Source organism: Arachis hypogaea, chromosome 7 (genome assembly GCF_003086295.3).
Source record: "Arachis hypogaea cultivar Tifrunner chromosome 7, arahy.Tifrunner.gnm2.J5K5, whole genome shotgun sequence".
NCBI lineage: Eukaryota > Viridiplantae > Streptophyta > Magnoliopsida > Fabales > Fabaceae > Arachis > Arachis hypogaea.
In genome coordinates, this window is record NC_092042.1 from 9060921 (window position 1) to 9133009 (window position 72089).

At 36.2% G+C, this 72089-nt stretch overlaps 2 protein-coding genes across 5 annotated transcripts; one reads left to right on the top strand and one right to left on the bottom strand.

Annotated features, from left to right (window-relative positions):
• The first annotated feature begins 30943 nt into the window (after positions 1 to 30943).
• Positions 30944 to 50840, top strand: LOC112702364 (anaphase-promoting complex subunit 1). Of its 3 annotated transcripts, XM_025753361.3 has the most exons (38): positions 30944 to 31386; positions 31573 to 31636; positions 32693 to 32757; positions 32870 to 32954; positions 33418 to 33653; positions 33828 to 33933; positions 34028 to 34188; positions 34946 to 35133; positions 35212 to 35281; positions 35944 to 36111; positions 36250 to 36740; positions 38398 to 38857; positions 39222 to 39560; positions 40188 to 40271; positions 41155 to 41247; positions 41316 to 41375; positions 41466 to 41564; positions 41953 to 42093; positions 42634 to 42714; positions 43060 to 43131; positions 43249 to 43320; positions 44459 to 44552; positions 44628 to 44707; positions 44896 to 44949; positions 45071 to 45148; positions 45404 to 45525; positions 45609 to 45775; positions 46065 to 46141; positions 46356 to 46472; positions 46561 to 46662; positions 47382 to 47522; positions 47624 to 47797; positions 47962 to 48025; positions 48130 to 48269; positions 48351 to 48508; positions 49470 to 49548; positions 49784 to 49882; positions 50367 to 50840. In XM_025753361.3, the coding sequence occupies exons 3-38, from the start codon at positions 32719 to 32721 to the stop codon at positions 50745 to 50747; spliced, it is 5172 nt and encodes a 1723-aa protein (XP_025609146.1). In that variant the 5' UTR covers positions 30944 to 31386; positions 31573 to 31636; positions 32693 to 32718; the 3' UTR covers positions 50748 to 50840. The 3 variants fall into 3 exon arrangements, with proteins under 3 accessions (XP_025609146.1, XP_025609145.1, XP_072055147.1); XM_025753360.3 differs by lacking the exon at positions 32693 to 32757; XM_072199046.1 differs by lacking the exons at positions 30944 to 31386; positions 32693 to 32757; positions 32870 to 32954.
• Positions 50841 to 51011: 171 nt separating this feature from the next.
• Positions 51012 to 54225, bottom strand: LOC112702366 (xylan O-acetyltransferase 1). Of its 2 annotated transcripts, XM_025753363.3 has the most exons (6): positions 53968 to 54200; positions 53097 to 53851; positions 52834 to 53005; positions 52055 to 52263; positions 51798 to 51956; positions 51012 to 51720 (listed from the first exon to the last, which is right to left on the bottom strand). In XM_025753363.3, the coding sequence occupies exons 2-6, from the start codon at positions 53807 to 53809 to the stop codon at positions 51372 to 51374; spliced, it is 1602 nt and encodes a 533-aa protein (XP_025609148.1). In that variant the 5' UTR covers positions 53810 to 53851; positions 53968 to 54200; the 3' UTR covers positions 51012 to 51371. The 2 variants fall into 2 exon arrangements, with proteins under 2 accessions (XP_025609148.1, XP_025609147.1); XM_025753362.3 differs by having other exon boundaries at positions 53097 to 54225.
• Between the last annotated feature and the right edge of the window lie 17864 nt (positions 54226 to 72089).

The window sequence follows — 72089 nt, forward strand, 5'->3', positions numbered from 1 at the left end:
TTTTCACGAAGACAATGATAAAAAAAAAAAAGCAGTGAGGATATTTGTGAAAAACGGTGCATTTGTAGATGCAGCGAATGTTCAAAATGAACTCAGTTGCCAAATTGCAAGTTCTGTTAGCTTATTAGATACGAGAAACAAGTTGAGAAAACTGTGACTTTTGCGGTGAAAAAATATGGAAGGCTTTCAACCTACTTTTAATGATTTTTGGATGTTGTAGAACCTTGTGAACCAATCTTTCTATTTTTTATTTTTTTCAATTTATTACATTTTTTCTGGGATGATTTAGTTAGTTGTTTATTACTCTTAATTAATATCCAAAAATTTTATCTTTTTTCATTATTTTTATTAGCCAATTTATCATGATCAACCATGTCAAAACCTACTTTCCATTTGTATTAAACATGTCACATGCCAGCATTACATTAGTTGATCAAATTTAGTTACCTTAGTCACCATAAGAGAAAAGCCACCATAAAAGTCACCTATTATATATTGTTGCATAAGAAAAGAGAAAGAAACGGAAAAATATTTTTGTATTTGTATTGTGTGTTGTTTTATATTGATACTTCCTTTATTTATATACATAAATGGTGATCTTTTTCGACTATCACTAAATTTATTTTCTTTTGATAACATGAATCTTTAACATTGAAAAATTATAAATTAAAACCATGAACTGTCCATATTAAATAGACATCCATCATACTTATCACAATAATTTACTCCTTAGTAATTTGAGTTTTTTTAATTTGATAACTTGCATTGTAACAGTCATTTTTCTCGTAAGGAAAAATACAATATTAATTATATATAGACGTAAGTAAATTAGAGTTAAGATATAAAAAAAATGAACAACTCACTACTTTAAAATCAAATAAATTTAGAGACAACTCGTAATCTCAAAATCACATTAAAAAAAATAGCAACTCATTATCCTAAAATCAATTAAACTTGAGATTCAACTCATAATTATGAAATTTCATATATAAGAATGTGAGCTTAACATTATAAATGTATGACATATGCAATAGTCCAAATATATGTATTTGTGTATAGTCTATAATTTAGTGCTTTTCACAATTCACACTAAATTGAATATTGAAGTCTTTACAAGTACACTTTTACGGTCTTACCACAAAGAATGACAAATTTAAAATAGAAGTATTATGATAATTTTGTATCTGCAATCTATTTTTTCTAAATTTTTATTCAGGTGATTTCTCAGCATAAACGATTATAAAATTGGTTAACAATTAAATTAGTCTCTAAAAGATGAGTTATTTTTTAAATTTATTTTTAAAAACATTTATTAATTAAATTAGTCATTCAAAAATTATAAATAAATTATTTTTGTTCTTCGATCATTTAATTAATAATTTCTAACAATTATTAATATACAATGTTAACTAATATAACACATAACACTTAACATATCCTATTAAATACAAAATAAATATATTTATAAAAAATTATCAATTTATTTTAGGTTTTTAAATATATAAATCTTAATCTTAATAAAACCTAAAGACAATAAATTAATATTTAATATAGGAATCAAGCGAAAACATGAGATAGGCAACTTCCTCGGACAAAGGTTACAAAAAAGCAAGCATTAAAGCCTCAAAATAAATCATTATAATATTTAATTTGTGTTGGTGAAATTGGACAGTTTTTTTAATTTATCCAACTACTCGTTATCATCAATTATCTCCTAACAAATTTAAATTTATGACTATATTATTACATCTCATATTTAAACTGTAACACTCTACCACATAGAGTTTTATGCTTAAATCATAAAGTTGAGATGATAAGGTATTACGACATCTAAAAATAAAAAATATATATATATAATAATAGTTGAAAGAAATTTTAACTAGAAGCCTATGAAAAAAAGTTAAAAACAAAAGTCGTAACGCTCATATGGACGATAAACGCAAACTGGATAGGATAAGAGTAAAACAACAGAGATATATATACATACTAGAAGATTTTCAAAGATACATATAACAAAGCTCCTGACTCGACTCGCGAAGTTTAAACCAGCCAGAGCATATATATACATATATACAAATAAACCAAAGAGTAAGCCAATACAGAAAACTGATAACCTATTTCTCCGAGGCAACCTCTAAGAGGGACAAATATAGAATACAAAGTGGAGAATCTCATATTGTACAACACTGAGTCTCCAAAAGTTATTCGCTTCAACCGAGTCTCCAGAATACAGTGTGGTGCTTCTCAACCTGCATCTGAAAAACAACAATATTGTATAGGATGAGAACCGGGAGTTCTCAGTATGGTTAAGGTGCCCACATATATAATAAATAAGGTATGGGGAAAGCCAGAGGCAATCCTACTAGAACGCCAACATCCAGATTATAATTCTTAAGGAATTAAAATAGTAACCATAAGCAGGGGTAGATATCTAAGGTTTTTAAGGTTCTAACTCAATCCTAACTTAATCTCTCAAATTACAATCTCCTCACTGTCTCATGAAACTTTAACCCTTACCACTGACCCAATCAGTCACGGTTTATGGCCCAAATCAAACCAGTTTGGTCTCTAGCCCAATTAAACTCAACCCAATCTTTGGTCCATCTCAAATCAAATCAACATTGTCACCTGTCCACCACCAAGGTACTCAAAACAGAAAGACAATCACAAACACAAGTAAATACAAGGCAAACACATTTAAAGAACAGTTACAGCAACTATCACATTTATCAGTTAAACAGAATTTATCAGATAGGCAAACCAAAACAATTATGCACATCCAAACAAATGCAACATGATGCATGCCTTTCCTATTGGCTGTGAACTCACGCGTCGGTTACTTTGCCAGAACTCGACACTTCTGGTAGCTAACCCAGACATTTGTCTCTAGGTTGCGCATCTCCAGGAGGATCATAAACGAAGGAGAGTGCTTTTCCACATCGAAGGAGCGTGCCTTTCTATCTTCTCCTAGAGGATAAACAAAGGAGAGTGCCTTTCCACATCGAAGGAGCGTGTCTTTCCACCTTGCAACCAGAGAAGAATGTGGGGAAAATAATACGAAAGAGAGTGTCTTTCTACTTTTCCCACACCCTCATCATGACAAGAGAGGAAACTTCCATCCTCAACTTGCCATCCGAATACATTTTTCAAGTTAACGAGCAAGCGAGATCGCACCCAAATCTTGCCCTCTCGACTATTCCGGCCATACACACATCTCGACCGTTCCGGTCACACACAGTCATCCAAACTCTCATCATTTTCAACCTTTACTTCATCTCCAAGTTTCCTTAATTTCCTAACTTCATCCTATTACTAGGTTTACTAACAATATCTAGGGTTAAAGGAATGAAAATAGAAGATTAGAGGTTTGAATTTGAGCTTTAAAACACAAGATCAATTTTTGCTAAAACAAGGGGTGCGCGTACGCGTGGATACGTGCTTGGACCAAGATGCGTACGCATGCCCCATCTCGCGTACGTATGCAAACCAGGTAGTAGCTACCATATGCAAATGGATGGTATGCGTACGCAAGAATCCCGCGTCACGTGTATGCATGGGCGTACGTTTTGTCAAATTTGTTTACTTAAGTCTGAAAAGCTGCAGAATTGCAATTTAAATCCCAAACTTTCGACGCGCATACATTTTTTGTTTTAAATCATTTTTCATTCGTTCTTCAAACGGTGTAAACTTTAAGGACCCAATTTTCATTTGAAACAAGTTTGAAATAATTTGAGAGTTCGAAAGCCAAGTTAGGCTCGCCAAAATTTGTTAAAAATCAAGTTTTCATCCAAAACTTCAAACCTCTCATTTACCACATTTTTAACTTAAATCAACCTTTCAAGTTTCCAAACCAACCTCAAACAAATTGAAATCAATCCCAACTCTTGTCAATTATCCCATTACTTATTAACATACATATACCTTAGTTTTCAACTCCAAGAACTAAACAAATTAATCTAGTCTCAAGTTAAAACTTTAGCATATCATCATTATATTATTCATTCAACATGTTCACTCATCAACCTTTCTCCACATTCATAACATTCAACAACACTCCCATTTATCCACATACCATCATAACACACATAGCTTTACTAAAGCCACCAAACATGCACCAAACATAAAATTCAACATATCTTAAGTCATCTAACCTAACTTTTCACAAGACATTACATATTACATATGAGAAACCAAAACCATACCTTGGCCGATTTTTCGATAACCCGGAACACCTCAAGCGTTTCTGAACCACAAGCTCCACAACTCCAGTCCCCTCACCAACAATATCCAGCCTCCAAAGCTAATTCTTTAGCTTCCAATTTCTCAAATTAACACTAACCGATAATCAATTTCAATCTAACATCATAATTATCACTATAATCAATATAGAATTCACTAAATCAACATCTCACAAAAGGTTGGAGGGTTCTTACATGACCCACAGCTCAAACAAGCTAAACCCGACAATACCCACAAGTTAACTCGAACCTAAACACCAAAATCATGCAAAATTCAACATAATTTCATATCGGTTTCGAAATTGGGGAAAAGAAAATTGAAAAGAAAAATGTGGATTCCTTACCAAATTGACCAGTGGATTTTGTAGAGCTTGACGCTGCAGTCGCGTGACCCAAACGGTGTGACAATCAGAACTCCGAATCAAAAGTTATTGGAATTTGAATTAAGTACCAAGGGTTTGTTCTCTTTTACCCTTCCCTCATGTGTTTCAACGCATCATGCATGAATGGGGAGAGAGATTATCTAAATTCATTTTGTTTAGATGAGTGGTTGGACCTTGGGTCCAATTCGGACCCGGTTCGTCTAATTTGGCTCGTTTGGTTTAATTTTAGACCAAATTATTTGAAATTAGTGTCGAAATTCTTATTTTAATTTTTTCTATTATATTAAACCATAAAAATTACATTTCTAATTATCTTGATTAATAATTAATTTATTGGCTAATTATTTACTAATTTCTCGGATTTTACATAAACACATAAATAAACAATTTTTTTTATCTAAAACTTTATATATTATTTTAAGAATAATTATAAAAAATTACAATACAAAGTAAAAAATTCACGAATTAACTCATCTAAATTTAAAAAATCCATTATTAAGTTGTCCAAATAATTATCATCGATAGAAAAAAAATATTTTTAGATACATTACATTTAAATTATTAAAACTCATTATGCAATTCCTTCTAATAGAAAATAAATTTTTATTTTACACTTAACATTTCCATGAGTAAATTGAGTTGGGGATATTCATCATAGACAACAGAAGTCCAAAAAAATAAAAACATCAACAATAATAATCTAATATGACTTTTAAAAATTAAATCATCAACATTTGATTTTGAAATAGTACTATGTAAAAATCTAATAAATAAAATCACTATAACACACTGAAAATTGTGGCAAAAAATTAGCGGCCATTTTTTGAATCACCGCGAATTGATAGGATACTGTCGGTTCTGTTAGCATTTTTTAGTTCCGTTATAAATCGATCAACATAGTGACGGTTTGATATCCTAACCGCCGCAAATAGCATTTTGTTGATCTGAAAAGAAACTCAAAAGGTGCAAAACCGTTATTTTTCCCTCTGCCGTGCACATCCGTGTTGTCGTGGAGTCATGTGGCTGCCCATTTGTTTTGATGTTGTCGACGTTGTCATTATCGTCCTTCTCCCTTATATTGTTGTGCACTATTCAATCGCACCCTCTTCCTTCTCAGTGGTTCGTTCTTCTCCTTATCCTGTTGTTTTAATTTCATCCTTTTGTCCCAATTTAATTTGTTTGATTGTTGTTCTATTAATTTTGCTCCAATTTCATCGCTTTATGTAACACCCTACCATACAGAGTCTTATGCTTAAGTCATAATTCAGAGATGGCAAGGTATTACGACCTCTAAAATAAAAATTTAGTACGTATAGTAGTATGAATGATTGATTATAACTAGGAGCCTTTGTAGAAAAGGGGGTAAACAAAAATCGCAACTCGAAAGCGCAACACTCTGATTGATAATGTAACGAACAAGGATAACCAACGCGAGATTATAAATATACAAAGGAGTGTCAAAAACAGGAATATCAAGACTCAAAATCCGGTTGCAAAGATAACCGGTCCGAGCATAGCAATATATACATATGATAAAATAAGGAAAACCCCAAAGGAAACTCAAAGGGACACAAATACACAAAACCTATTCTCCAAAATCTCCCATAAGAGGAGTCATCACAGTTGTATTATTTAATGGAGATAAAAGTATCTAAGCAAAACATATAAACCAAAACATAGTCCCGAGAACAAAGGATCTTCGCAAATCTAGAAGTCCCTAGCATGCCTCAGCGGGAAACCTCATGTCCTGCATCTGAAAACCACAAAATCCGCATGGGTGAAAACCAGAGGTCCCCAGCATGGTAACAGCTTCCACATATATAATACATAATAATAGAGGAAAGCCGAAGGTAATCCTAGAACTTCCTCCAGATAATATCAAGCTTATAAACCAGCTAAACCATAAAAGGGCATATGACTAAAGGTTCTTCAGTCTAAATAATACTTCCCTTTCCAATTCCTTCAAACACCCCAACCACCAGCAGGAGTATAATGTAGCAAACACAGTTATATCAAACAAGAAATATACAAATAGGAACAATTAAGGCATTTAGACAATTAGCAAATAATATGCAGTCAAATAGGCAATCTCAAACAATTCATATAGTATGCATATGATGAATGCCTGTCCCTAGTGGCCGATGATATCATCTGTCGGTTATAGAGCCAACCCGACAAGTCCTGGCAGTTAACCATTGGACTGTCCCTCTGTCGTGTCTCCCCAACTTGAGTCATACTCATTATAAACTTGATCATAATCATGATCCATATCCATCACCCTCACTGGTGAATATTTATGGGGGTGAGCTCGTCCGGGAATTTCACAGTGCCCGGCCACCCTGACGACATAGGGTCAAAAGAGCTTCAAGTCTCGACTTGGAGCACGTGGTGGCTAGCCACTGCTTTCTCCTAGGGAAACTCTCATCTCCGATAATGGAAGTGCAACATTCACAATTCATTCAACAGCATATATATGCATTTATACATAGCCATAATCATGGCTCCGCCGTAACATGGCAATAATTCAGCCATCCGGCTCACGGTTAAATCCATAACCAGCCACCCGGCTCACGGTTAAATCCATAACCAGCCGTTTCATTAACAATTACAGCCTTTCGGCCCATGGCATAACAAGCACTTCCACCACCATCCTCCGCCTCTCACATAATTATCTTTGATCCTCATTGATCATTCACTTTTTCCTTGCTTCACTCGCAAGTTACCACATCCCCTAGCTCCTTTTCTAATAGCTAGGCATATCATAATGATTTAAGACATAAGTGGTGAGATCAGAGGCTTAGAAGTATGAGATTTGGCTTTTAAAACTCAAAAATCAACTTTGGGATGAAAACGGGGCCACGCGTACGCGCACTCCACGCTCACGCGTGGATGGCCTCAAAAACTCATCGACGCGTAAGCGTCATGCACGCTAACGCGTGGATTGAAAAATAGCCAAACGACGCGCACGCGTCAGCCACGCGTACGCGTGGGTGCTCTCGTGCCCCAGGCACAAAACTAGCACGGTTCTGGCATAACTCTCTGGAAAATGGCTGGGCATTGGGTGCAGCACAATCGGCGCGCCCGCGCACATCACGCGCACGCGTGGATGGCGCTTTCCGGAAGAACGGCGCGTACGCGCCAAGTGCGCCCACGCGCAAGGGGTCATTCTGCTAAAAATTTTCTAAGTTAAAACTGCAGAATTCACTAATTCAACCCCCAATCTTCCGACGGACATAACTTCCTCATTTTAAATCGTTTTTCACCCGTTCTTCGAACGGCACGGACATCCTGGATCCAATTTCATTTCTAAACAGATTTGGCACAACATAGAGATCCGTAGTCCAAGTTATGTCCCGTCAAAGTATGCCAAAAAACTATATTTTTCATACAAAACCACAAAGTGCCATTTTCAAAACAAGACATTTTCAACTCTTTTCAAAATCAATCAAAACATGCCAATTTCATCCATTTTCTTTGAAATCAATCAAAATATATCAAATTCAACATCAAGCCTCCTCAACTCACACATTGACACTTTACCACAATTTACCAAAATCACTATCCCATCATTTTAACCCACTTCACCCAAGTGGCTCAAATCCAAACACATTGACATATCACATACTCTTCCTCATGCCAATTTTCAACAACACCAATTCCAATAAATCATCATTGTACACAATCAATATCATACTCACCATCAACATGGTTCAACCCACAATTCAACCATAACCAATCATCAAGCATATATCACAACATGCATATTTCTCATACATCATACCACCAAGGCATCAATAATCATCATCACATATATGACCACATCATATATCTCAATCATTCAACAACATCAACCATTCAATGCCTATCTTAGGGCCTCTAGCCTAAGTATTTCCTACCACATTACATATTAGATACGGGAAACCGAAACCATACATTAGCCGATTTCCCAAGCTCAACCGGAGTACTTCCAAACCATTTATCCACAAGCTCTCAAGGCCTTAAAACCTCCAAGAATAGATTTTTCACCACCAAATCCCTTTTTTAAGCTTTTCAAAATCACCAATCAAGCTCCAATATTCACATATACACAACCTAAGCCACAATCATCATACCCATACACAACATCTCAAAACCCAAACATCATAGAACAACAAAATTACACTAGGGTTGAGAATCTTACCACACCCAAGGTCCAAGGAGACAAGATTAACCTTCTCCTTCAAGAGAGTTGGGTCCTATAACATCAAAGAGCCCAAAATCTCAACATTTTTGCTCATAAAACTCGAAAACAAGGCTGGAATTTCGAAGAGCAAAACGTTGCTTACCTCAAGATTAATTGTATGAGTTTTGTAGAGCTCTCCGCGGTGAACGCGTGACCGTAAACGGAGCGGCAATCGGAGCTCTAGATCAAAAGTTATGGTGGTTTGAAGATCAAGCAAGGGAGAGAACTTGAGAGAGTGTTCTTCCCTCTTGTGCCTCGAATTTCAGCATGTGAGTGTGTTTAGTGAGGAGAGAGAATGCTGAAAACTAGGGTTTTGGTTTAGTTATGTTGGGCCAAGGGCCCACTTTGGGTCCGGTTGGCCCGGTTTGGCCTGTTCGGTCCAATCTTGGTCCGAATTCTATAAAATTGGTACCAAAATTCTCGTCTCAATCTCCTCTATCACATTTAGCCATAAAATTCACATTTTAGGCTTTCAAAAATAAATTCTCATTTATGGTTTAATTAGCCGTTAATTAATCGGGTTTTACATTCTACCCATTTAATTGGGAATTTTGCCCACAAAATTCAAATGTAATTACCTGAGAATAAATGCGGATAATCCGTTCGCATCTCCGACTCAAGTTCCCAAGTGTGTTCCTCAACACCGCCTCGACTCCAAGCCACTTTGACTAATGAAGCCTCTTTTCCACGCAACCGTTTGATATTAGTATCATCAATTCTGACTGGAGCCACTAGAAGCGTCAAATCTTCCCTTAACTGAACCGATTCAGGTTCCAACACATGGCTAGCATCAGGAGTGTACTTCCGAAGCTGCGACACGTGAAACACGTCGTGCAGGTTCGAAAGATGAGGTGGTAGAGCCATCCGATACGCCACCGGTCCAATCCTCTCCAAGATCTGAAATGGACCAATGTATCGAGGATTCAACTTCTTTGCTTTAATCGCCCTACCTACTCCCGTAGTCGGAGTAACCTTAAGAAAAACATGGTCTCCTTCCTCAAATTCTAAGGGCTTTCGCCTTTGATCGGCGTAACTCTTTTGACGACTCTACGCCGTAAGCATCCTATCTCGGATTTTCTTGACTTGTTCAGTAGTCTCAGCTATCATTTCCGGTCCCAACAAGCTTTTCTCTCCAGCTTCATACCAACATAGCGGAAATTGATATTTCCTACCATACAAGGCCTCATACGGAGCCATTCCGATGCTCGCATGATAACTATTATTGTATGCAAACTCCACTAATGGCATATACCGATCCCAACTCGCCGGTTGGTCCAAAACACAAGCTCTCAACATATCCTCTAGTGTTTGGATCGTCCTCTCGGATTGACCATCTGTTTGGGGATGGTAAGTCGTGCTCAAGCTTAATCGGGTTCCAAAAGCTTTCTGAAATGCACCCCAAAACCTTGAAGTGAAACGAGGATCTCTATCAGAGATTATAGTAGCAGGTATGCCATGAAGTCTCACAATCTCCTTTATGTATAACCGTGCTAGCTCCTCAAGGGTGTAAGTCATACGAATGGGTAGAAAGTGAGCTGACTTCGTCCGTCGGTCCACAATCACCCAGATAGCATCAAAACCAGCCCTAGTCCTTGGCAATCCCGACACAAAGTCCATTGCAATACTTTCCCACTTCCATTGTGGAATCTTTAAGGGTTGTAACATCCCGGAAGGTCTTTGATGTTCAATCTTTACCTTTTGACAAGTTAAGCACTTTGAAATATATTCCGCCACATCATTCTTCATACTTGGCCACCAAAACATCGCCTTTAAATCATGGTACATCTTAGTACTTCCCGGGTGAATGGAGAATCCGCTTTTGTGTGCCTCCTTTAAGATATCCTGCCTCAAAGTGCCAACATCCGGCACAATGATCCTACCTTTGAACCTCCATAACCCATCTTTTTCTTCCGACACTATCCACTGTTTTCCTTGCTCAATAGCCGGTAACACCTTCCATAATGCTTCATCATTTTGATGAGCCTTTAGGAGTTCGGACTTAAAGTCACTTGAGATTTCTAATCGGCTCAAACACAAAGTTCCGGATACTTCTCGAGTACCAATTTTCAGACTCTCGAATCCCTTGAGCAACCTCTCCTCTTGAAGCATCACCCAAGCTGCATATAACGACTTCCAACTTAATGCATCCGCCACTACATTCGCCTTTCCCGGATGGTAATTCAACTCAAAGTCGTAGTCCTTCAACAATTCCATCCACCTTCTCTGTCTCATATTAAGCTCTTTCTGGTCAAATAGGTACTTCAAGCTCTTATGATCAGAGAAAACTTGGAATTTAACCCCATAGAGATAATGCCTCCATACCTTCAAGGCAAACACAACCGCAGCGAGTTCCAAATCGTGCGTAGGGTAACTAACTTCGTGAGGTCTCAACTGTCGTGAGGCATACGCCACCACATTATGATGCTGCATCAGCACGCACCCTAGACCCTTTAATGAGGCATCACAGTACACCTCAAATGGCTCGTTCGGCTCAGATAACACTAACACAGGTGTAGTGGTCAACTTTTTCCTCAATGTCTGAAAGCTCTCCTCGCACTCAGGAGTCCAAACAAACGGAGTGTCTTTGCGGGTTAACTTTGTCATTGGCAAAGCTATCTGTGAAAAGCCCTTGATAAACCTTCGGTAATAGCCAGCTAAGCCCAGAAAACTCCTTATCTCCGTTACGGTGGTTGGTTGCTTCCAATCCATCACAGCCTCCACCTTAGTTGGATCTACGACTATTCCCTTCTTACTCACCACGTGACCCAAAAACTTCACCTCACTCTTCCAAAACTCGCACTTGGACAGTTTTGCATAAAGTTTCTTCTCCTTTAGAATCTGTAACACGGTCCTCAAGTGTTTCGTATGCTATTCCTCAGTCTTGGAATAAATCAGTATGTCATCAATGAAGACAACAACGAATTTATCCAGAAACGGACGGAAAACTCTATTCATGTAATCCATGAATACCGTAGGAGCGTTCGTCAACCCAAACGACATTATAGTGTACTCGTAATGACCATAACGAGTCCTAAAAGCGGTCTTAGGGATATCCTCACCTCTCACCCTTATCTGGTGATAACCGGATCGCAAATTGATCTTGGAGAAAACTCCAGCTCCTTGTAACTGATCCATGAGATCATCAATTCTCGGCAATGGGTACTTATTCTTTATTGTAACCTTGTTCAGCTGCCTGTAATCCACACAGAGCCGCATACTCCATCCTTCTTCTTCACCAGTAACACTGGAGCACCCCATGGAGAGACACTTGGTCGGATAAAATTTTTACCCAACAAATTCTCTAACTGAGACTTTAGCTCGTTCATCTCTAACGGTGACATTCTATAAGGAGCACTTGAGATTGGTCCCGCCCCGGGCACTAATTCAATAGCAAACTCAACCTCTCGGTTAGGTGAAAACTCATCAATATCATCGGGAAACACTTCCAGGAACTCACACACAACCGGAATCTGCTCCAACCTTTGATCATCACCCGAAACGCCCGCGGCTAACAACAGGATACCCTGTCATTCGATTCTAGAATAGTTCACCATCATCGAATTCAAGTAATAATTATTTACCACGACCGGCCCTTCTGTATCTTCCGGCATAAAGTACACCGACTTTGTAGAACAATCAAGCAGGACATGGTTCTTAGATAACCAGTCCAATCCCAAGATAAGATCAAGACCAATCATCGGTAAGCAGATTAAATTATGAATAAAATCACGCTGTTTGAACCTAAAGGAAACTTCCGGGCATCCTAGCCTAGTTATCGTGGCTTCATGGGTAGCATTATACACCTTTAGGTCATAACCTAAAGTTACAATCTTCAAACCTAACTCATGGGCTTTCTCAAATGCAATGAATGAATGTGATGCTCCCGAATCAAATAAAGCATTTAAAGTTTGACCAGCTATTTCACAGTTACCTCGAATGAGTGTCTCAAATCCCTCAGCACCTATAGCTGAAGTGGTGAACACCCGACCAGTCTGTTGTGCTTTCCCAGCATCTTGCTTCTGCTTCTCCGGACAACTTGCGGCTTTATGCCCCGCTTTTCCACAATTGTAGCACAAACCCCATCCGGCCTTGCATGGTGCTTCCGGATGGTGACTTCCACACCTAGTACAAGCTTGATCATTTTGAGGCTGCTTCCCAAACTTCTTCCCTTGGGAGTTGTTGTTGTTGGGCCTCCTGAATGAGCTTCCCTTCTTGAAAGGCGGACCTCTAAGTGCAAAGCTCTTCCCTCGATTCTGTGGGAATGATCCTTTGTGACTCCCTTTCTCAGCAGTTGCCATCTTTACACACTCTTCAGCAACCCGACACTTGTTTACCAACTCGGAGAAAGTTCTGATCTCCATTGGTCCTACTGAACTGAAAATATCGCTCCGGAGTCCTCCTTCATACTTAACACACTTCCATTCCTCATATTCCACCGGAGTCCCTTGGCACATACGAGAGAACCTGAACAGCTCCTCAAACTTGTCAGTATACTCTGATATGGACATAGTACCCTGCTTCAGCTGTAACAGTTCAAGTTCCTTAGCCGTCCTAGCAGAAGTCGGAAAGTACTTCTTATAGAACTCTTCTTGGAAGACATTCCAGGTGATATAGTCATCACCCTGCTGCAGAAGACGTCGGATTCCTTGCCACCAATGCGACGCTTCACCTGTGAGCATATAGGTAGCAAACCCGACATGCTGCCCTTCAGGTACCACTTGTGCTTGCAGTGCTCGCTCTATAGCCTGAAACCATGTATCAGCCTCAGTCGGGCTAGTAGTTCCCTTGAACTTAGGTGGATTAACCTTCAAAAAGTTTGCCAGCGTCATCGGACCCTGAACTCCACCTCCATCATTACCATGGTTGTTCATCTGTTGACCAAGAGCCTCAGCAGTGGCTTGCATAGCAGCAGTCATGTTCTCCAACGCAGTCATAAAGTTCACCGGGTCATTAGGGTTATTCTCCGGCGCACGAGCATTCGTACGACCTCTCGCACTACCTCTACCGCGTCCACGAGGCGCCATCTGGTTCCTATACACACCAAACAATCGATATTAAGTTGATCAGTCTCAATATCGGAAGTCTAGTGCTTCAAAGTCCCAAATGCATGCTCATGAACGTTTATGCCAATTATATCAAGCAGATATACTAATAGCACATAACACACATACAGAGAATGCACAGGAGCATAGTCAGTCCATCCTTCAGGCTCTACAGGAATGAACTGCTCTGATACCATAATGTAACACCCTACCATACAGAGTCTTATGCTTAAGTCATAATTCAGAGATGGCAAGGTATTACGACCTCTAAAATAAAAATTTAGTACGTATAATAGTATGAATGATTGATTATAACTAGGAGCCTTTGTAGAAAAAGGGGTAAACAAAAATCACAACTCGAAAGCGCAACACTCCGATCGATAACGTAACGAACAAGGATAACCAACGCGAGATTATATATATACAAAGGAGTGTCAAAAACAGGAATATCAAGACTCAAAATCCGGTTGTGAAGATAACCGGTCCGAGCATAGCAATATATACATATGATAAAATAAGGAAAACCCCAAAGGAAACCCAAAGGGACACAAATACACAAAACCTATTCTCCAAAATCTCCCATAAGAGGAGTCATCACAGTTGTATTATTTAATGGAGATAAAAGTATCTAAGCAAAACATATAAACCAAAACATAGTCCCGAGAACAAAGGATCTTCGCAAATCTAGAAGTCTCCAGCATGCCTCAGCGGGAAACCTCATGTCCTGCATCTGAAAACCACAAAATTCGCATGGGTGAGAACCAGAGGTCCACAGCATGGTAACAGCTTCCACATATATAATACATAATAATAGAGGAAACCCGAAGGCAATCCTAGAACTTCCTCCAGATAATATCAAGCTTATAAACCAGCTAAACCATAAAAGGGCATAGGACTAAAGGTTCTTCAGTCTAAATAATACTTCCCTTTCCAATTCCTTCAAACCCCCCAACCACCAGCAGGAGTATAATGTAGCAAACACAGTTATATCAAACAAGAAATATACAAATAGGAACAATTAAGGCATTTAAACAATTAGCAAATAATATGCAGTCAAATAGGCAATCTCAAACAATTCATATAGTATGCATATGATGAATGCCTGTCCCTAGTGGCCGATGATATCATCTGTCGGTTATAGAGCCAACCCGACAAGTCCTGGCAGTTAACCATTGGACTGTCCCTCTGTCGAGTCTCCCCAACTTGAGTCATACTCATTATAAACTTGATCATAATCATGATCCATATCCATCACCCTCACTGGTGAATATTTAATCCATCACCATCACTGGTGAATATTTATGGGGGTGAGCTCGTCCGGGAATTTCACAGTGCCCGGCCACCCTAACGACATAGGGTCAAAAGAGCTTCAAGTCTCGACCTGGAGCACGTGGTGGCTAGCCACTGCTTTCTCCCAGGGAAACTCTCATCTCCGATAATGGAAGTGCAATATTCACAATTCATTCAATAGCATATATATGCATTTATACATAGCCATAATCATGGCTCCGCCGTAACATGGCAATAATCCAGCCATCCGGCTCACGGTTAAATCCATAACCAGCTACCCAGCTCACGGTTAAATTCATAACCAGCCGTTTCATTAACAATTACAGCCTTTCGGCCCATGGCATAACAAGCACTTCCACCACCATCCTCCGCCTCTCACATAATTATCTTTGATCCTCATTGATCATTCACTTTTCCCTTGCTTCACTCGCAAGTTACCACATCCCCTAGCTCCTTTTCTAATCGCTAGGCATATCATAAGGATTTAAGACATAAGTGGTGAGATCAGAGGCTTAGAAGTATGAGATTTGGCTTTTAAAACTCAAAAATCAACTTTGGGATGAAAACGGGGCCACGCGTACGCGCACTCCACACTCACGCGTGGATGGCCTCAAAAACTCATCGACACGTAAGCGTCATGCACGCTAATGTGTGGATTGAAAAATAGCCAAATGACGCGCACGCGTCAGCCACGCGTACGCGTGGTTGCTCTCGTGTCCCAGGCACAAAACTGGCACGGTTCTGGCACAACTCTCTGGAAAATGGCTGGGCATTGGGTGCAGCACAATCGGCGCGCCCGCGCACATCACGCGCACGCGTGGATGGCGCTTTCCAGAAGAACGGCGCGTACGCGCCAAGTGCGCCCACGCGCAAGGAGTCATTCTGCTAAAAATTTTCTAAGTTAAAACTGCAGAATTCACTAATTCAACCCCCAATCTTCCGACGGACATAACTTCCTCATTTTAAATCATTTTTCACCTGTTCTTCGAACGACATGGACATCCCGGATCCAATTTCATTTCTAAACAGATTTGGCACAACACAGAGATCTGTAGTCCAAGTTATGTCCCGTCAAATTATGCCCAAAAGCCATATTTTTCATACAAAACCACAAAGTGCCATTTTCAAAACAAGCTATTTTCAACTCTTTTCAAAATCAATCAAAACATGCCAATTTCATCCCTTTTCTTTGAAATCAATCAAAATATATCAAATTCAACATCAAGCCTCCTCAACTCACACATTGATACTTTACCACAATTTACCAAAATCACTATCCCATCATTTTAACCTACTTCACCCAAGTGGCTCAAATCCAAACACATTGACATATCACATACTCTTCCTCATGCCAATTTTCAACAACACCAATTCCAATAAATCAACATTGTACACAATCAATATCATACTCACCATCAACATGGTTCAACTCACAATTCAACCATAACTAATCATCAAGCATATATCACAACATGCATATTTCTCATACATCATACCACCAAGGCATCAATAGTCATCATCACATATATGACCACATCATATATCTCAATCATTCAACAACATCAACCATTCAATGCCTATCTTAGGGCCTCTAGCCTAAGTATTTCCTACCACATTACATATTAGATACGGAAAACCGAAACCATACCTTAGCCGATTTCCCAAGCTCAACCGGAGTACTTCCAAACCACTTATCCACAAGCTCTCAAGGCCTCAAAACCTCCAAGAACAGATTTTTCACCACTAAATCCCTTTTTCAAGCTTTTCAAAATCACCAATCAAGCTCCAATATTCACATATACACAACCTAAGCCACAATCATCATACCCATACACAACATCTCAAAACCCAAACATCATAGAACAACAAAATTACACTAGGGTTGAGAATCTTACCACATCCAAGGTCCAAGGAGACAAGATTAACCTTCTCCTTCAAGAGAGTTGGGTCCTATAACATCAAAGAGCCCAAAATCTCAACATTTTTGCTCATAAAACTCGAAAACAAGGCTGGAATTTCGAAGAGAAAAACGTGGCTGACCTCAAGATTAATTGTATGGGTTTTGTAGAGCTCTCTGCGGTGAACTTGTGGCCGCAAACAGAGCGGCAATCGGAGCTCTAGATCAAAAGTTATGGTGGTTTGAAGATCAAGCAAGGGAGAGAACTTGAGAGAGTGTTCTTTCCTCTTGTGCCTCCAATTTTAGCATGTGAATGTGTTTAGTGAGGAGAGAGAATACTGAAAACTAGGGTTTTGATTTAGTTATGTTGGGCCAAGGGCCCACTTTGGGTTCGGTTGGCCCGGTTTGGCCCGTTCGGCCCAATCTTAGTCCAAATTCTATAAAATTGGTACCAAAATTCTCGTCTCAATCTCCTCTATCACATTTAGTCATAAAATTCACATTTTAGGCTTTCAAGAATAAATTCTCATTTATGGGTTAATTAGCCGTTAATTAACCGAGTTTTACACTTTATCTTCTGCCTTTTGTCTAAATTTATCATGATTCAATCACTAATTTGTTTTCATCCCTATTCTTGGTCCAGAAACATCAATTATGTTCCAACTTAGTCGTCTGTTCATGCAATGTCTCATTATCAGTTTCTGTTATTGCGATTTCTTTTGTCCATTTTTTGTTTGCAATCCCGCTAGGGAACCAACATGGATATAGCCAACAACAAGTCAACAAACATGTTTAAATTACACTCTATACTAATTAATTGTCATTAATTATTGATTATTTAAATTTTTTTAACAAATAAAAAACTAATGATTATTAATTATCTCTTCTTGCTCTAATTCACCTTTTACCATTTATTACGCAAATCCTAATTTCTGTTAAAAAAATGTCCTAACTAAAAAAAAAAAACCAAAACATAAGATAAAGAATCATCCAAATTCTAAGAAAAAAATATATAAAACATAGGAAAAAGAATAATCCAAATCCTAAGAAAGAAAACATACAAAACATAGGAAAAAGAATCACCCAAAACTAATAAAAAGAATCATCCGAAATTTAGGGATTAAACATAAAAAATTAGTTAAAAGAATCATTCAAAACCAAATAGGAGGAGGAGAAGAAGAAGAGCCGTAGGGTGATCGGTGACGACATCTTGGACGGCGTTACGTACATGGTGGGGACTCGCGGTGGCGCGTTGCCTGGAGGAAGCCACGGACGCCGCGCATCGCTAGTAGAGGAGTCGCCATGGATTGGAGTAGTTGATTGCGTGTCACGAATAGGGGCCCGACGGTGGCTACGTCGCAACGGATGGGGCCACAGCGATGCAGATACGTCGGGACGGTGGGTGCCGGCATTGACGAAAGAAGGACGGGACAGGATGCGAGGAAGAGGCCGCGCAGCGCGACGAAATACGCGATGGTGGTCAGTGGATAGCAGCGTCAAAAGCTGCATTGAGACGGCAGGTTTGTGGAGAGATTAGGTTATAATTTAATAGAAATTAGGTTATAATTTTGCAATCTTGTGACATGTATACTATTTTAAATACTTACACTCAATTATAATATCTGAATATCTATTTAACTTGGTGTCTTTCATGATTTATGTTAATTTAGAAAAAAACAAATTCAAAATATTAAAAATTTAAAATAGGAATATTTTAACAATAGTATCTCCAATCTATTTTGTTATAAGGATAAATACCTTTTTTTGGTTCCTGACAATTTTTCCGTAGGACACCCTAATTATCATTAAAGCTCAACTAAGTCTCCACCCATCGATATAACTAGACCAATCGACTCCTATAACCGATTGCTAGCAAATTGCCAATATGACATGTCAGGTGGAGTCTGAATTGTCAATGCCAAATACCACGTGTCAATAAGAATTATTTTAGGGACTATATACCCCTTTCATGCAACTGAAACGTCGCCGTCGCTTGGCACTCATAAACCCCTTCATTATACATTTATATTAATCTTCTTCTTGATGTCACTCATTCTCAGAAAGGCCCTAACACTCCATCTTCTGCCATTGTTTTCCTCCAAAACCTTTGGACAAAGCTGGAATTAAAAATCCAGTACGAGCCTGCGACGGACGTGTGAAAGGTTTAGACGGTAACTGCGTGACATGGCAGTAAAATGTTGGTTCCATGTTTTGGTTTTCTTATTATGTTAGTTGACGATGAACTTGTTTTCCATGCATGTCTTTGAGGAATGAACTGCTTTCCGTTCGTTTTGATCATTATGAGTTAATCGATAAAGTGGATAACGAATGAACACTGTTTTTTATTAGGGTTCGATAACGCTAGGTTTTGAGAAACATAGTCAATATTCTACGTAATCAAATTCTTATATAGCATTTTTAATCATGATATTCTTGGTTGTCGTTGTTGTGCGTTACGGTAAAATTTTAATAATTCGGGTTAAAAATATTGTAGAAGTCTATATTTGTGATCCTTATATTTAATCATGGCGAAAAGCTTATAAGAGCTGCAAATAGTAAGATGCGTTACTTAGGCGGGGAGGAAGAAAATTTTCCTCCAATGGATGTTGACTTCGTTAATAAGAAGGACTTGGAGAAACTGTTCAAGGGATTGGGGTATTTGACCTACAAAAAAAATTACTAGCACGACCCAACTGTTATTGAGTTTGAGGATGGTCTGCATGTGCTTCGTAGTGACAAGAAGATCAACAACATGTGTGATTTTACTATGAGCCACATTCTAAATGAGTTCCACCTTTACTTCGAGCATGGAGTGAAAACTTATATTGTAACTAGAGATGATCCTGAGGTTGAGGAAGTCGTTTTTGAAGATGATCATGTGTTGGTGATGATAGATTCTTCAAAATCATCATTCTCATTATTTGATTCCTACGAGTGTCGAACATGAAGCCTACAAATCTCATCCTCTTTTGTATCAATCCTGTAAATAGTGAAGAATTTTGGAAACCAACTAACCAATTGAAACCTGATCCACCCAGAATTGTGAAGCCTGCTTAGACCAACTAAGAGGAGAAAGGAAGCAATTCAACCTTCTGCACCAGTTAATGGCAACAAAGTCAGAAGGACCTTCCAGATTATTTATAGCAAATGTAGAGAAAAAGGGTACTACTTCAAAACATACAAGGGAACCCATAAAAATCCCAATTGGCAGAAAGAAAGAGATAGAAGAGGGTATCTTTGGAAGTTGCACCAGTTAATCAAGATGGGAACAACAATGAGACTGCTAATCCATCTACTGATCCTGCATCAGTGGCTACTCCTCTAATTCAGGTTAACTAGATTATAGAATTTCATCCATGGAATTCTAGGTCAATGGTGATTAGGGGTGTACATGGTCCGACCCAATCCAAATACTCAACCCGAACCTGGACATTTTAGAGACTAATTTGGTGTAATTTTATTGGGTTTGGGTCGAGTAAGGGTCTTAAAAATAGACCCAGCCATTATTTAGAGGCGGGTCTGAGTTAAGGCGATTCCGGTTTTACCCGACCCATGTGCACCCTAAGGAAACTAAAAAAGGTATATATGTTTTAAATTAATTCCAATATTATGTTTTATTAATTATAAGCTTATTGTTTTATTTTTAATCACACTTGTTGAACTAGAAAATAGATAAAAAAAGATCCAATTAAAATTTATGGACAAATTCAAGTTCAAATATGGATATCAACTTCTCGGTAACAAGTTTCTATTTTATAAATAAGTGCATCATAAATAAGTTTCTTTATAAATTATTGTTAAAGCTTTAAATGCCTGATTTTCACACGGTTTGGACATGCTGTAATTGTGGCCCGAAAATGTTTAGGTTTTATCTAGTCTAGAGCTGGATTAGGGTCTAAAAAATAGACTCGGTATATATCTAGGGTCGGGTATGGGTCTGGACAAATCCGATTTTACCCGACCCATATACACCCCTAATGAGACCAACTCTTGTTTTACACTTCAGGATGGAACCTTTGGTTAAACTCACAACAATACCAAGCCTCAGAAAGCCTACTTCAAAAGAAAGTAGGGTTAGAAATGTGACATACCCTTAGTTGTATTTTTTTGGGACAAAGTTTTTTATTGTTTATATTTTGTGAAATGTGATTGATATTTAATATTCATTCATTTTTGTTTTGCAGATTGTTTTTTACAACTGAATCAGGCTAAGTCTAAGAAAAATAAGAAAAATATGCCAAAGAGACCACATGCCCCACAAGATGAACAGGAGGAAATCCTAATCACTCAATCTGCTTCTCCAATGGTAAATTCTCTTCTCAACTCCTTTGGGCCTCCTATATTATTGTGCAACTTATTTTATTGTGAACTAACTACATCTTGTGCATGTTGTTGCATAGCAATCTCAAAATGAATCTGCACCACCAATTCAGCCAAATCCTGGATTCAGACCCAAGCAGAGAACTTTTAGGCTACTAGCTCCTCTGAATCCACAACCATCAAACGTCCATAGACCTACTCAGCCTGCATCAACTTAGACTCCTTCAGGCCAACTTACTATTACACCAAAAAAAATATGAGGCCATCTCCAAAGAAATAGTGGTTGTAGGAAGTGGAGGAACTTTCTCAAGATTATTCAAGTTAATTCCAACACCAAATTTCAGACCACTTAGATAGAATTAGTTATTTAAGATGGTTATACCAGAAGACATTGCATTTAGTTATATGATTTTTTAGCTGTTTGTGATTTTTGGTTACTAATATTGAATTTGGGAAACTAGTATTTAATGAAGACATGTTTTGTGATACATTTTATATAAGGCCTCGCATAGTTTGAGTTACATTTTGGAAACTTTGCCTTACATGGTTTATTAGTTACATTTTGAAAACCTTGCCATTGTGAAATGACAATATCCAATCTTTGTGTAAATGTGCATTATTATGTTTTTTTTACTTTCTCAAACCTTGATTATGTCAATCAATTATACATAAGTCATGAAATGTGAAAAATAGGAATAACTGAATACACAATGTCTATTAATCGAAGATCATAGTTTATTATAATTTCATAGTCTAATCTTTCATTGCATCCTCAAATTGCACCACTTACAAAACATTAAGATTACACAAACAAACGTATACTAACTTTATCTATTTATAACTAAACTAAACCCCTTTACTATTACAACGCCCAACAAAATCAAGTCAAATGATTTTCACTTGCTAATTGCACCACTATCCTTCTCAACATTTTTGCATTCAACCATTTTCATCTCTATCTCTGCAATCCTTTCTTTCATCTTTTTTGTTGGGTCTGCAACTCCATATTGTGCTACTTCATCAATACAAAAAGAGACAATATACTCGCTAGCCAAACAAAGTATTTGCCATGTCGTGCGTTGTTCTATAGCAAAGATACCCACAGCTAAACTCCAAAAATCACCAAATAACTCTGCAAACGAAACAAAACCCTAAACATAAAACTTACCTTAAAATAAGAACAACCAAAGAAAAGCCTCCTTGGATTTTGTGTAGTGACAGATTCAAATAAAATAGCGTAACTTCTGTAATTGCACATTGGAGAAAGAAATTTCTTCATCATCATCCTCGACACTCCTTTCAGACTGCTTCCATCTAGGAATGACAATGGGTAGGGTAGGGTAGGGTAGGTTTGGATCCTACCCTAACCCTATCCGCGGGTTGAAAATTTCATTAAAACCCTACCCTATCCTATTTGCGGGTTTAGAATCTCTCAACCCTAACCCTATCCACACCCTAAAGTTTTAAACCTACCCTACTTTACTATACCCGCAGAAATATCAAATTTTTTAAAAGTAAATATAAAATTCAATCATTCCAAATTTAATAGATATTAATAAATACTCTAAATTACCAAATTAACTAACTAGTTTAGCGATTGCTCACTTATTACAAGTCACTATATGAGAGAGATTGTGGATTCAACTCTCACCTTTTTCACTATATACCTAATTTTTATAAAATGTGTGTTATATATAAAGTGCAATATGTGAATAAGATATACCCTGAACCCTACCCGCAAACATAGATCTTTATTCTAGATGCAAGATGGCTAAAGTACAATATGTCACACAAAAAAAATAGTCACAAGCAAAAAAAAATATTTACCCTTTTTATAATTTTGTTTAGATAACTCATCAATTTGAAAGTTTATAAAATACTTTTGAACAAATATATTATATACAAATATTTATATATATTCTTTATAAGTTTATAATGTCATTTGTTTAACCCTTTATATTTTTTTAAATATTAATTTGAAAATAATTCACAAATATATAAATTTATTTGGATTATATAATATTATTAGTGTGAGAGAAATATTATACAAATTTAGCAAAGATGCGTTTTTTTTAAATTAAAAAATAGAGTTGAAATTTTCAATGTATTTATTTTTTATTTATTAAAATGAAAGATTTTTAATAACCAAGCCTAAATTATATATATGTATATTATACTTAAATAATGACAAATAAAAAGTTAAAAATAATAAAATTGACAAAATATTTTTCATCAATGAAATTTTTGCTAGTAAAAATTTATCAAGAAGGATAAATTTGGTTTGGCATTGACTACACATATCTATAGGGTGAAAAAAATACTTTTTTATTTTTGATATTAGAATAATAATAATAATTTCAACCATTTTTAAAATGTGAACGGATGTGGTATTATTCTCAAATATGAAATTATTTAGTTAGAAAAATAAAAATGAGACTGTCTAATTTACAAGAGGTATAAAAATTAAACCATTTTATTTGTGTACTTTACTACGTTTTATCAGAAAATAATTTATGAATGGAACTAAAAATGGTGTTATGCAAGGTTATTGTAACATGGTGTGTTATCCTAGAATGTGGATCTGTCAAAAACAGCTTCTGAAAAACGCAAGTTGCGTTTTATTGATGAAGAAAGATAAAACCAATGCATGAATGGGACGTGTCTGCTGCAAACTGAAAAACGCAAGTTGCGTTTTATTCTAGGACAGAAATTAAACCAATGCATGGCAAAGGGTTTGGTCAAGCTGCACTCCACAATCGCAAGTTGCGATTGTCACTGACCCTTATTGCATGTTCGACGCGTGTCCGGTGAATGGGTTTGGAGAGGGCTTTAAAAAGGCAAAATACAAACGCAGATGGAGAGAGGGAGAGTCTAAGAAAGAGAGGTGAAGCTGCAGTGGAGGAGCATGAGATGAGAGTGTTGCCTGTGGGAGGAAGAAGAAGAAATAATAGGCTGGGTTTAAGTTTATGAAAAAAAAAAATGGTTCGTAATTTTACGTTACCCGAAGAACACATTATTGAGTATTTGAATCATCCTCAATGGGTAATATATTTTCTTTTATTTTTATGATAAATAAATATATTTATTTTTAATTTATTTTTTATTTGAACAGTGTTATTGTTATTATTACTGTTAGTTAGTAACAACATTATTATTATTATTATTATTATTATTATTATTATTATTATTATTATTATTATTATTATTATTATTATTATTATTATTATTACTACTACTACTGTTAGTTAGTTGCATTATTATTATTATTATGATTATTATTATTATTATTACTCGTAGTTGCATTATTATTATTATTATTATTATTATTATTATTATTATTATTATTATTATAACCGTAGTGTAGAAGTAGAATTATTATTATTATTATTATTATTATTATTATTATTATTATTATTATTATTATTAGCAGTAGTAGTAGTAATAATTATAATAATAGTAGTAGTTATTATTGTTATGATGATGATTATTATTATTATCAATATAGTAGTAGTAGTAATAACTGGATTATTATTATTATTATTATTGTTGTTGTTGTTGTTTTTTTTTTTAATATTAATTAGGATTAATATTATTGTGTTAGTTGTTGTTAATTTCAATGAATATTATCTTTTTTTTTGCAGGCGATCAGAAATTTGTTGCCTAGAAAACTTGATCCGCTGGATACCTTTAATGAGAGAGCTGCAGAGGCACTAGCAATAACGGGGTTTCAACACGTTTCGCGAATTGGTGAAATGAGAGGTCATTCTGCACTCTTAAGTGCCTTGGTGGAACGATGGAGGCCTGAAACCCATACGTTCCACCTTCCAGTGGGTGAAGTGATGGTGACGCTGGAAGACGTGATACATATACTTGGCCTCCAGGTTAACGGAGAACTCGTCACGGGTAGATCGGATAGCAGTTACCAGTTTTTGGTGGATAACTGCCTCGCTTGTTTTGGTAGGCAACCGGGTCCGGACGATCACGTGTTAGGCAAGGTAAATCTCCATTGGGTCCGGCGGTGTCGAGACAGTGAACCGTGTGACACACAGAAGTCTATTGAGCGGTACGTCAGGGCTCACATTTTCTGCGTGCTTGGTACAGTGGTGTTTCCAGATAAGTCCACCACGTCTTTGAACTCGAAGTTTTTGCCTCTACTTCGGGATTTTCATCAGATCTCACAATACAGTTGGGGGCAGCTAGTCTGGCACATCTATACAGATCGTTGTGTCGTGCATCGCGGTACAACTGTAAAGAGATGGATGGGCCACTGATTTTGCTTTTTGTTTGGGCGTGGGAGCGTATGCCGTTCATGGCCCCTATACCGCGCAATCAGCTTCTCGATATTGGTGTTCCACTTGCGCGACGGTATTGTACTTTACTGTTATTATTATTATTATTATTGTTGTTGTTGTTGTTGTTGTTGTTGTTGTTGTAGTTGTTGTTGTTGTTGTTGTTGTTGTTGTTGTTGTTGAGGTCATCCTACTTGTGCGTAGGTGGAGTCATTGGCGCCGGCATACAAGATATACACGGAGGTCTACGGCGCAGTTTAGACGAGGACTCGATGACATGGGAGTCAACGATGTAAGTTTTAACCATTTAGGTTAGCGTCTTTGTTAAGAAAAATAATGTTACTAATAGGTCTCGTGCTTACTGGTGTGCAGTTTACATGGCGGCCGTATATCGACGTGGATGTTCCAATCGAACTCGGCGTAAATTTGTTTATGTGCTCCACGATGTCGCCATTAGTGTCGTTCGAATGTATAGAATCGCACCCAACAGATCGAGTTCGTCAACAATTCGGGTTGCAGCAGCTTCTACCAGACCCGGCATTTCAGATCGGTAGTGCTCATTGCAGGCGTTTGAGCGGTGCCCAGCATCATGACTGGAGAGATCGGACCAAGGAATGGCTTGACATGTGGCGTTCTGGCCGCTATGATAGACTGCAGGTAGGGGAGGAGATTGTCGACTTCCATCCCCTCCCATTGTACTATGACTGGTACACACAGCAATACGGGGATCACCTACGACTGTCAGATAGAGTTGCAGGTGAAAAGGCCGACGAGAACGCACAGCAAGAAGGTCCACCACAACCAGCTGGACCTCAGCATCAGGAACCGGCCTATGATCAAGGGTTTCAGGTATCGTTAAGGTTTATTGGTGTTAATATAAGCGTTGTTAATTATAAGCTTTACTGTTACCATTATTGATTAGCGTCATTCATTTACAATTAGGTGCCGCCATATGAGCCCCAATTCCAGGCGCTTGCATATGAGCCCCAGTTCCAGGTGCCGGCATATGACCCCCAGTTCATGATGCCAGGATATGAGCAGCATTATCAGGTGCCGCCATATGAGCAGCACGTTCAGGAACCACAACAACATCAGGCAGCAGAGCCCTACATACCACAGTTGCTCATTCCAGCAGATGGTCAGTTAAGTCCATTTGTTGGGCTTGATTCGATAAGCTTCTCTCGACTCATGAGAGAGACATCTCAGCTATTTCCAGCGCGAGAGCAGCAAGGGCCTGTTGGTAGTGAGCCGTCTGTTGGTCGTCGGGCCACGTCTGGTCATGACAGTGACTTCAGTATGGATCGATTGCCGGGTCATGTAGGTCCTACTCGTCTGTCCGCACCACCACGCACTGTGTTGTTCGACTTAAATGAATGCCCACAGCCGGAAGAGGGATTTCTGGGAGATGCTCTCCAGCATGAGTCTCATTCTGGTGGATATAGTGATCGGGGCATGAGTAGGTCCAGTGCTTACGACACTGGCGGTGCCAGCATGCCAGATGTTGGTGACTCCAGTAGTACTCAGGGTCATCCGTATAATTTACGGACACAGATTGCGCCTCCAGACAAATACACCCAATCTCAGTACGCGAAGAAGGCGCCCAGGAAGTAGGTTGATGCAGTTTAGTTCAATCCGTTTGAGTTTATGTTTTTATTCAGTGATGTAGATTGTATGGTATGTTTAGACGTCTCTGTTAGTCACCTTTTCTATTACTATGTGTTTAGATGTTTGTATTAGTAATCATCTCAATTACTATGTGTTTAGATGTTTCTATTTGTAATCGTATCTGTTACTATGTTTAAATGTTTAGACGTTTTAATTCAGTGATGGAGATCGTATAGTATGTTTAGATGTTTCTATTTGTAATCGTTATTTACTGCTTACATAAATAAAACGCACAAAGACATAAAAAAAGCTTACAAAAAAAGTTACATATAAAGGTCCATAAAAAGCTACATAAAAAGTCTTAATCACGATTGATTCCTGGCAGAGCTTGATTCTGCACGCTGCGGACATCGACTCTGGCTATGTCCCTCCCGTCCACATATAGTACACCGGCGAGGACGACGCATGTCCCGCGAATCCATCTCATTCAAGTAGCGGGTTGACTTGGGTCTTCCTTTCGTCGCGCGCCTCAATGTCCAATTCGCGATCACCTTCGCTCCTTCATACGGAGCCCACGTAGATGGGTCACCCATCGGGACAAACTCGCCTCTGTAGACCTTGCAAATTTCGGACATTTTGTACACGTCATGCACATATATTTGCCAATCAAGACGCTGGTTGGCGCAACATGCAAGGACGTGGCGACATGGGAGTCACTCGACCTGGAAATGGCCACAATCGCAGTGTCGTTGCGCGAGATTAACGGTGTGAATGGAACCATCTTGCATTTCGCGAACCTCAAACATCTCGTTGCGCCTGTCGAACCTATTGACCACAATGTTGCCTGCACGTCGAAAACTTTCTTCGACTCTTTTGGTGGCAAAATCTGAATATGTGAATCCATTGCGGACACGCTCATGAGCCTCGGCGCTCTTCCGAGTGAACAATTCGTTTAACCGATAGAAAGTAGACCTAACAATGGCAGTCACAGGAAGGTTGCGTGCACCCTTCAGGACAGAATTTATGCACTCTACCAAGTTTGTCGTCATATGTCCCCAACGATGACCCCCGTCGAATGCCAACACCCATCTCTGAACACCGATCTCATCACACCATTGCGCATACGCCTCACCCCGCTCTCTCAGCCTTTGGTAGTTTTTGTTGTACTCTTGCTCCGTCCTAGAATATCCTGTTGGAGAAACCATTTAATCATAAGCAACTTGCACGAAATTAATAGGAACAGAACCATAACAATGAAATCAAATACCTGTGTTAACCACGAGTTTATGCAAATACGGAGCCTTGAACCTCCTTAAGAAGTTGGAACCGATGTGCCTGATGCAGTACATGTGCCACGCTCTTGGCGGTGACCATGCACCGTTGCTGCGAGCTATTGCTGCGTCGATGGAGTTATGGCGATCAGAAATAATGCCGACGCCATCGATGGTCACAACATATCTCCGCAGGTTGCTTAGGAAAAACTCCCACGCGTCTGCCGTCTCACCCTCGACTATTGCAAACGCAATAGGCACAATGTTCTGGTTCCCATCCTGTGCAACAGCAACTAGAAGCGCACCTTTATATTTTCCGTACAGGTGTGTGCCATCAACCTGCACCAGTGGCTTGCAGTGTCAGAATACTACTATCCACGGATAGAAGCTCCAAAAAACGCGATGAAGAACTCTTACACCTTGAACCTCCTCACTCTCACGGTAAACAGGGAGCGTCTTTATTTGAACACGAGACCTTGGCATCTTTGCAGTCATTGCTTTCAACCAAACTGGCAGAGTCTGGTAAGAAACCTCCCAACCACCAAAAACTTTTGCGACAGATTTCTGCTTTGCCAACCAAGCCTTGCGGTAACTGATAGTGTAGTTGAACTTTGACTGAACTTCTGCAATAATAGACTTCACCTTTATGGACGGATCTGCTTCGACCAGCGGCCTAATGGCATCTGCAATTGTGTCTGAGTCCAACTTGGCATGATCTTGCGAGATCGTTCCCATGGTGCACGTGTGTTTGCCATTGTATCTCCTGATCTCCCAACAAGCTTTCTTTCGAATCAAGCTAGCTCGGATAAGCCAATCGCATCCGGCACCATAACCCTTGCATTTCGCATAGAATGTCTGCGGCTCAGACTCATACACAGTGTAATCCACTCCTCTAGAGATAGTGTAGCTTTTGATTGCAGATATCACCGACTCTCTAGAGCCAAATTCCATTCCGACACTGAATTCACCATCTTCGGCCGCAGCGTTGCCTTCACCTACGATAAGCGCACCACCATCAGTCAAACAAGGCAAATAAAATGGACACTTGTGGTAACGTGAATTAATAACCATAATATAACATACCCATATTCGCATACTCAGGAAATTCTGGGGCATGCATGGCTTCGAGATCAAGAGTCCACATAAAAGACGGAACACCAAACGGCTGCTGGCTTATAACAGCATGCGCTTCATTTGGCACCGCCGGATTGCCTGCCAGATCTCCGTCATCGTTTTCGTCATCGACTTCATAGTTGGCTTCGAACTCCTCTTCACTGTCATCGTTATCTTCTTCCCAGCCTATATCCCCGAACTCGTTAATGTTGTCCTCCTCGTCAAACTCGTCCACCCCCGTATGCTGTTCAAACTCAACGTACAGCTCTATTAGCGGCACCTGAAATCGGGTTTGTTGATAAATACAGAACATCTGCTGCATGCTTGCATCGTCAGTGATGGCCATTATTTGAAACTGTATCAGCCCACCAAATACTTGTACAGGACTCCTGTACAAAATATAGCTCACACTTTTCGAAATGTGACTTGGTATGTTGACACAAATACCATTTTGCAACTCTACAAAACTCGTGGTATATGGAATAACAAATGAAAACGGACATTCACAAACAAAAGTCACTCCTTCGTGTGTGTTCGGTATAACCTCACCGTTATAATACACTCGTATATTTGCAATACCTTCCATAATCTCACTTTTTTTACCCTTCTAATACCCAAAAAATCTCACAATTATGGGATGCATGAATGAATGAAAGGTGAAAGGGAGCACAAGTGAGGGATTTAGGAGTGAGGTACGAGTTAGAGATAGCTGAGTTAGCAATTTATATGCAAGGCTCTTCATTAAAATATTATTTTACATATAAAACGCAACCTGCGTTTTATAGACTTCAAAAAAAAATTTTCGGCCCAAATAAAACGCAACATGCGATTTACTCTGCCCAAAAAAAATTCTGAGCCCATCAGTTTGACAAACGCATCATGCGTTTTAAGTTAAAAATTTTTTTTTAATACCAATCTGACAAACGTAACATGCGTTTGTTCTGCCTCCATGCAAAAAACGCAACATGCGTTTTTTCCTTACCTTCAAAAACAAAAAAAACTAATTGTAGGAAATAAAAAACGCAACTTGCGTTTGTTCTATGGCCCATAGCAGTGTAAAAATTGGTGAAACACCCATTTCAATGTACATCACCAAACCCTTTTCCATATCAAAATTAATCAGCCACTTTTTATACTCTTAAAAAATATAAAAAATTATGAAATAAAAATATATCACTACTTTAATTTTTATATAAAAAATTGCCTAAAAAATAGAATTTTTTATTTTAATAAATAAATTAATTATAATAATTACTGAAAAATCTAAAAGAAAGGGAGGGTTTTGGGTTGGAAGGTTGAAACTGAAAAAAAAAAGGACTAAAGAGCGGGAGGACGCAAAACCTCGCTACTGCGAACTAGGAACTACGGTTCTGCTCACTTCACGCAGCAACAAAACTCAACTCTCAGTCTTCACACTCAGCTACTTTAACTCAAACCAGAGCTTAAACCAAACCCCCCAATAAAAAAGGAAATGGAGAAAATGTCGTCGAGCATTGGCGTCCGTCAATTAACGGTGCTCGGGGAGTTCAAGCCGTTCGGTCTAATCGCCGAAGCACTTGACGGAAAAGTTGCCGACGACGCTGTCACCGCCAAGTACGAATACTTCCTGTTCGATCCTGAAATCACGCGTGACATAGACGTCGAAGATAGTTGCGACGAGGTCTCTTCCGCCTTGACCAGTTGCGGCGATAACGAGCTCTTCATCCGAGGCAACCGGTAAGCAAAACCCTTATTTATGTCCTTACTTGATTCTGTAGCTGCAGAAATGAAGAAAATCGACAGCAACGAGATCGTGTTGAGCTTTAAAAAATTTTAGTTTCAAATGTTGCATGATTGTTCACTTCGTTTGGATTCACGAGCTTTGTGCTGTAATCTAAACGCACATGGTGATTTGTGACGCAGGATTATTTGGTCGACTGGTGCAAGAGTGTTTAAGAGATTTACCTTGCGGTCACCGGTTGTTAAGGTGTGAGTTTTTGGCTTAAGCTTTATTTATGTTGTAGTAGTGGTTTTAAGTAGACTGAACTTTGGTTATGAAGTTAAGGATTGCTTTCCTGTAATCAATTTATGGTTACATTTGGATTGCTTCACTGTGTAGTATTTTATTTTATTTAATGCTTTTAAAGTTAAGGAACATTATTTTTATGTAGGTTGTTATAATTTTAGTTGTTGCCATATATTTTGTTTGGTAGACTTAAGTTTGAGGTTTAGGTACTTGCTTTGCTGTTACTTGTGATCAAATTACAAGTACTCTTTTAGAAGTGTACTAGCTCTGCTCATAGTTGTGATCGAATCACAAGTACTCTATTTGAAGTAAGAACAGATGCAGTTCAATTTCCACTCTACACTTCCTAATTCTGAGCTTAAATAACACTCGACTACTAATTCTGCAAATGCATTGAGATATCTTATAGGATACAGATCAACTCACTAATCTTAGTTACTTCAGGGTATCTTGTATCGTGTCATATTCATAACTAAAATGAACCATGATGTGAGACCAATTTAAGTCACCTATTGGACTGGTGTCCTAATAGTTATCATTGTGCACAGTTTCCTTTGACGAGTTTGCAGAGGTAAGCTTTTCCAGATATATTGTTGCTCCTATTTGGAAACAGCCAGATTCCAGAGTTGTTTTTGCAATTTTGTAGCACTAGATACTTATGGAGTAGGCTATCTGGCATGGTTGATAAATATTGGGTATTTCATTTTATTTGTTTCAGAGATTTTGGCCGAGCTTAGGAAGTGAAAACCTTGCAGCAGCATATAGTTTATGCTGTTGCTCAAGCTTTTCGTTTTGGTGGAGTGTTTTGATTTTGAAGGAAAAATTTGGCATTAGATCCGTCACTGGATAAACAGTTTTCATATGATCGTTGAAACAGTGATGACCTTATTCTATTTATTCTGTTTAAAGAGGCTATATTTTCGTTCTTTTAAATCCTTGTTCTTAATAATGAAAACCCTCTTCTATCCAAGAATGTCTCCTTTCCCTTGACTTGGCTTTGACCTTTGGGTTTTCAAGGAGGTTGATATTTATCCAATCAGCTGATGGCTGCAATGTTGTCCATGCAACCAGGAAGTGCAATAGTAGATCTCTAAACTTTCAGAATACTGATTTATTTCCTCCGCTGTAGTAAAGCTAATTTTTTGTTCTACTTACTAAATAATTTGTTTTCAACTATTTATTTTGAAATTTTAGGTGTGCTGGTGTCGCATGGGTCATACAGCTGAGGCTCTTCTATGTATATTACAAATTGATTGTTTGACAATCTATAATAACTCTGGTGAGTACACTAAGTGAATCTCAACCATCATACGATCGAAAATTCAGAAGGAAATCATATGGGATGGCAATGAAAGTAGTTTTATGGCTTGATGGTTTAAAAGCTTTATTTTAGTTATTGGAATCAGGTTTCTTCTAGTCATTATTGGTATAGAACCAATGACCTACAATCAAACTAGCCAATAAACTGCAGGTTTATGTGTATATGTTTTGTGTTTGTAGCACGAGGAAACTGGCCCAATTGTTTTATGGGTTAAATGCTGCAGCGGCTTTCTTTCTATAACCTTGACATCTGCATGGATTCTTCAATTTCATTTGTTGTGTTGCTTTATCAAGGAATTGATATGCCTACATGCTTTGTTTTTTTGGGGGTATTTGATTTCAAATTTGTGCTTTGTCTACATGCCAGCCTGTTAGTATTTTCACGTTTGCTGTGGTGGCTAATAATTCCTTTTGTTTCATAGGTGAAGTAGTATCACCACCACTTCCTCGTGCTGTTTCATCTATATGGCCTCTTCCATTTGGTTTATTACTCCAGCAGGAATTTGAGGGAAATATACCATCACGTGCACCTTTTTCATCTACAAGCCCTTTGATTGGTGCTCGTGATATGTTTACTGCACCTAATCATATGCAAAAGGGTGAAGGAAATGCAGTATGTTCACATCTGATCCTGATGGATCCATTAGATGAACAAGAAGTAAGTTATGGCACCCTATGAAATGTTGCTGGGGGTTTTTTCTTTGTTGTTATATCTAAGTTTTCAAATCTTGTGATGATGTTACATATCTAATGCATTATATTCTTGTCCTGGCAATACTAGTTATTGTTTTATTCCTTCTAAGCCTTTTCCCTTTAATTACTGTGATTGTAGCCAATTTTTATTGAAGATCGAGGGAAATCAAACGTAATGAAGGAATATGATGAAAAGACAATTTGGACAAGTGATCGAGTGCCGCTTATGGCATCCTATAATAAAGGTTTCTTTCATTAAAGTTCTTGCAAGTAGTTTCTGGTTTCATTGTCAATGTGATATTCTTATGGTAACTTTTTTATGGTGGTATATTGATTCAGGAAAGATGCAGCACTCATTATGGGTTGCAGAAATGATCAATTCTAACTTTGATGAGGCAACTGCTTGTTCATCAAATGTAAACCCTATGGGAGTATTATCCAAACACGTGTCCTTTCGTAGAATATGGCATGGAAAGGGAGCTCAAATGGCTGCTTGTAAGGTAGTAACAGCTTCTGTTATCTGGCTATGGTTGAATGTGTACTTGATTATGCAATTTAATTATTTATGTATCCATTTTGAATTTCTGAAGGGAAATGTCATTCATAAGTTAATCGTATACTTGTTTCCTTTTTTCAAGCAATCAGTGAGAATGTTGTTGATGCCATCTATGGTATAACATGTTCTAAAAGCTGTTTTATTTATAATACTATCAGCTGAGGAATAAATAATCAAAATGAGGAACTAATAATTAATTTATTTCTTAACTTTAATTATTAGTTTAACACATGCAGTGAATTTGAAATGATTGTCAAATTTTTTTAATATTTTATTTGATTTATTCTTCAGTTTTTAGTGGACCACCTTGTTGCACTAGTGCTTTGTGAATGTCTTTTAGAAGTCTATACACTATTACTGTATTATTCCCCTTTTATTTCTCACTGTAAGTTCCAACCATTTTCTATTGTATGCTAAGATTATCTTATTATTTGGTTTTGGTTTTATATTTACAGTTACTCTGCACATAACTTTAAATTAATTCCTTTTAATGATGTTTTGTAAAAGAATCTGCCCAAGTTGCCTAAATGTTTTTGTTGCAATAGAATCAAATTATGCAATTGAAATTTTTTATTCAGTTTAGACCAGTACCCTTAGTCCATAAATAAAGAGTTGAATGCTCTTAGTATTTATTGTTTCTGTATTCTTTTTCTTTTTTCTTTTTTTTTTTGTTTATGAATTTTCGTTCAAATGATTGCTAGGTCTTCATGGCCACTAATGATGATGCAACTCCTCTTGTCTGCTTCTTTCACCAAGAACAAAGAAAGTTGTTGTCTGTTGGGCTTCAGAGTGTTGAGATAAATAATGAGATTGTGTTTGATGTTAAACCTGACATGAGCTGGATCATAGATGCGGTTGCAGCCTCACCTGTGACTGTAACTCGCCCCAGGTGAAAGTCTATTTCCACATAACATATTTGCTTTTATAAATATATGTAGTTTTCTTCAAATATATATGTGCTTTTCAGGGTCAAAGTTGGACTACTTCCTTATTCAGATATCATTGTTTTGGCACCGGATAATGTTCTGCTTCTCTATGTAAGCGTTACGCATGGGTGGGAACCTATTGACTGACACATTCTTAATTTCTTTTCTTTGTCCCGACATTTCCTCCTGTATGTCTATTGTTTTATATCTACTTGTCTCTCTTTGGCATCAAATTTTATTTATGATACAATATGTTCCTTGGTTCCTTGTGGGTTAATGTTTGTGTTTTTTTTTTCTCTTTTTTGATTAATGCTTCAATGCTAAAAATGTTGTTTCAATTATCACTTATTTTTTCAGATAATGGAGGTGACATCATTTTTTAAATTTACCTTTAAATATTTGAACTTCAGGAAGTCTTTTTCCTTAGTAATATTGTATTGATAGACTTAGTGGTTTGGTAGAGGTCATTAAGTTTCTACTAAGCAGTCATTTTTCACTGAATGATGCCTTTGACTTGTTCTGGCCTTGTGATGTTCAACTGATATGTTCCCAAGATTTTTGTTGACATGTTTTTTTATGTTGTCTGGATACAATTTCTTATAACTTATAAATGTAGCTTAAAACTTGGGAGTTTAAATTTTTTTAATTTTTTTTTATCAGATTGATGTTTTGTTCCTTATTTGACTTTCTTCATTTTCTTATATAATATTTTCTGTGATTCAAGTGGCATCAAGATGTTAATATATGTTTTGGTATGTTTGCTTGTATTGTAGTCTGGGAGGCAATGCCTGTGTCGATATGTACTACCTTCTTGTTTAAATAAAGGTCAGCACTTGTATGATTTGAAGTTTCCAGAAACATCTTTTCCTAACGACTTAAAGATTAGTGGCCTGGCTGATGCTGTTGAGGGGCGTGTCAATGTAATAGTAAATAATAGGCAGGTATGAAGATTTGTAACTAAGGCTCCTTTCTTTTCCCTTTTCACTTAGAAGTTGCTGGCAGATTTTTTGGTACTGGATTCAAAGTTCTACTTATTAACAGGAAATCCTGATCTCGATATTCATGCCTTATATTTGCAGATGTTTAGATGTGCATTACGACAAAGTCCTTCATCATTATTAGCTAATGACTGCATCACTGCACTTGCTGAGGGGCTTAGTTCTAGTTTCTACAGACATTTTCTTGGTGTTTTCTGGAGAGATGGTGATCCTGCTCATTTATCGGAGACGGAATCTAGTGTTGATTCAGAATGGGACTCTTTTTGTCATGTGATTATGCAACTGTGCAGAAAATCTAACGATACATCCCAAAAGTGTTCTGGTTCAGCGGCACACTCTGCTTGGGACTTCCTTCTCAATAGCCAATTTCATAATAACTTCTGTAAATTAAACTCCATGTTTGGAACATCGGGTGCAGCATCACTTTATCAGAAAAAATCAAATTTCTCTAAATCACTTGTGGACGGTAGAGAGAGTTCTGAAAAGCCATTTTATTCGGATCTGCTAGTAGAAAGCCTGGACTCCCTTCATGCATTGTATGAGAACCTGAAATTTGACAATCTTCGGAAGAGGTATTGCCTTTGATATCTTATTTTCAAGCAATTTAGGTACCTATTTGCATTTGTCTCTGGTGGACATAGCTAAGTCTGTTCTGAATATCTCTTATTTCCATTCTGGTAGGCGTTTTGCCTGCTAATGCTCACTTGGTTTAGCAACCAGCTAACTGATTGGGTTTGGTGATCGTAATCTTTAGTTCTTGACTACCTACTAGTTATTAATTTATTGTTATTAGTGTCAGGTTGGTTTGATTATGATATAGCCCTAGTTTAAGATGAGTAGCTACCATTTATTTTATAATCATATAGTGACATTTTATTGCATGATTGTTAGAAATTCAAAGGGCATGATGTTTTGAATTAGCAGTTGGTTACATTTGTCTTGTGCAGTCTTCATATTAATGTTATTTGAATATAATCGATATACCAAGTCATTTTTTCCCCCTTATCATATGAGATTAAGACTGACCTATTTAATGAAGAAAGTTCAGTGGTTGAGGAGTAAGAAGACATATGTATTGACGATTCATTCAAAACATGGCTAAACAGTTAGTAGAAGACCTTGGTTTGTGTGTTTTTGGGATTTACTACATTTGTTACCAGAATCCTATTGCTAGTAAATCAGCCATTTAAAATTTTGGAATATAAAAAAAAAAGACTTGTAAAGTAATCTACAAATTGCAGGATATTTTGGCGTTCTATTACACTTTGAAAAAAAAAAAAAGATGGGGCCGAAGAGGCTAATAGATGCAACAATGTTGTAGTATTTCTGCCCATCAGAATGGGAACTCTTCTATGGTAAAGATCATAAGCAGAGCACCAAGAGAGGCTGACATTCCATAGAGTCTTTGCTAAGAAAGGCTAAAACGTTTTTCATTTAATACTTCTTTTATTGCTCTATTTGACACCTTTAGTAGCATCCATCCTTATGTTGGCTGTATTCTTCTTTTCGACCAATAGTTTTTGTTAGGCTCAATGTGCTTGTGCTGCCATTTTTCTTCTTGGCCTGCTGTTTCTATTAAAAGTTGAAAACTGCTGGAAGATCATCCACATCCATAATAGCCTCTGTTCGTCTGTATACTTGGCTCTGAAGGTTTCTCTCAGGACTTCATCTGTTGTTACTCATTTTCTGCATCTCTATATTACCATAATTTGTAGATTTATGGTGTACAGAGGGGAATTGCACTTGTTTTTCTTATGCTGTGGCCTAGAGAATAAACTTTTTTCTTGTGAGCCAATTATTGTCAGCTAAATTGTGAATTTCATATTCTTTCTGTTTGATTTTCAGATAAACTAGTTTTATGGGATAGAATTACACATTTGGCCTCTATTTGGTGTAAAGCTCTTGATATTTTTAGATCACTTTCCCTCTTGGTCATGTTGAGAGATTGGAAAACTATGGTTTACTAATCTTTTGTTATTTTATTTGGAGGATTTGTTATCCTGCCATCTTCTTGTAGCATTCTTTCCCTGTCTTAATGATATTTATTTTAAAAAGAAAAACTGTTCTTAACTTATTTTTTCTACCATCTGATTTATGCATTTCTTCTTGTTCTGTATGTTGTATGATTTCCAGTGTTTTCCTTAGTAATTAGTTTTTCTATTTTAATTTTTCTTTTTTGGTTGAAACTATATTTTTTCTGTGATCCTATATGGTAGTTGTTGCTAATAGGGACTTGGAGCTTCTAGCAATTCTGTTATGCAACATTGCTGAATTTCTTGGTGAAGACAATTACTTAGATCACTATATTCGAGATTTCCCTGGCCTCTGTAAAAAGTTTATGCTGTCTAGACCCACAAGTTCCCATAAAATTTGTCCAAGTTTGTTCAGATGGCTTGAGAACTGCTTGCAACATGGATGCAATTATACCAATATTTGTGATCTTCCACCTTTAGTCCGTAGAGATGCAAGTTCTGTGGTTAGCTTGGCCCGACAAATAGTTTCCTTTTATAGTATATTATCTGGTGCAGAATTGCAAGGGAAGAATCTTTCTTCTGGGGTTCACTGTAACATTTCCATGGGATCACATGGTTCAAAGGAGGAGCTTACTGTTTTAGCAATGGTTGGTGAAAGGTTTGGACTTCAACAGTTGGACTCACTTCCATCTGGCATATCACTTCCACTTCGTCATGTAAGTTTGAATTTCTTGAGGATGTTTTATGTCAATTTATAATCTGACAAAATTTGTTCATGGAGTACCTCATGCTGCAGGTGGTATTTTTTTTCCTGATATTTAAAACTGTATGTTTTCTTATTTCTGCTTGCATAATCTCGATAAGACAAAATGTATCAGATTTTGCCTGCTGTTTTTCTTACATTTCTTTGATTGTTTCAATTATCTTGTAGCACTATTTCTTTTCTTCCTTTTTTCTTTTATTCTCTATAGTCCCATTGCTACTATGGTATTTTTCGTCTTCGATTATTCAGGCTTGCAAGGTATCCGTTTTAATAACTTGATTGAGCCCTTAGCACCTAATTACTGTTATGCTTTCTAGGCATTAGATAAGTGTCGAGATTCTCCCCCCAATGACTGGCCAGCAGCTGCTTATGTTCTTCTTGGTCGACAAGATTTGGCAATGTCAACTTTATCACGTGAATGCAAGTATAGAGAAATTGAAACACCAACTAATGTGAATGTAATCTCTATGTCCACACCTTACATGCTAAATTTACATCCAGTCACAATATCCTCTACTATATCTGATGCAATTGGATTGGAAGGAACAAAGTTTGAGGATACAGATTCAGTTGATGGGTCTATGACTGATGGTATGGAGCATATTTTTAACTCGAGCACACAATTGCGCTATGGTCGTGATCTGAGATTGAATGAGGTCTGTTTTTGTGTTGTTTCACTAAACATAGGAAGTTTGGAATAAGATTGATTAGATTATTTATATCTTGCAGTGATACATTCTTCTGATCCTTCTTGTGGCTTGTCTATTAAGAAAGCGATTATTTTGGGCTTCAGTTTACCATTTTAGGCAAGGATCAGTAGCCAGCTTTATTGCCAACACTATACATGATCCTGAGAATTTTTGCATGATGGTTATTGTTATGCCTTCTTGTGTATGTTATGCATAACAACATCTAGTTTAGAAGATTTTCCATAGGTAGATTTTTATTTTTCAATTATTTCTTGCTCTTCTAAGGAGGACCCTTTACCCTCCTTTTATCTTGTGTTTTTCTTCTCTTCGTAATAGTGATATTCTTCTTTTGTCAATGTATATATATTGATTGTTTGCAGCTGTAGAAGTTTGAAATTCGCTGACTTTTCTTGATTTTTGGATTATTCTGGGAATGGTTGTATGGTAGTGATTGTCCTCTGCTATCTACTGCATGGTCTATTCTTGCAGTATAATAACGACCCACTGTCACTTGATAAGTGTTTCACTGTTGCAAAAGCTACCCATAACGTTTGTTCCTGTTTTCTTGAATTTGGCTCTTGCTACTTTTACTAGGTTAGACGCCTTTTATGTTCTTCAAGGCCTGTGGCAATTCAAACATCTGTCAGTCATAGTGCGTCTGATCAGGACCTCCAGCAGGTATGCCCTAGTTTTAAACAGTATTTGATTTGGCAAGTAATTATTTAGTAAAAAATCACTTTATTACTGATCTAACTGACATGGTGTTGATAGTAATATTCTAAGCAAGTCCCTTCTGCCTTCAACATTCTTTCATATACCAATTTGAATTACCTAAACTGTCTTACCATGACATGTGGCATACACAACCATTAAGTGATATCACTCTAGGTAGTGTCACCTACATGCATCAGATAATGCCAGTGTTCTATTATCAATTGTATTTTCATACAAAGTAAAATTACAGCTTTGTCCCTGAAAAGTTGTAGCTATAACAGATTTATCCCTAAATAGAAAACTCATAATTTGGTCCCTAAATTTACACACATCCACAACGACTTAATCTTAGGGACCAATGGATTAAAATTTATGAATCCTAAACCGCAGATATATCTGACCTTGTATTTCCTCAACCCGTTTTGACTACAAAAAATTACACCTGATTATTGTGAATTAGAAATTTTGGAATTTTTTAATTCAAATATTGTGGGTTCCCCCAGCTCTTGCTCTAGTCAGTAATCAATTGTTGGTCAAGTTTTAATTTCTTGAAATTTATAGTTAGTTCTTTCCAATTATATCATTTTCCTATGGTGTGTTGACATGTCATTTCGTAAAATAATAATAGTTGACTGTCCAAGAACTGAACTGGCCTATGAATATAATTCCAGAGACTAAATTGACAGTTTGAGAATTTAGGGATGGAATTGAATCACACTTGCAATTTCACGTTCAAATTTGACCTTTACTCAAATGTTCTTTATTTTTTTCTTGCTGACTGGATATGTTTTGTCCTTTTGGAATATTGGCCTTTGACGTTTTCCTTTTCCTTTTAACTTTTGTGAAGGCTCAATTGTGGCATCTTGCTCAAAGGACCACTTCACTTCCTCTTGGACGTGGGGCATTTACTCTTGCTACTATATACACACTATTAACTGAGGTGCTCTTACATTTAACTACTTTGGATTTCATTGTAGTTTACACTTTCTTATGGGACTTTTATAATAGGCGTTTACAGTTCCCAAGCTTGTACTGGCTGGTCGGTTGCCTGCTCAACAGAATGCGACTGTAAGTTTCTATTGTGCGCTTATGAAGTTAGTATTAACTTTTCACTTTCTTTGTATTTGTCATGGCTTATATACTGTTGTCCACTCGAAGGTTAATCTCGACCCCAACATCAGGAACATACAAGAACTCAAGTCTTGGCCTGAATTTCATAATGCTGTTGCTGCTGGACTTAGACTAGCGCCCCTTCAGGTTTGACATGGATTATGGTTATGTTGTTTCAGGTGCATATTGATGCATCCAGAACTTATGAACACAGTTTTCTCACTCTGATTTTTTGGCCCAACTTCAGATCCTCTCCTGTTCAATATGGAACTTTCTCATGTTCATTATAATCATGAGAGGATCCTTATCCTCTTTGGTTTCTAAAATTGAGTTTCTTTCAAGTTTGTTAGCAAGAGATGCTCATGTCTGTTCTTTTATTTGGCCCTTTGGAATGACTTAGTATTATTTAGTTTTTTAATTAAATATTGGATCTTGTAATATTACTTTTCATGCGTAAGAAGTATTTTCTTCATGTAGCTTGCATAATGTTATATCTTGGATGTCTTTTCTCCATAATGTACATACCCCTTTGCAGGGAAGAATGTCAAGAACGTGGATAATATATAACAAGCCTGAGGAACCAAACTCTGTTCATGCTGGACTTCTTCTTGCTCTTGGATTGCATGGGCATCTACGTGTATTAAGTATTACTGACATTTACCAGTATTTTAATCAGGTTGAATCCATTGGAGGTTCCTTTAATTTTGTTATCTTAATTTTAGCACTCTATTATATTCTCATGGTTTATTTATTGATTGTATTAGAAAAATAATTAATTATAAATTTGAATTGGAATGATATCTGAATGAACTAATGCATTGAGCTATGTATATCCCATAGTATTCACTGCTGCTTTTTTAAGTTCATTGTATATTTTTTTGACACTGGATAACTATTTTGCTTTCGGTTGTTACCTTTTTAGTTGGACTCCATATATATTTTTTTTTTCAAAAAAAAAATTGACGAGGGTAATTAAACCATATACAAGGCTTAGGGGGTTAACTGCAACTAGGGAATTGAAGTTTCCAAAGGACAATAAACTGACTTTGCCTTTACAGTTCTTTGATTCTTTTCTCAAGTCAGTGCCAATTTCAACTAATTTCAAGCACTTAATATTAATGGCCTTGAGGAGATGTTTTCATCTTTTCTTTGTATTTTTTTTCTTTCAAGTTTAATTTTGTATGACAGTGGAATTATTGTCGCTACATTATTGCAGGAGCATGAAAGTACTACTGTAGGATTAATGCTTGGTCTAGCAGCTTCTTACAGAGGTACCATGCAACCAGCAATATCAAAGGTATCAAAACACAATCTTTTCCCCTTTCCAATGATAATATTGAAGATCCCAGCCTGCAGATAGCAGGTCCTCACTTGAATGCATTAGAAAGAATACCCTTTCCAATGAATTTTGCTAGAAAGCACACCCTCATCTACATAGTTGCTTGTTTTTTCATATTTATATGCAGACAAAGCAACAAGATGTACTATGCTTGTTTGTGATTTCCATGAAATCAGCCCCTTTTTATTCAGCGTCTATGGCAACATTCATCATACTCACAATCCCTGCATTTTATTTTGCTTCTGGTATCTTAAATTGGTCAAACTTGTTTTAGATGAGGACTGATCGATTTTCTTCTGGCAGAGTCTTTACATTCACATTCCTGGACGTCATCCTTCTTCTTATCCAGAGTTAGAGCTTCCAACCCTGCTGCAGGTACTTTTTCTCATGTTCTGTATATTTCCTCGAGAACATTCAATGTTTGTGTGTACTATTAATGTTTGCACAATTCCACCCATTGGTTAATTTGCAAGTGCACTTTTTCCCTCTCAGTCAGCAGCTTTAATGTCTCTTGGGATTTTATATGAAGGTTCTGCTCATCCACAAACAATGCAGGCTTTATTGGTAAATTTATTTATCATTTTTCTGTTATTTATTTCATTCTTGAAAATTTTTAAGTTTTGTTTGCCTGTTATATTCAATCCATGCATGTATAGGAAACTATTGAGAATGTGGAATTTAGATAAGGAAGAGAACAAATACTATGAGATGATGTGAAATACATTGATATGATTATGTTATGGTGTGTTACAATGGAAAAAGACTAACTTCTATTTATACTAGTAGTAGTGAAACCTTAATCACCGATAAAGAAATAATGGTGTAGTCATGGCCAATATCAAAATTAGTTCTAATGTCAAGATATATTGTTTTTTATTCTACATATCTTACAGAAATACTATTGATATCTCCTTTGTTTCTCCAGAAATACCTTGTATCTTAGCGTGTACTGACTAATCTGCTGCTTTCTGTGTTTGTAATGATCATTTGGCCCGTCAGCATGATTTACTTTCTTGCTGCCTCTTTCCCCTTCTACTAATTGCAATAACTTAAGAATTTTTCTATATTTATTATCATTTATGCATACGAATTGGTTTAACGGAGTTGTAATTTAATTGCTTCCATGATATGCAATTATGCATATAGCATTGTTTATTTTCATTCTGCAGAAAAGTTGTTTAAGAAGTAAGGACCAGGGTTCCAATACATTTGGGGAACTACATGTTCAATAGAGTAGAATCTGGGAATATAAGCCTGGATCGGCATTTCTTGTTGATTCGCAATTATTGGAAGTAACTACTACGACTTTGATGCTTAAGTCAACAAGGGCCTTAGTTCCATGCTCCTTCATTTATAAAGATCGGAGTTCCATCATTAAGGATATTTAGTTCCATACTTCTTCATTATAGAGATGGGAGTTCAACCATTAAGGAGATTTTATCCCTTTACTTTTGGCTTTGGGAGGTGGCTTGTAATCTGCTTTTGGAGAGATGGAATCCCTTTAAGTTTGCTCTTCTGGGTTACTTATGGTTTAGCCATTAGACCAAATTCTGTTTGGGTCTTTTTGGCCTGGAGTATCTAGTCCATAACAATAGTACTTCTGTCTTTTCTAGTTGAATTAAGGTTTATAGGGTTGCGGTATCTTTGGTTTGTCATGTGTTAATATTTAATTTCATTAATTTGGCATGTAACTTTTTTTCAGGGTGAAATTGGGCGCAGAAGTGGGGGTGATAATGTTCTTGAGCGAGAGGGTCATGCCGTTTCTGCTGGATTTGCACTGGGCCTCGTTGCACTGGGTATGTGCTTACACAGATAACAGTTTTCTGATCCTGCTTTACTTTTTCTTTATCTAAAATATATGTTGCCTGAAGGACATGGAGAAGATACACTCGGTTTCATCAACACTTTCGTGAATCGTCTGTTTCTTTACATTGGTGGCAAAGTTCAAAATGTACGTTATGCAATCCACAAATTCTCTCTCTCTCTCAATAACTTTCCCTTGTTGAGAACTTTAGAACTTCTTGTTTCTGGTTGCAGTTAAAGAGGACTGTTAGTAATGTCTTCAAGAACTCTTACAATCTTCTTTCATTAGAAACTTTAGAATGTACTTTGCATAACTCATAAGTACTTTCAAAACAGGAGAGATCTCATTTTTCGACAAACTCAATGGATGAAAATCGTGGCTCTGCACAGGTTCAGTGAAGTCAATTGTATTTTCTTTTATTTTTTTCTATAATGAATTGTGTATGGCAAATATTGTGATCATGATAGAAGGAACTGATCTAAACACTTCAACTTCTCCTATTTCATGTAGATGATGGATGGGACAACTATCAATATTGATGTAACTGCACCAGGAGCCACCGTTGCCCTTGCTTTAATGTTTCTGAAGGTACATCCAGTAAACTTGGTCTAAATTAAGTAATAGATATGTCAAGAAGTCTGTTTAGTTATTTATGCAATTTTAAGTACTTTTTGCCTTTCTATATTGTGAAGAGCAGGTTCAGTATTAACACTTCCAATGCCTACATATTTTATAGCTTCCTTTTACCAATGTCGTTACATTGATGCAAAAAAGCACATATTGTTCATGTGATATAAACTTATTTTGGAGTCTTTGTAACTTTCGGCTGTATTCTTTTGACAGACAGAATCCGAGGCAATTGTGTCTAGGTTGCCAATTCCCAGTACATATTTTGATTTGCAATATGTGAGGCCCGACTTCATAATGCTTCGTGTCATTGCTCGAAATTTGATAATGTGGAGCAGGTTTGTAATATTATATTATTTTTAGCAATTTACTGGGATCTGTTTGTAATCCTTTTGCTTCACATTTGCTGCATATTTTGTAGGGTACATCCGTCAAAAGACTGGGTGTTATCTCAAATTCCTCAGGTTGTCAAATGTGGTGTAGAGGGTCTCGGAGGTGATGGTGAAGGTGATGATGTTGATGATATGGATGCTGAGGCTTTCGTACAGGCTTATGTTAATGTAGTGGCTGGAGCCTGTATATCTCTTGGTAAAATGCTTCTTGGTCTTTCTGTTGATATTATCACGAATTTAAGTAACATGGTGTTTCTATGTACCACTGATCTTTCTCTTAGAATTTTTATTGCCAAATTTCTTTATATCAAAGGTAATTATGTGACTTGTACTATATAAATCATCATGGGCTACCATCATTGTTGATGATATTTATTTTAATTAGCTGAGGTTTCTTTTATGTTTTTAATTTCCATGCTAGGAACAACTCAGTGGTTGTGTTGTTTGATCTTTATTTTTACACTAGTTCTTCTTAATCATGTCAGGGCTGGTGTTTGCTGGAACAAGAAATGGAAATGCACAGGAATTACTTTATGAATTTGCTATATACTTTCTGAATGAGGTTGGTCCATTTAGTTATTAATTAGGGTTTAGCTAACATGTGTCCTTAGGGCACATGTTAAGTTTGCAAAACTTTTTAAAACTTTTTACTAATAGTAAGCTTATCATGTGCCCTTAGGACACATGTTAGCTAAACCCTATTAATTATTACACTGATTAACTCATCCATGCATGTTAAGTGGATGGTTTCCAAATAGTTTATCTTTATTTTACAGATCAAGCCTGTTTCCCCTACAAGTAGTGGAAAGGTTTTCCCAAAGGGGCTGTCTCGCTACATAGATCGGGTCACATTGGAAACCTGCCTTCATCTGATTGTGCTTTCTTTATCTGTGGTACATGCTTTGCTCTTGCTTCCACTTTTAACTAGTTATTATATTGAAAGTATGGGTGAAATTCTACAGTTGAACTTCTGCATTGCAGGTTATGGCTGGGTCTGGACACTTGCAGACATTTCGATTGTTGAGATTTCTAAGGAGCAGAAACTGTGCAGATGGGCAATCTAGTTATGGTATTCAGATGGCAGTAAGTGTTGCAAACACCTCCCTTCCCCTTCTCTCTCTCTCTCTCTCTCTCTCTCTCTCTCTCTCTCTCTCTCTCTCGTGAAGGAATTTGTTTATATTACAACAACAAAGCCTAATTCCATTAGGTGGGATCAGCATCTTGGATCAAACGACGCCATACCTCAATATCATATATCATGATTGCACTAAGCTTACTTTTGCTTAAATCTCTATTGACTGCTCATTCATAGTCTTCTTAGGTCTCCTTGTATCCCTAACCACTAGTCTATCTTCCATCTAGTCAACTCTTCTAACTAGATGCTCTGTTGGTCATTTCCCAATACGTCCAAACTATCTAAAACGAGATTTCACCATCTTTTTAACAATAGGCGCCACTCCAATTTTTTCTCTCATATCCTCGTTCCTTTTTTGTCCATTTACATATGATTACTCATCATTTAACTGTAATTTATGTATCTCTATAAGATTGCTATGATGTGGGCTAGCTTTTGTGTTTCATCTGAAATGTGTGTACCTGTTTATTCATGTACATAAAGGAGATAGTATTGTTGACAAATCACTTTGAAGTTCAGATACTTCATACTTTTGGAAAATATACTTTAATCACATTTCTATATTCTAGCAAAATCTTGTATATGCTTTAAATTTATTTATTAAAGTGTTATTTGGCTTTCTTCGATATCACTTCTAACTTTGGGTCTTATAAATCTGCTATTCTAGGTAAGCTTAGCTACTGGTTTCTTGTTTCTTGGTGGTGGAATGCGAACATTTTCGACAAACAACAGTGCCATAGCAGCCTTGCTCATTACTCTATATCCACGCATGCCCACTGGTCCGAATGATAACAGATGCCACCTTCAGGTATATCAGATATCTGGAATTGTTGTTGCAATGAAAATACTCAAGAGTGTCTATGTATTTTATTCTTTGAAATTATGCTCTTCTAAAAAACTCTTTTACAGGCATTTCGGCATCTCTATGTGCTTGCTACAGAGGCACGATGGGTTCAAACTGTTGATGTTGACACAGGTCTGCCTGTTTATGCTCCTCTTGAGGTCACAATCAGAGAAACTGAACATTATGCTGAATCAAGCTTTTGTGAGGTCACTCCTTGCCTTCTTCCAGAAAGAGCTATTGTAAGTCTGAATTGTCTTCTGTCTTACTTGGGTTTCACTTTCTGTAGCCATTTATTCTGTTTGAATTAACTTCTGTTTGATTGATTGGGAGTGAATCGATTTCCTAGTATTTAATTGGAGAAAAAGAATCACGGTTCTAAGTTTTTTGGTTTTGATGGCTGCAGTTGAAAAGAATACGTGTTTGTGGGCCTCGCTACTGGCCTCAAGTAATAGACTTTGCCCCTGAAGGTGAACAATAAACTATTATTCTATCTAGATGATCTCATAACAATTTGACATTTGTATTGTATTCTTTTGAAAAAACTAACCCCATATTATGCATTAAATAACAGATAAACCTTGGTGGAATTTTGGTGACAAGAATAATCCATTTAATTCTGGTGTTCTGTATATCAAAAGAAAAGTTGGAGCCTGTTCATATGTTGATGATCCCATTGGGTGCCAGTCGCTCTTGTCACGCGCAATGCACAAGGTTGAAATTGCATTATATTTGATTCTGTTAAGACAATATTTCATAAATTCTTTACAGCCAGTTTAACTTTTGTTGGTCTAGGTGTTTGGCTTGACAAGTTCAAAAGCATCTGATACAATCTCAGACATCCATAGTGGATCTAGTGCTGCCACAGTTGATCAGTTGGTCAGTACCTTCTCATCTGATCCCAGTTTGATTGCTTTTGCACAACTCTGTTGTGACCCCTCTTGGTATAGCAGGTAAGATCATATTGAGATATTATTTTTTTTTTCATCCTGTGTCTTTCACATCCATGCTCTGTTTTGATTTTATCTTTAGTATTTAATTCACTTTATTTATTTTTAAGCATGAAGAGTTACTTAAATCTTGTGATGAATAATTACTTGTCTGAAATAATGCCTTTTCATGAACAGTCTCTCTCCGAAAAGTTCAAATTATGGGATAAAGTGCATGAATTTTTATATCTTAACATGCCCCTTCGTGTAGTAGCCACTTTAGGCTTGAAGTGTGGATATTGGACAGACTCATTCTATTTTATGCAGAAGTTTACATTTTCTTACTAAGGAAAAAGGAAAGAAAGGTGGTGGGCAGAATAATCCAATTCTGGACACTTGGTCATGTTAGCTTAAGCTTACTACTTTCTCATGAACTCTGCAAAAGTCTAATTTGCTTGCTAAGAGACACATGAATACTTTTACATTGTAACATACCCTTTAATGATTACAAATGCATAATTTATATTAGAGTGGTGCCAAGAGAACAAATCCAAGTACAAATTTCATATACGTAAAAGATCCATGCAACAATGCTAGATATTGATTGGATCCCCCCAGCCATATGTTGCGAACTGTACATATAATATTATTAGTGATTGCTTATTCATTTTATCTTGTTTTGAATTTTGCTCGTATTTGTCTGCTCTAGTAACATTAGCCAACTGATTGCATAAGCCGTATTGTTGACTTGATTGCTATCCATACAAACTTTTTGCAGTGACGCACAGTCCACAATTTTGTTTTCTTTTTCCATTTTTTGGTGCTATCTCGCCATTTATGTTTCATTATTACTGACATTGATATTGAAGATCGTATTTCATAAGTAAAAGATCATAAAACCATGCAGACTTATAGCACTCAGCATCATTTTCCTTTCTATAAATATATACCAATATCTGAATAACTGAATGAAACTTGCTTGCAGATCCGATGCTGATTTCAAGGAATTTTGTTTGCAAGTATTATTTGAGTGTGTGAGCAAGGATAGACCAGCTCTTTTACAGGTAAGTATAACAGATGACTACCAATGCATTATTCAAGTACTGTCAAGAAATCAAGATATGCTCCTCTCACAGTTGATATATATATATATATATATATATATATATATATATATAATGAACATATTAGTTTATGTTTGCTTGCTTTAGCATTCAAATCATATTTTTTCTCATTTTTTTAAAATGTGGCGTTATGTTTACTGATAGTACCCTGTTCTTTTTTTTTTCCCTTTCTCAGGTATATTTATCATTGTACACAACTATTGAATCAATGGTTGGCCAAGTTACTACTGGTGCTGTTGTTTTTGGGGACTCGCTATCTATATCTGCTTTTAAGGTTAGATATATATTTACCGTTTTCTAGTTATACCTCCTTTTTCAATTAACAATGTTTCTGATAATTCAGTTGGGGTGTTTATCCCCTTCTGGCCTCTTAGATTTGGTTCTTACGTTTAACTGTTTAAGGTATTATTTAAAGATGGTTAAAGAGCCAAGCAACATATATGTTGCCTGGACAAAATACCAATGGATTCCATCATATATGTTGCAATTAAACATCCCTTATAATGTTCACTAAAGATGAGGTAGATGATGCTTAGTACATGTATCCGTGTTTGTTTCTTCCAATCAAGTGTATTTTGAGATGATATCTCAACAATCTGCATGAACATGAGCTTTGGTGCAACAGTAAATTTGTTCGCCTGTTCATAACCTGTTGTTCATGGGTTCTCAAGGCTGTGTGCATTTGACACAACACAACACTCAGGTGTCCCTCATAAGCATACGTGTGACTTAACATGTTCAATTATATCTGCTTGCAGCTTGCGCTGACTTATATTGAGGCGTTGATGACTCAGAAATTATCTGCTCCAAAAGGAGGAATCATACAATCAACATTTGTAGGTTCTCTTAGGAAGCAGGTGGAAGAGCTCCTAAATGGTTCTCAGGAGTTGAGGGATGATTTTCATAAATATTTAAAATTGGGGACATGGCCTAATGGGGAACCCCAAGATAAACGTTCGATACTACTTTCTTGGTTCCTTCATTGGTATGATGTTCCAACTTCATCTGCAATCAAGATTGCCATTGACAGGGTCAAGCCTAAGCTAATGTCTTCATCTTCGGTTCCGTTGTTGCATCTTTGTTTTCCCAGAACTCATATCAACGTCATTAGTGAAATACATAGATGCTTTTCATCGTAGGTTAGCTTTTAATCTATTGATTTACCGATTCTAATGTACCATACTTTGTAACTATATATTATTATATCTATTTATGTATTACCAATTATGATATCGTATGTTTTATGGCCTTGCATTTGGGGAATCGCAATGACCAAGTATAGTGAGCGTTAGTATCGATGGGAATTATCTCATTGATAGCTATTGCTAAATTATTTTTAAGAAGCACAAGTATTTTGATCTTGAAAGATGAAGCAGACTTTAAAAATAAACTAAACCGAACCCTTATACAGAAAATGTTGATAGTGACATTCATTGTGTGATTGCTTTATTTCTTTTTCAAGGATAGATTGTACAATTCTGGTGCTTCCGTTGCATCCGACCTTAGGCTAAGTTGGTTTAACGAATAAAATGGGAAAGTACAACAAAAAAACAAAAAAGAAGGAAAATGCTGTCCATGTCCTACAAAAACTAACAGTAAATGACTTGAGTAACAAAAAAGCTTATAGGGACAACAAACGCTGTAGCACTGATGGGGACCAAAAAAGGAGAACTTTTTCTTTAAGTAAAAGAGAAAGAATAACAATTAAGTAAAAAAGAGAAAAATGAGAAGTATTGTATCAAAGTATCTATATGTATTTGGGGTCAAGATTGAGAAATGATACGTGTGTAAAGGAACTCATTCCAAGTGTCAGGCAATCCTGGTAGACACCAATGGATGCAATCTGCATAAGTAGCTGGGTCAGCTTGCTGTTCTTTTGTTAGCATCTTCCCTTGGCGAATGGTATAAACAGATGTATGTGCATCTTTCCTGAACTCTGATAATGTTGTTATGTTAATGAAATACACTGGAACCTTCATTGACTTTGTCACATTGTTGGCTATCACAAAAAGTCTTCTATCTGTTCCCACATTCAATGGGGTGGACATGTTTGTAACCGGAGTGGTTTCCTTGGCACATTTTATGCCTTCTGGGTTGTTCCAATCCTCACTCCTACAATGTGCAAATTTATTCATTATTATTATTCACCAAATAAACTAGCAAAATCCAAAAGGTTAGTGATTAATTACTTGATATGAAGAGGGGAGGTGCTGGTGAAGAAAACTTTGGTTCTATTTGGGTCAATGTTGGCATCCACCCATTTTGACCATGTATCAAGCACTCTCGCATATGCTACTGGCCTTGGCACTTCATCATATTCCGTGGACCCTTCATCAAACGTCCCTCGTCTATACATTGCATAAGGATCAGTGTCATGAATTTGCTTCAAAGCTAAGAATAAGATAACTTAGAAAACAAGAAATAGTGTATATATTATTGTGCTCACAAGACTTTCATAGCGAAAGTGTTCATCCACCAAATATATGTGTTGAAGATCAAGTAGTCCACATTAATCCAATTCACACCATGCTTTTCAATGGATTCAGGCATGATTATCCGGTTCAATATGCTGTGCATGTTTGGATCATCTGAATTTGACTCTACAAGGAATGGTGCCCAATAGAACTCCACTGTAGTAGTAGTGTGGTCCGGTTCCTGCATGCGCATGCATCAAAGCTTAGTTAATCAAATTGAGAAAAAGAAAAGTAAAAAATTACACTAACATTTTCTTGTACGCTAATCAACTTTGGCAATAAAAGAATGAATCGGTCAAATATATAGACAACATATTACGGGTACATAAGTTACATAGCTCAATCAAATTGGAGTGGATCCCAAGCAATGGTACTTTATTTATATATATATATATATATATATATATATATATATATATTCCCACCTGACACAACATGTCATTTCTTAATTGCCATTGTGATTGGCACAATCTTCCGATCCAAGGCCAGATCTTGCAAACTATTTGGTAGTTAAAGAACTAACCCCACTTGGTCATCAAAGTCAATGGCCCACTTAATTTGAACCCATCATTGTTACTAATCTAATGTATATGATGTCATACTAGTGCTTCATCGTTATGGCAAATTATTATAATGTATGATGATTAAAGAGAATGAAAAGTAGCTTTCTTCTTTTGATTTTACCTTTTTATTTATTTTTATATAGTTTAGCTACATGAACTCTAAAAGAAGAAAAAGGAGAGATAGTAACCTCAATTTTGAAGATAGCAAGAGAACCATCCTTGTACCATGTTTTCTGCTCCGGAGGAGCCACAGATTGAACCATACAAACCATTGATTCCCACTGGTTTCTGTTCAGTGAGTCTCCAACAAACATTAGCCTCTTCCCTCTTATCTTCTCAAACAATAGCCTTGGCTTGAACCTTCAAATTAAATACGCAACCAATAAGAACATAACTAGCATCAATTAATTGGAAAAAAAAAAGGGAAAATTGATTAAAAAAATTTATTTACTTGGGCATAGAACAATCTCTTGGTTGCCACCTCCAATTCTGATAGAGGGAATCAGGTCTTCCATTTCTCATGCATGTGACTTGTGAAGTGAGGAACTCACACTGTTCTTCTTTGTACAAAGGATGTGTTATGTTATCAAAAACCCACTCTCCATTGAACAAGTCACAATCTTCTGGTGGCAACTCAACTACCTCCTCTTCTTCATCATCATCAACATCATCATCATCATTCTCCACAACTTTCATCTCAATCTTCTTATTGTTCTTATTCTTCTTTGTCTTCTTCTCTTGTTCTGCTGCCACAATCGTTTTCAAATCAACTCGTTCTTGGGGTTCTTCAGAATCATTATCCGTTGTTGTTGTTGTTGTTGTTGTTTCAAGTTGAGTCCTTGATGAACTCTTAGAAGAAGAAACAGTGACAGTGACACTGTCTCCGTTATTATTATTACTACTACTGCGATGATCTTCTTCATCTGCTTCTTCATTATTATCCTCTTGTTTCTTGGTGGTGATGACACTTTGAACCACAGTAGTAGTTTCTTCTTGCACGTGTTTTGAAGATTCTTGAATTTCTTGAGCCTTGTGAGTAGAAAAGGGAAACTCAGCAAGGGACTTAACATCCTCGTTGTACATGAAGACTCCAAAGAGGAAAATGGAGAAAACAACGACGAAAACAGAGAGGTTGTTGTTCTTTCTTGCCTTCATTGCTCCCATTTCTGAGTTGAAAAGCGGAGTCTTTCGACGAATGATAAAGGGCTGCATGATAAAGAAGAATATGTGATAAGAAGATGATGAATGAGATAAGAGAGAAGAGAGGTAGAAATATAGAGACACATTTGAGAAAAAATAAATAAGAGATAGAAGAAGATGACTTTGTTTGTTGAAATTAGGGGTTTGGTGGAATGGCCTTGTCTTGGAAGGAAGTGAAACAGAACACAAGAACAGAGAGAGATAGAGAGAGAGGAGGGAGAGTTGTCTTTCTCAGCTCTCAAGTTTCTTTATCTCTTTACTCCATTTTGTTCATCCATTTCCACTCTTTCTTTCTTGGAGAAATCTTTTCTCTATGTTTTATGTGTTTTCTTTGTCTAGGACTATTTCTGTTTTTGTAGAATTTTACATTATTATTGAGTAGATAAGTTAACCGTGGAAACTCTTCATAAAATTGTTTTTATACCGAGTTACTAGTTAAAAATTATTAGATGGTTTAATATATCTGACTAAATTATTATTTAACAATTTTTAATTATTAATTTTATATTAAAATAATTACACATGAGTTTTCACCTAATTTCATATATTTCAGTTATCTTTTTAATACGTATTTGATCTACATATTAATTATATTGCTATATAGGTTTACCTTAGGATAAATGGTTATATTAGTTTCGAAAATCACTTATTTTTTAAATTAATTTTTTTGAAAGATTTTTTTAATTAAATTCATTTTTAAAATATTTTAAATTAGTCATTTTATCACTTTTGTTGCTAACGACGTCAAAGTTTGTTGATGTGACACGTTAAGTGATATCACAATACATACCAAGTAGTCCTAATTGACAGCTAACATGATAAGTTTATGAAATTATATAAAATAAACCCCAAATTGAGGGATTCCAATGCCTCAAGTTCTTCCTTCAATTAAGCTTTGATTTGATCTAATTTCGTAAACTTATCATATTAATAGTCAATTAATACTCTTATGTGTGTGTTGTAGTATCTCTTAACATACCACATTAATAAATTTTGGCGCCATCAATAAAAAAAAATGACAGAAGGACTAACACGATTAATTTAAAATCTTTAAAAGACGAATTTAATTAAAAAAAATCTTTCGGAGACAAATTTAAAAAATAAATGATCTTTCAAGGACGAATTTGATCATTTACCCTTTTATTTTTTTATTATTCAATCAAATATTTATATGTTTTAAAAATATTTAAAATAATAATAGATGGATATATAAATCAAATATCTTTGCTTATATAATTATGTAATTAAAATTTTCACTTATTTGTATATGATTCTCTTTGTAATCAAATCCCTCCTAAACAGAAACATGACAAAATAAGAAAATGAGAGTATAATTATTATTAATTAAGGTAATAAAACTCACACATAATAAAAATTATAGATACAATAGCAATGAATTCTTTACTATATTGCTTTATAATTTTCTTTGCTTTAGGGGATATTTTTCTATTTGATAGAGATGTTAGCATTATTCTTTTATCAATGGTTGAGATCATTGTAAATTCTTTTTTAAAAACTAATTTTTTATTCATTTTAGGGAAGTTAAATTTATAGAAATAAGAGTATCCATAGGCGACTCTTATCATTAATGAGAGAATGTAACCTCTAAAAAGCAATTCAATAACACCATTGGTGACTTGGTGTAAACAAGTTTTATACTTTCATTTTTAGTGTTCTTTAATTTGAGTCCTTGAGCCTTATTCTAAGTCTCTAACCTTATTATATTGAAAGAATTTCAAATGTAGTAGAGATACTGGTGTTTTAATAATTTTAATCGTAAATCTCAATTATAAAAAAATATATAATTTATATTAATTAAAATCAACGCTTAAAATTATTAGAATACCAATATTTTGGATATATTTAAAAATTTTTCTATTATATTATAACCGGTTGAACTCATCATACAAGACTTATGTATGTATACTTAAAAAAGAAAAAAAGACAAAAGAGAAGGATCAATTAATTAGTCTTTACTTTACTTTATTTAATTTGGTTTGAATTTTTAATTTCCCTTGATCCTTTTGGCAACTACTTTCAACAACAGATCTCCCTCTTAAAATTGAGACAATACGTGAGGAGTAATCTCAAAGCCTGCAAGCTAAGCTAAGGTTGGTAGAAGTCTCACTCAAAATGAAAAGGGTGGGAGTTTGGTTCTTTGGTTGACACCATGTTGTTGTCTTTCAGCTTTCTCATACTAATCTTTCATAGTCTAAGTTATTGTTAGTGTCTTAGCTTGTATAGTTATGTTTTCATGGTATATATGTTTTAGGAGGGCCACCATGGATTATCATGTTTCGATTTTTTTTTATTGAGATATTTACAGGATGATGAAAGTGATGTATGGTATCATCCGTCCAAAAGCAGTTTATCACAATTATTTGTTGGATCAATTAATTTAGCTACAAGTTTATTATACTGTGGAGTATAGTTACAGTGACTAAAAAACTTTAGCAACACTTAAAAAATGTTAATAAAATTAAAGTCATACTTTTTATATTTTAATAATATTTTTTTATTTTTTAAATTAAAAAATTGTTTTTAAATAATAAAAAAATATTACTTTAGTTTTATAAGATTATATAATCATCGTAGTCACCATAACTATAAACACTATAATATCCACTTTATTATATATTGGTGTATATATATATATATATATATATATATATATATATAGTGGAAAGGAAAAATAATGAAGAGAATGAAAATTCTCTTTAATTGATAATTGAATAAATATTACATAGAATGTGTTAATTTTTTCGAATGAGGTAAATATTTCTTTATTTTTGTTCTCGGTACGTAAACACTTCTTCATCATATAGAATTAGCTTAGTAATTAATTACATCATGTACCATTTTATTTTATTTTATGATAATTTCTTTTGGTTGAAAATATATAATAGAATATGACACATTTAGTGTTAGTTTATATTACTTTTATAATTAATTACTTATGGTTCGTAAATATTTAAAAAGATTAATATAATATAGATGTTATTAAAAAAATCTATTGGCAGAATCCAGATTCCATATATAAGTCAACTATTAAGGCATTTGAATTCTTTTATTTTTGGGCTGTATTATTCTACTTTTTTAAATGGACTTCATTTTATTCTACTTTTTTAAATGGACTTCATTACATTAGTGATTCCCTGTAAAACTAGAGGGAAAACGAACTACAAAGCCTTTGATTTATTATGGACTTCCCATTAATTAATTAACACATCTTTAATTATCCAGAATGTTTATTCATTATATATGTCACCTCAATTCTATTATAATGATAGTTTGCTACTTTTCCTTTACCTCGTTTGGCAGTTGGCACAAGCCTTGAAGAAAGTTGTTGCTTCCTTTAATATTTATGAATCTCAATATATGACAGGAAAAAATAAATATTTTGTTAGATTGATTTTGAAAGGAGCAATGCTACTTGCTAGTAAATATATATTATTATTTTATTATTATTTAAATATTTATATTTATATTTTATAAAAATTTTATATAAAAAATATATAATTTACACCTATATTTATATTATAAAAAATTCGGTAAATAGTAGTAAATTTTTGCGGCAATTAACGACTTTTTTTAATATATCTACTGCTAAATGCTGATTTGTAGCGATTAAAAAAAACACCGCTAACAATTTAACAGTATTTTATTTTAGAACCGTTTACAAATAGCAGCTATTTTACTTAAAAATTGCTTATCAAAATTCGTACATATAAATTAATATATTTTGTATTATTTTTTTAATTTATATATATTATTAATAAAATTATTTATTAAAAATAATTTAATATTTATGTTATTAAAATAATAACTAAAAATATTAAAAATTGTTGGCGATGAGAATTTCTCTCCTGGAAATGAATTTGCGCATTCTAAAGTCTTTTAATTTTTTTTCAGTAGTAATTAATAAAAGGGTAGATTGGTAGAGCTAAGCAGCTAACACAATCATCACTGAAATAATGTCATCACCAAGTAGCTAAGTAGCTAACACATACACGATCTTGTTGCACAAAAAATAACTGGTATAACAAAATAAAAAGTAAATATTGTTATATTCTCAAATTGATAATATTTTTTATTATATATTATTTTTTAAATTACTTTCACAATAATAAAATATAATAATAAAGAATAAAATAATAAAAATAATGAATAATTTGATAAAATCATGTAAAAAAGAAGGACAATTTACCTAATTAAATAAATTGAGTGAATTCTTTACCTATATACACAAAATAGAAACTTCTTACGTACATATGCATTTTTATGTTTATGTAAATCGTGGGAGCCAACCCCGATTTTAATTTAATACGTAAACCGTGGCTACTAGGCACAGTTTACTTGTGAATGGAATGTATCATAAACCGTGGCAAGCTCATGTTGTCTTTTTTTCTATTTTATGGAGTACATGTAGTACTCTCTACTTATCTTTATTTTACTTAATTAAAAAAAATGATAAATATATATAGAGAATAGTAAAAAATAATGAAAATGAAAATGAAAATAAAAATTTTTTAAAAAATAATGGAACAAAATATGATTTAACATATTAAATATAAAATTAAAAAAAATTAGCAATTAAAATTATGCAACAAAAATAGTTCTTTAAATTTAAATTTTTATATTTACTTTAAATTAAATAAGATTAAAAAATAAATAAATTTATAAATATTTATAAATTTTTATCTTAATTGTTACATATAATAACAACATAATAATTTTAGTATTATACTTAAATTAATTTAAATTTTATTATTCTATACATTAAAAAATAAATAAGTTATAAAATTTTTATTTTTATTTTTATTTATTAATAATTTATTATTTATTAATTTTTTATTTTTTATCTCAAATTTATAATTTAAAAAAGATAAAAATTAATTTCCTAAAAATATTAGAAAAAAATAAAAAATATAAAATTATAATTTTATTTTGAAATTAAATAAAATTTTAAGAAAATCTTAATAATTTTATTAGTTAGAAACATAGAAGTTGACATATTAGATCTTGAGAAATATTAAGAATTATTACAAATAAGTGTTAAGAATAGGGAAAATATTCAACAATAATATAATATTTTTATATTCAATTGTATATGTTAATAGTAGCTAAAATAGTAGTGTCCATATAATATTACTCTTTTAAAAAGATATAAAATATTTGATATTATTTTTTTATAATTGGCTAATTTTATAATTTGATTAACAAAAAATCTGAATATTTGAGATCTTAAATTTTGTCTGAAAGCAATAAAATATGACTTAACAAGTACATCTGAAAAATAATAAGGATCTATATAATAGGTATACATCTAGATATCTAAATTAAAGAAGAAAAAAAATTCCTTTAGCAAATTTTTAATAACTCAAAAGTTAACACAATGGTAGTTATGGATCAAAGTGATAAACAAAAATGAGAGTTGGAATAATGGTTTAGATTCAAGATCTCCTCTTCATAAACAGTGGGAAGCAACCACAGTGTACGCCTAAGTTTTTTTCTTTCTAACCCGTGGTAGGTAGCCACGAATTATGCCCAATCTCTTCCAACCATAAATTCTCCTAACCTCCAATGGTTTACGTTGAAACTAAAAACCGTGGTTAGTTCCCACGATTTACATAAAAACAAAATTACATATGCACGTAAGAAGTTTCTGTTTTGTGTATATAGATAAACGAGGTAAATTGCCCAAAAGAATGACAATATCAAATTTAGACGTGATCACACTTATTAATTACTATTTTCGATTCACATGCAATAGCCCACGTTTAGACACATGCATCAAAAAAAGTCTTAATTTTTTTTAATTTAAAATTTTATTAAATTTTTAATTATATTTTATTATTTTTATATTTTTTTAATACATTGTTTTTAATTTTATAATCAAATTTTTAGTATAAAAAATACTAAAATTAACTGAATATTTTTTTACAAATTAAATATATTCATAATTAAAATTTTAACTAAATATTTTATCGTATATATTTTAGAAGAAATATTTTATTAATTTTAATATTTTAATATAAAAATAATTTAATTATAAAATTAAAAATAAAATAAGAATTTAATTAAAAAATTATATAAATTTAACTAAAAATTCAATAAAATTATAACAATCAACAGAATAATTAAAAAAAACCCACGTTTTATAGGATCGATCGATCGACTTTGAAAATATATAATAATTGATCACACGAAAGTATAAAGAAAGAAAGAGAAAGGAAATTAAATGAAGGAAAGTTTATTAGGTTACCAACTCAAAGCGAAAATAAGAATAGCAGAGAAACAAAAAATAATGATGATGTTTAAGAATTTAAGGGCAAGATCATATGCATGCTATTCTAGGGAGCCAATAATAAAGGTGTTGAAGGATAGATGAGATACCTATTAGCCTTAAGCAAAAGGTATTGACTCTAAAGTCACTAGTTGACAAATAAGTAGTCAGAATCATGATTGAGTGAGATGATTTTATTAAAGTAAATTTTATAGTGTCTATAATTTAGTATCTAATTTTTATTTAATTTATTTTTATAATAAATTTTAAATATTTAATAATTACATATTTTTATATTTTAAAATTAAATATTAATTTTTAATTTTTTAATAAATTAGACAAATACATTTAGATATTATAATAATTTTATTCTACTAATTGAATTGAAAAAATTTAGGAGATCAGTAATTTTTATATTTTTTGGCCAACATTTAACTATCAAAATAAAAATGAGTGATCTCTTACTATTAGATATAATTTTACACTATTAAAAATATTATTAAAAATCAATTAATAATTATAAAACACTAAAATTACTGGCCTAATATTCCTCAATTAGATTAAACCCTTTATTGTAGGAAAAAGTATCTCTATAGATAACTAGATAAGGTGTTGTTTCTAAAATGATTAGAAATTTTAAAAATATTAAGAGGAATGAGAAGCCCCCCCTCCCCTTCTTCCCTCCCCCAATAAAATAACAAATAAATAAACCAAAAAAAATGGAATAAGAAATAATTAAATGTGATGCATGGTTTTTTACCCATAATATATACAACAAGTCGATGCTTGCTTCCATAAAGTTCTCAATAATATTGATATCAAAAGAAAAGAAAAGGAAAAGTTTCCGATAATGTGGACAGTTGGATATATATAATATGAGTTTAATTTTTATGTACGGACAATATAAAACGTTTTATATAATCATGTAATTATAATTGTTTTTTTGATAATTAATCATTCAATTAATATAAAAAGTAGTTATTTTTATTAAATTTTATTGTTATATGATTGAATACATGTATAAATTAATTTTATACTAATAGTGTATCAAATTTAAATTCATATAAAATTGGTTACTAAATCAACCACTTATATTAAATACATAGTAGAATATAAATATATATTAAAAATAATAAAATAATATATTTATTTATATATAAATATAGAGTGAATACCCCACCCAACTCTTGATAATTATCTCGAAAGGATAACGAGTCTCCCAAGAAAAAAAAAACATTCAACTCGGCCCCTGATATTTTTTTAGGACTGATTAGCCCCCTGTGCCAAAAAAAACAACATTGACTTTTTTTGACACAAGGGCTAATTCGTCCCATAAAAGTAAAGTTCAGAAGCCAAGTTTATATTTTTTTTGTCAAAGATCTCGTTGTCTTTTAAGATAATTGTTAGAGACTGTTTTGGATTTTTCTCATAAATTATATAATAACTAATTTTTATATGTGCATATAATATATATATATATATATATATATATATATATATATATATATATATATATATATATATATATTCAGGATGTAGAGACATTTTCTATAGTTTAACTACGAATTGTTTAGCTTAATTTCGTATCAAATTACAATTTTAAAAAAAAAAAGAGTAAGAACGTGAGTTTGGTTGGTGAAGGGGTTTTTTACAATATACATCTAATTTTGGTAGAAGAAATTAAAAATGTGTTTGGTATGTGAGAAAAAGGGTAAATGGTATATGAAAGAATTGCTCAAAATCAAAAGGTGTATTCCAAATTTCCAATCTAGATACACCTTATGCAAGAAGAAAATATAAAAGTCAGCAATAATTCTATTCTTATATATATCTTAAATGTGATTCATTCTATGGTTGAGGCTTGATCTTTCTTTCGTTAAATATAATACTAGGTTTTACAATTAATAAACTTTGTTGGGAAGCTTTGGATTCAAGAGAGATAATGACATCAAAATCATGAGCAACTGAATATTTTGAAAAGCAAACTTCTAAAGGCATCAAAGGCAGACATCTGATATTAACATTAAGATGTATACATCAAAATTAGCTAAGTTGCAACATCACTTTAATTTGTATAAACCAAACATGCGGATACTGAAAGTATTAACGATCCCTTATATATATAAATGGAAATATCATCACCTTACGTTAACTAATAGATTGGAAATAAAGAAATGAATATTAGGAAAGAAAAAGACTCCTTATAAATTAAAGAGAAAATATGTAAATTGGTTTTTAATGAATTTTAGATAAGATACTTTAATTTTTAATAAATTTTTATTATTATAAAGTTTTTGGGAATTGTTCTTATTGGATATTAATTATGTCCTCACTTTCAACTGAAATTTTTAATATGCGTATTAAATAAATAAATTTTTAATAAATTAAATTTTATTATAAAATATTAAATTTTAAAAAATATCATTATTAAATAAATTAATATTTTTTAAAATGACATAAAGATAGAAATAATTATAGATAATTTTTAGAGAATACAAATTTATTAAGAAGCAAAATATCCGATAATCTTAAATTCTTTAAAAACAAATTTAAGTATTTTACTCTAAACTAAATCAATGGGGTTTAACGTTTAAGTCCAAACTGAAAGGCTCGGAGAACACAGGGTGAAGCATTAGGAGAATTCACTCTTTTTTCCATCCCATAATTAATAAATGTGGGTTTGCAGAATTGATTAGGTCATAATTAACTTTTAAGTAATTTTTTTAAAAAAATAATTTTGACACTAATAATAATAAAGGTGAATATCTGTCCGACTCCTAAAAATTTTTTTTAAGGACTTTGAGTCCTCTGACAACAAAATATCCTTTTCTAACTTTTGATATTAAATTTTATGAGATTGATTAATTTCTCTATCAATGATTTTTTTCACTATATATTTATATAATGCGCTAATCACTAATTTATTATCTATTTAATTTTTATAAATAAAAATAATTTAAAATTTATTAATATTTTTTAGTTTTACACCATAAATTTAGTTAATGTATTTAAAAAAAGTAACAAAAATATATTAAAAATTAAACGGCATTAACAATTATCCTTAAAAAAGAATTTGTCAATCCTAATTGGTTCTTAATGGATAAATTAACAGTTTAACATACCATATAGACTTATTCCGTTAATACAGAGAAAAAATATTGATAAAAGAGCTAATTAGTCTACAAAAATAAAAATCAGGAGCCGAAAATGATATCTTTTGTTGTTGAGAATCTCGTTGTTACGGTGGGTAACCGGAGATTGCCTGATTGGACGGCGTTGACTGGCCCAAATACGTGGAGGAGGAGGCTACGTGTGAGTGCGCAACTCGGGAGGCTCCGTCCGACTTGTGTTCGTGAGTGAATGGGGGGTGGTACCTGCAAAGACACTCCGATGCCTAAGTTAGCAAGAGTGTGAGCAGGTCTAGAGAGTATTGGGCTTAGAGATACCTGAGGGGTGTCAGTGTATTTATAGTGGTGAGCCAATAACCACCGTTGGAGTAGTGCCGTATCTTTAGGATGTTAACCGTCCCCATTATCTTGGGGAGGTTAAGATATGGCTTTATGAAGCGGTTAGAGAGATTTTAGGGGCGGTTACTCATTTGAATGAGTGTTTATCTGCCAGCTAATCTCACATCCGACTTCTTCAGACCAAGTCGTGGTTGATACCGACTTCTTATGTGAAGGTCGGTACTTAGCTAGGCTCTAATCCTTCAGATTAGGCCTTTTATTTGGACCTGGGCCTTTATCGTTGGGCTAGGGTATGAACAGTGCCCCTACTTGAGCCCGAAGTCTCATTAGAGTTTGGGTTCAAGTATTTAACTCGGGTTCGTAGCCGACTTATTTGGAGAGAACATGGGTCTTATAAACCGACGTGATTTTCGCGACCCTTTGTTTCTGACAGTTACGTCAATTCAAGCGTCGTGTCCGTTAGGGAAGCATTGAGGACTTTGGTAACGGTGCAATCTCATTAATGACTGCTCCGCTTTTACCATTATGCCCCTTAGCATGTTTATAAATGTTTTCCCTCTCTTTCATTTTTCCGTTTCTGCAATCTTTCAAACTTCCTCTTTCTTTGTTCGTGCTGTGCTTATACGTACCATACTTCCGGAGACTTCTGCTTGCTTGTTTTCAAAAAGAGGTTAGTTTCTTTCTTCTTCTTTGCATGACTTGGTTTTGTAGAGGAATAGTTTTGTAGATTTTGCTTGGCTCTTTTTCTCCTTTCTAGAGACCTTTTTGATTTTTTCTTTTTCTTTTTCCTTTTGTAGGTTTTGTTCATTTACCTTTAGAAAAAGAAAAATGGCCTCCGTAGATTGGGTTGACGTTACAGTTTTGGGGGAAGAGCCGTTGGTGGATGCGGAATTTATTACTCACCTTCGCACTCATCATCGGCTCTGTACTTCGGAGGAAGATGAGCCTAAATATGAGTTGCTAGTTCCCAGTTTAGAGGACCGTGTTTGTCATGGGAGAGCCAACGAAACGGCCCCCCACTTCTTCTTTATGTATGAGTGCATGATCACCCGTCTGGGCGTCTTTCTGCCCTTTTCGGATTTTGAGATGTCTGTTCTACAGCATTGTCGTGTTGCCCCTACCCAGCTTCATCCCAACTCCTGGGGTTTCTTGAAAATTTACCAATTTATTAGCCTCGCTCTGGATTTCCCGACTACTCTGAAGATCTTTTTCCATCTTTTTCATATGACCAAGCCTTTTAGCGGGCTGAATAATAAACAACAATGGGTTTCCTTCCGAGCCATACAAGGTCGGAGGATTTTTACCCTTTTTGATGAATCTTTCCATGATTTTAAAAATTTCTTTTTCAAAGTGCAAGCTGTAGAGGGTCACCATCCCTTTTTCTTGGATGATGACTCTTTTCCCCGCTTTCCTTTATACTGGCTGGAGGCCACCCCTTGCGAGAAATATAGTTTGGATGATCTGGATGAGGTAGAGGCTGCTGTCGTGGGGTTCCTCCGAGAAGTTTGGGGGAGGGCCCCCTATTTGGATACCAAAAAGTTTCTCCAAGGGTCTCCGACCTTTGTCCAATCACAGCTAGGTAGTTTTTTATAGTATGTTGAATTCCCGACTTGTTAACCTAATAAGCCGACTTGTTTGATTCTTTAGCTATTTGTTTTCCTTTTCAGAAATGGCAAAGAAAAACGCTCAAGAATCTTTTCAAAGGGTCCAGGACGCTAAAGCTAAGTCCCGCGCTCGATCTGGTGATGCCAGGGTTATCTCTCCTCCTCCTCCTCCTCGTAACGTTGGAACTCTTTCCAATCCTATGGTGATTTCTTCTTCAACTCCCTCTCAGCCGTCCTCCGTCGTCCGACCTGCTCCCGATCCCAAGAAGCGCAAGCTCCTAGAGTCTGGCTCTTCTGGGGAGGTTAAGGCGGATGCTCTCGCCTTTGTCCGAAAGAATATCTATCCTTACGCCCGCATAGGCATGGATGATATGTCTGTTCGGAACCACCTTACCACCATGGTCGAGGAGAGTCTTAAGGCGGCGGGGGTCTGCGGCAAGCTCTTAGATATCTTTGATAGGGCTCCTCTCAGCTCTTTAGGGGCGACCTCGAAGGTCGAGGAGCTGGAAGGGAGGCTCCGCATATATGAAGAGCATGAGGGGAAGTTGAAGAAAGAAATTGCCAAGTTAAAGGAGGAGAGAGATACCCTTCGGGAGAAAGGGAAAACTTTGCAGGCCCAATGTAATATGGAGGCGGAATTGAGGAAGACGGCACAGGCCAGCTATCAAAGCCTATTCAAGGATCATGTGTCCGTGAAAACTGACCTGTTTAATTCTCGGAAAGCATATGAGGAGTTAGAAGACTCTATTGCCGATGGCGCCGAGGAATCTTGGAGGATTTTTCTGGAGCAGGTCAGAGTTATTGCTCCTGACTTGGATCTGTCTCCTTTACATCCTGACAAAGTTGTCATCGACGGCGCCATTGTGGATCCTCCTGTTCCCGAGGTTGTTTCCGAGTCAGAATTGAAGACTCGGGGACAGAGGATTATTGAGTCTCCTCCTCGTCCTAAAGATGCTCCGAGTTCTTCAGCCGTTCCTCCGTCTTCCTCTTTGGCTTCTCTTCCGGGTCCTGGTGGCGCTCCTCCTGAATCTGGCGGTGGTGATTCCTCTACTCCTTTGAGAAAATGACTTTTATTATTTCTTTTTATGGCTATATGGGGGCTCGGCCTGTGGGTCCCCCCTTTTTTAAACTTATTTATGTGCTTGTGTTGGCGACCTGTGAACAATTTCTCTTGGCCTTTTAAGGCCGTAAACAAAATATTTCTGGCGAGTGCCCTTTTGAATAAGGGTGTAAAAATAAATGCCCCTTTTTTTGGATAAGGGTTTTAAGTTACCTCGTGCGTGTATGCTTTTCTAATTTCGATATTTCAAGACCCTTTTTCTGAAAACCTTTTTTGTTGGCTTGTATCGTTTTTTCGAGCCTTTTCGTTTAAGGGCTTTTGTGCAGCCTTTAAACTTTTCTCAGGTTTTCCAATCTCTTTTTATTATCCTTTATACTCAACTTTGCTTGAGTGAGTTTTTATGACTTAGGTTACTTTTGTGATGCGTTTTTGATCTACTCGGAGTATTTCCGAGTTTGTTTACTCGGGTTCTCATTTCGACTTAAGAGTCGGATTGTTCCCGAGTTTTTTATGATCAACTCATATAACCTCTTTACACCGACTTGTGCCTCGTCATTTTATCCTGACGACCATCTAGGTCGGTTCATGGGATTTTCACGTTTTGTCGAGCTTAAGTCGGCGCGTTTCGTAGAAAGACTTAGAAAAATAAAGAAGGACATTAAGAGATATTGTAAATGAAAAAGATCTTTATTAATTGGGGAGGTACCTTCTTGCTACTAAGGGTCTCGATAGCCTTTTTCCCTTAGCCTCTACTATGATGCCTCGTTAAAAACCCTTCTCCAGAAAAAACCCTTTTGGGAAAAAATCATGAAGTTGGGAAAAGAGTACATCAGGGAGTAGAGTTCGCTTTAACTGTAGTACCTTTTCATATTACAAGCATGCCACGATCTTGGTAACTCAATGCTGTTCAGGTCAGTTATTTTATAATAACCTTTCCCTAACACTTCCTTGATCTTGTATGGTTCCTTCCAATTTGCGGCGAGCTTTCCTTCTCCTGATTTGTTGACTCCAATGTCGTTTCTGATTAGGACCAAGTCATCCAGGGCAAACGTTCTTCGAATGACTTTTTTGTTGTACCTAGTAGTCATTCTTTGTTTCAACGCCGCTTCTCTTATCTGAGCACCTTCTCGGACTTCGGGGAGCAAGTCGAGCTCCTCTTTGTGCCCCTGTATATTTCCGACCTCGTCATGGAGAATTACCCTTGAGCTTTGCTCATTGATTTCTATTGGAATCATGGCTTCTACGCCGTAGACTAGTCGGAAGGGTGTTTCTCCTGTGGTGGATTGGGGGGTTGTCCTATAAGCCCATAGCACCTGAGGGAGCTCTTCAGCCCAAGCTCCCTTTGCTTGCTGTAGTCTCTTCTTTAGTCCTGCCAGTATGACTTTGTTGGCTGCCTCGGCTTGCCCATTTGCTTGTGGGTGTTCCACCGAGGTGAACTGATGTTTTATTTTCATACTGGCTACTAAGCTTCGGAAAGTGGCGTCGGTGAATTGGGTTCCATTATCCGTAGTGATGGAGTAAGGTATCCCATATCTTGTGATGATATTTTTGTAGAGGAACCTGCGACTTCTTTGAGCGGTGATAGTGGCTAGCGGTTCTGCTTCTATCCACTTTGTGAAGTAATCTATTCCCACAATCAAGTATTTAACTTGTCCTGGCGCTTGGGGAAAAGGACCTAACAAATCCATTCCCCATTTTGCGAAAGGCCATGGAGAAGTGATACTAATGAGCTCCTCTGGGGGAGCCACGTGGAAATTTGCATGCATCTGGCATGGTTGGCATTTTTTCACAAAGTCTGTGGCATCTCTCTGCAAGGTCGGCCAATAGAATCCAGCTCGGATTACTTTCCTGGCGAGCGACCTTGCTCCGAGATGGTTTCCGCAGATCCCACTATGTACTTCCTCCAACACCTCGGTGGTTCTTGAGGTCGGTACGCACTTTAGCAATGGCGTTGATATCCCTCTTCTGTAAAGGACATTTCTTACCAAAGTATAATGTTGTGCTTCCCTTCGGATCTTTTTAGCTTCTTTCTCCTCCTTAGGGAGGATGTCGAATTTCAGGTATTCGACTAGGGGATTCATCCATCCGAGGTTTAAACCGACTACCTCAAGTACCTCTTGTTTATCTTCTGTTTTTGATATCGAGGGCTCTTGGAGGGTTTCTTGAATCAGGCTTCTGTTGTTTCCTCCTGGTTTGGTGCTTGCTAACTTGGATAGGGCATCTGCTCTGCTATTTAGATCCCGAGTTATGTGTTTAACCTCGGTTTCTGCAAAGCGCCCTAGGTGCTCCAAGGCTTTTTCCAAGTACCTTTTCATATTAGGGTCCTTTGCCTGATATTCTCCGCTTATTTGGGAGGTCACCACCTGTGAGTCGCTGTATATCAACACCTTTGTAGCACCGACTTCTTCTGCTAACTTTAATCCGGCTATCAAGGCTTCATATTCTGCCTGATTGTTTGAAGCCGGAAATTCAAATTTTAAGGAAACCTCTATCTGAGTTCCTCTTTCATCTACCAATATTATGCCTGCGCCGCTCCCTGTTTTGTTGGAGGATCCATCTACATAGAGTTCCCATGTAGTCGGTTTTTCCTCTTGATCTCCTGCATATTCTGCGATGAAGTCGGCGAGACATTGGGCTTTGATTGCTGTCCGAGTTTCGTATCGCAGATCGAACTCGGAAAGCTCTATTGCCCATTGAACCATTCTCCCTGCAACATCCGTCTTTTGAAGGATTTGCTTCATGGGTTGGTTCGTACGGACTCTGATTGTGTGCGCTTGAAAGTAAGGTCGTAGCCTTCGTGAGGCTATCACTAAGGAGTAGGCAAACTTTTCTAGTTTGTGGTACCTTAGTTCAAGGCCTTGTAGGACCTTACTGATAAAATAGACCGGGTGTTGTCCGACCTCGTCTTCTCTTATCAGGGCTGATGAGACAGCCCTGTTTGCTACGGATAGGTATAGGACGAGGTCCTTCCCCGGTATTGGTCGGGTTAAGATAGGAGGTTGACTTAGGAATCTTTTAAACTCTTGGAACGCCTCCTCGCATTCCGGAGTCCATTCAAATTGGCATCCCTTCCTTAATAAGGAAAATAGTGGAAGGGATTTTAGTGCCGATCCTGCCAAAAATCTGGAGAGGGCTGCAAGTCGGCCATTGAGCTGCTGAACCTCTCTCAAACAAGTCGGACTTTTCATTTCTAGGATGGCTCTGCATTTATCGGGATTGGCCTCAATCCCTCTTTGTGTTAGCATAAATCCTAGAAATTTTCATGCTTCTACCGCAAAGGCGCATTTTGCGGGATTTAGTCTCATCCCATGCAACCTTATAGTGTCGAAGACTTGTGAGAGGTCGGATAAGAGGTCGACTTCTTGCTTGGTTTTTACTAACATGTCGTCAACGTATACTTCCATTAAGCTCCCTAGATGGGGGGAAAACACTTTATTCATCAGCCTCTGATACGTGGCTCCTGCATTCTTTAGTCCGAATGGCATGACCACGTAGCAATAGTTTGCTCTCGGCGTGATGAAAGATGTTTTCTCCTGGTCGGGTTCATACATCGGGATTTGGTTATATCCCGAGTAGGCGTCCATGAATGATAAGTATTGGTACCCCGAGCTGGAGTCCACCAGGGTATCAATACTTGGTAGGGGATAAGGGTCCTTAGGACATGCCTTATTCAAGTCGGTATAGTCGACGCACATTCTCCATTTACCATTCTGTTTTTTGACTAGCACTACATTGGCTAGCCATGTTGGGTATTTGACCTCTCTAATAAAGCCGGCTTCCAAGAGCGCCTGTACTTGCTCTTCTACTATTAGGGCTCGTTCCGGGCCGAGCTTGCGTCTTCTTTGTTGTACAGGTCGGGACCCTGGGTAAACCGAGAGCCTGTGGGACATGAGCTCGGGATCCCGGGCATGTCGGAAGCCTTCCATGCGAAGAGGTCGGAATTAGCTCTTAGGAGTTCAGCCAGCCCTTGTTTTAGGGTTTCCCCTAGGTTGGCTCCTATGTAAGTGTTTTTTCCTTCCTCCCCACCGACTTGTATCTCCTCGGTTTTTCCTCCCGGTTGGGGTCGCAGCTCTTCTCTGGTCCTTGTGCCGCCTAGCTCTATGGTGTGGACTTCTTTGCCCTTTCCTCTCAGATTTAGGCTTTCGTTGTAGCACTTTCTTGCCAATTTTTGATCTCCCCTCACCGTTGCTATTCCTCCTGGAGTCGGGAATTTCATGCAAAGGTGGGGAGTGGATACCACTGCTCCAAGGCGATTAAGGGTAGTCCTGCCAATTAAGGCATTGTAGGCTGACCCTTCATCGATGACTATGAAGTCTATGCTCAGAGTTCTTGATTTTTCCCCTCTTCCAAAAGTGGTGTGAAGGGGCAAGAATCCCAGTGGTTTTATCGGCGTATTCCCTAATCCATATAGGGTGTCGGGGTAGGCTCTCAACTCTTTTTCATCTAACCCTAGTTTGTCGAAGGCGGGCTTGAAAAGGATGTCCGCCGAGCTTCCTTGGTCTACTAGGGTTCTGTGGAGATGGGCGTTGGCTAGGATCATAGTTATCACCACGGGATCATCGTGCCCGGGGATTATTCCTTGCCCATCTTCTTTTGTGAACGAGATAGTGGGGAGGTCGGATGACTCCTCCCCGACCTGGTATACTCTTTTGAGATGTCTTTTGCGAGAAGATTTGGTGAGTCCTCCTCCCGCAAATCCTCCTGAGATCATATGGATATGCCTCTCTGGGGTTTGTGGTGGTGGATCTCTTCTATCCATATCATCTCGCTTTCTCTTTCCGTGACTGTCCGACCTTTCCATGAGATATCTATCAAGCCGACCTTCTCTAGCCAGCTTTTCTATCACATTCTTAAGGTCGTAACAGTCGTTAGTGGAGTGACCATATATTTTATGGTACTCGCAATAATCGCTGCGACTCCCCCCTTTTTTTATTTTTAATGGGTCTAGGGGGTGGCAGCCTTTCGGTGTGGCAAATCTCTCTGTATACATCAACTATAGAAGTTTTGAGAGGAGTATAAGAGTGATATTTTCTGGGCCTCTCGAGACCGAGTTCTTCCTTTTTCTTGGCTTCCCTTTCCCTCTCTTTAGTTGAGGGAGGGGGTCCAGGTCGCCAACTCAGGTCCCTTAATTTGACATTTTCTTCCATATTGATGTACTTTTCAGCCCTTTCTTGTACATCACTTAGAGAAACGGGGTGCCTTTTAGATATGGACTGTGAGAAGGGACCTTCTCTGAGCCCATTGACTAGCCACATTATGACTGCCTCTGTGGGTAGGTCTTGAATCTCCAAACATGCTTTGTTGAACCTTTCCATATAGGCTCGTAAAGACTCTCCGACCTCCTGTTTTATTCCCAGGAGGCTCGGTGCATGTTTTACTTTGTCTTTCTGAATTGAGAACCTCATCAAAAACTTCCTTGAGAGGTCTTCAAAGCTAGTGATCGATCTCGGGGGAAGGCTATCGAACCACTTCATTGCTGTTTTCGATAAAGTGGTCGGGAAAGCCTTGCATCTCGTAGCGTCGGAGGCATCAGCTAGATACATCCGACTTTTAAAGTTGCTTAGATGATGCTTTGGATCCGTGGTTCCGTCATAGAGGTCCATATCAGGACTTTTGAAGTTCCTCGGAACTTTTGCCCTCATTATGTCCTCGCTGAAAGGATCTTCTCCGCCCGAGAGTTGGTCTTCTTGTTCGTCGCGGGAGTTGTGACTCTTGAGGGAGGATTCTAGCTGTAAGAGTTTTCTTTCTAACTCTTTTCGCCGCTCCATCTCCTCTTTAAGGTACCTTTCAGTTTCCTTTTGCTTCTCCCGCTCCTGCTCCAATTGTT

Bases quoted from the DNA above. Each gene is read 5' to 3' on its own strand.
- LOC112702364 (XM_025753360.3), top strand. From the start codon at position 31,142: ATGGAGAAAATGTCGTCGAGCATTGGCGTCCGTCAATTAACGGTGCTC. The intron at 43,132-43,248 runs GTACTTTTTCTC...TTTCCCTCTCAG, and splicing joins AGCTTCCAACCCTGCTGCAG to TCAGCAGCTTTAATGTCTCT. The intron at 47,798-47,961 runs GTAAGTCTGAAT...TGATGGCTGCAG, and splicing joins TTCTTCCAGAAAGAGCTATT to TTGAAAAGAATACGTGTTTG.
- LOC112702366 (XM_025753362.3), bottom strand. From the start codon at position 53,857: ATGCAGCCCTTTATCATTCGTCGAAAGACTCCGCTTTTCAACTCAGAA. The intron at 53,006-53,096 runs GTAAATAAATTT...TTTAATTTGAAG, and splicing joins AGAGATTGTTCTATGCCCAA to GTTCAAGCCAAGGCTATTGT. The intron at 51,721-51,797 runs GTAATTAATCAC...TGCACATTGTAG, and splicing joins ACCTCCCCTCTTCATATCAA to GAGTGAGGATTGGAACAACC.